General features: G+C 58.4%; 1 protein-coding gene across 4 annotated transcripts; it reads right to left on the bottom strand.

Annotated features, from left to right (window-relative positions):
• Positions 1-24,334: 24,334 nt before the first annotated feature.
• Positions 24,335-59,286, bottom strand: BRD1 (bromodomain containing 1). 4 transcript variants are annotated; one of them, XM_041755094.1, is made up of 13 exons: positions 59,158-59,286; positions 55,210-56,590; positions 46,543-46,699; positions 41,754-41,885; positions 41,296-41,424; positions 40,528-40,840; positions 38,550-38,810; positions 33,693-34,190; positions 27,952-28,087; positions 27,489-27,616; positions 27,041-27,150; positions 26,640-26,794; positions 24,335-25,761 (listed from the first exon to the last, which is right to left on the bottom strand). In XM_041755094.1, the coding sequence occupies exons 2-13, from the start codon at positions 56,574-56,576 to the stop codon at positions 25,578-25,580; spliced, it is 3,570 nt and encodes a 1,189-aa protein (XP_041611028.1). In that variant the 5' UTR covers positions 56,577-56,590; positions 59,158-59,286; the 3' UTR covers positions 24,335-25,577. The 4 variants fall into 4 exon arrangements, 3 of the variants coding, with proteins under 3 accessions (XP_041611028.1, XP_041611029.1, XP_041611030.1); XM_041755095.1 differs by having other exon boundaries at positions 33,693-33,797; XR_005987798.1 differs by lacking the exons at positions 24,335-25,761; positions 26,640-26,794 and having other exon boundaries at positions 33,693-33,797; positions 33,880-34,190.
• Between the last annotated feature and the right edge of the window lie 11,019 nt (positions 59,287-70,305).

Genomic DNA, 70,305 nt, shown 5'->3' with positions numbered 1-70,305 from the left:
AGATTTATGAATTCCAACCAGGACTTTTTTGCGGCATCTTCAGGGTTTTCTTTTTTTTTCTTTTTTTTAAGAATTTATTTATTTATTCATGAGAGACACAGAGAGAGAGAGAGAGAGAGGTAGAGATACAGGCAGAGGGAGAAGCAGGCTCCGTGCAGGGAGCCCGACGTGGGACTCGATCCGGGACCCCAGGATCACACCCTGAGCCCAAGGCGGCGCTAAACCGCTGAGCCACCCAGGCGTCCCATCCCGGTACATTTTAAAGTAAATGTGTTCCATCTATTCACGCTCGTATTCGGAGATAACAAACACGTATGTGGATTCCTCTTGCATGTGTCCTGTCTCTGTGCCCCCAAGGGAGGCAGACAGGCGGTTCCAGGACACCCGTCCACGCAGGCACCAGGCAAAGCACAGACGAGGGTCAGCCAACCCCACCTAACACCCCGGGCTGAGCTCTGAGCACCCAAGGGCCCAGGGCAGGAGCTGGAGAAGGACCCCCACCGCAGCTCTGCCCCCAGTGGGCCTCTCCACCCCACCCCCCTGCACACGCCTCTCCCTCCCTCCACCAGAACACGGCTTGGAAACGGGGATCTTCCCTCACACCCGCAGCAACCTCCCGCTGCCTCGGGGCTGGGGCTGTGCCCCTCGTCCCCGGGAGGGATGACCGGCCTCCAAGCCAGCAGGAACTCCCTCCTGCATTGAGGCCGAGTGTCTTTGGAGAGGGCCAGCCTCCAGGGACCTGGAGAAGGAGACGTGCAGCCCTGAGAGCCTTGCAGGAGAGCAGGGCCAACAGGCCACACCTGAGGACAGGTAAGCAGCCCCCCACCCCAGCCTCTGGTGCCCAAAGAGGGAAGGACGCTGGCTGAGGTCCTGACCAGCACTGGGACCAGTTAGCCAGGGACTCGGGAGGAGGACAATGCTGCCCAGGGAAGCAGGGGGACAGAGATGGACAAGACGGGGCTCCTGCACAGACCCCGGGGCTCAGGGGCCAGAGGGGCCAGGAGGGGCATAGGGATCGTCCAGGGACAGAAGGGACTCTCGGCTGCCTCTGCCCACTGCTGCTTGGTACCAGGAAACCCCAGGCTCCTGGCTCTTTCCCACCCATGAGGCTTGAGCTAGCCTGACCAGAGCTCCAGCCAGGGGCAGCACAAGGCGGACAGAACCCGACCAGAGGGGGGTCCAGTGGTGGTGGACAAGTGGGGATTCCAGCCGTGCCAGCGAAAGGCCACGAGCCAGCAGAGTGTCCTTGAGCGAGCAGGCATGGGATGGCGGCCCCAGGGCTGGCCGGGGAAGGAAGGCACACAAACTGTGCCAGGCAGCCTTGCTGGGCTTCAGTTCAGTGAAGAAAGCGTTTTCCAGAACACAGACTAGCTCAGAACTAGACCAGGTGTTCATGTGCAGGGGTGAGCTCCACGTCGGCACGCTGACCCCTGGGCTGGCAGGTGCTCCTGGCCACACGACCTGGACCACGGAGAAGCATGGGCTTCTGCCCGTGGAGGCCAGCAGACCTCACTGTGCCCTGCTGGGTGACCTCGGGCCCCATGCGGCCGCCATGTCCTCACCCCGGGGTCACTGGCCCTAACTCCCGGAGCCGGTCCTGACGCGAAGGCTGTGTTCCTGCTGCCGTCGGCAGAGTGGTTCGCAGCTGCGTGTCTATATTGGCCAGCAGCTCCTGCCGAGCACGCTTATTTATATCCCCTTCCCAAACGGAAATGTAAGGAAATGTGTTAGCAATTTTTACTTTATTTCATAAAACACAGGATGAAGCCAAATGGGAGCTGGTTTCCGAATGAGCCTGGATTACGGATCTGAAAACCCCGGTTCACTTTCAGCAGCAAATACCACTTAGAGCAAATCTCTTGTTTTGTAAAAAGAAGCTGTGTGTTGACAAATTTCTTCGCCTCAAATTCTGAAGGGGTTTTAAAGCTCCCAGCACCCGGGTTCTTCCTGGGAGGAGGGGGCCCCTTGCACCACGGCCCCCAACCCGCCCACGGCCCAGCCACAGAGCCTGGAGGCCCTGGTGCCCCACGGCGGCCCAGGGGCTGCTCCTGCTCCTCCGTCACCTGCATCAGGAAGGCCCCCCATCCTCTGCCTCCTCCCTCCACAGAGGCCCCCTCGCTCACCGCGGCCGGGAAGCCTTCCTTGGCCATCCGGCCAACCCCCTTCACCCGCCAGCCCCTGCCAGGCATACTTCCCGTCCCAGGGCTTGATTGCATACATGTCTGCCTCTCCCCCTGGGTGTCGGCCACAGCCCCCCACCCAGGACATGAGCCAGCAGAGCCCCAGGAAGGGCATCGACCTAGGAAGGCTTCCTGGAGGTGGAGGTCTCAGAGTGGACCTGGAAGGACAAAGAGGATGCTTACGCTCTGAATTCAGGCTCACGAGAGTAATGGGGGTCATGACTCGGTCTGCTGGGCCTGTGGACACATGGGCGGACCATCCTCCCCACTCGACGAAGGTACTCTGAGGCTCAGGCGGGCATAAGGATTCACCCAGAGCCATGAGGGCAGTCAGGGGCCGGGTCAGGGTCAGGGGCCGGGTCAGGGTCAGGGGCCAGGCCAGAGTCAGGAGCCAGGCCAGGGTCAGCAGGGAGGCCAGGGTCAGCTGTAGGACATAGGGCCAGGGGACAGGTCTGGACATCAAGGCAGGAGGACAGGGCCAGAGCCCCCTTTCCCACCATGTCCTCTCACTTACCCACCAGTACATCTCCAAATGGCACCACCCTGTCCAGCTCCAGCCCCACAGGTGACACTGCATCAGGCAGGTGTGGCTCCCGTGTCTCCTCATTCAGTCCAGGAGAAGTCACTGTGTAAAACATACCATGGGAGTGTCATACAGGAGAAAGCCACCCAGGCAGGGGTCCCGATCCCCCTCCTGCCCCAGGTCCTCAATGTGTGACTCTGGACAAGTCATTTAACCTCCCTGGGCCTTTGTCTCTATGCCTGTAAAATCGTCATGAGAGCAGCATGTACGTTGTTGTGTGAGCAGAGGTGGACACGTGGAAATCAACTTCTCTGGGACATAGTGGTCCTTAGTAATGTGGCATGGATGGATAGATGAGGGGATGATGGGGGTGGGTGGATGAAGGATGGAAGGATGGATGGATGTATGGATGGATGGATGGATGAGGGGATGATGGGGGGTGGACTGAACCCATCCATCTAGTCATGGCGCCCCCCAAGGATGGATGGTTGGATGGATGGATGGATGGATGGATGGATGAGTAGGTGGTTGGATGGATAGATGGGTGAAACAAACAAAAAACATTTCACACATGAGCAATCAGCCACCCTCTTCATTTTAGGGGATGATGCCATAGGAGTTTGGTCCTACCATGTGTTCAGAACTGGACACAGGCTGGCCTGTGCCATGGCCAGGGAAGAACAGGTGGTAGAGGGAGTTGGCAGGGATTCAGGAAACTTTGGTCCTCCTCCTAGCTCGGCCAATTCCTCATGGCATCCTTTGGCCCCATCTGGCCTCAATTTCCCTGGTTCTTGGGCTGAACTGGACCCATCCATCCAGTCATGGTACCCTCCAAGGAGATGGCCCCTGGCTGAGAGGCAAGGGGTCACAGGCTCACCTGTGAGGCCCAGAGGCCTCCGCAGCACTGGGATTCCAGACACCCTGAGCCTTCTCCACAGCAGCCCTGCGTGGCCTGGTCCGGGTCTGGCTTTGTCTTGGGCCCTGGGGCAGGAGGTCAGTATCCCTGCCAAGAAAAAAGAGAACATACAGTTCATGCATATGCATAACCTCATCGCTGGGCTAATGAAAAGTCAATATATACGTGCAGGAGGCAGAGAGACGTGCTCCGACTCTCAACTGCCCTCCTGTCTTTAAAATTATGGTTACTAATTAGCAGGGAATTTTGACTTAAAAAAAAAAAAAGAAAAAAACAAGAGTAATAAGACATTTAATGGTTTCCAAACTAATTACAAATATGGCCGTAAGTGGAAAAGCAGCCCCATAAAAATGATGACTTGGCTTGGGCTCCAGAAAGACCGCGTGTTCAGGGCATCCGTGGACACGGGCCCCACCTTTCATCTTTGGCGCCCAAAAGCTGAGTCTTCAGATTGGCGCCCTCTTGCCCCGGCCTCTCTGTGGGGTGGATAAGGTGGCCTTTGTTATGGCTCCAGCTTTTAGTCTAGGATGCTATTTAACAGCCGCGCTGAGATCTAGTCCACGGACCGCACTGGTCACGCGCTCAGAGTGCACCGTTCGACGCCTCCGCGTGGGCTCGCTGAGCTGCGCGTCGCACCCCAACCACCTAGAGATGGTGGCTGTTTTTGCCGTCCCAGAAAGAGAAAGAAATCCTGCCGCCTCCGCCGCCACCCCGAGCCTCCTCCTGCCCCCAGCCCCTGGCAACCACAGGTTCACTTTCCGCGTCCACAGATTTGTCTATTCTGGAAATTTCATATAAAATGAAACAGGCCCTTTGTGACTGGCGCCCTTCTCTGCCATCCTCGGGGTTCGTGCACACTCCAGCACGCACCCGGGCTCTGTCCCTCTACGCAGCTCGGGGCTGTCACAGCATAGGGACGCGTCCCATTTTTGCTGTTGTTGTTTTCATATATTCATCCCTCGGCGGACCTTTGGTTGCTTCCACTCGTTTGGCCGCTGCAGATGACGCTGCCATGACTCTAACGGACAAGGTTTCATATGGGGATGTGTCGTCACTTCTCTGGGGTAAGTACCTAGTGGCAGGGTCGCTGCATCCCCCCATCACGCCCCACTTAAGGAGCGGAACGGCTGGACGTCCTCCGAAGTGGGTGCAACTGCCGGCGTCCAGGCCGCGGGCTGCCCCACCAATGTTGTGCGCCTCGGCCCCCAGACGCCGGCCCTCCTCGTGGGTGTCGAGGGGTGTCTCTTGCACGGCCCCGCAGCCAATGGCGCCCACCATCCTTTCCTATGCTTCCTGGCCATTTGTGTATCTTCTTTAGAGACACGTCCGTCCAGGTCCCTTGTTCATTTTTTTTCCTTGCTCATTTTTTAATCCATTTACCTTTTTATTATTGAGTGGTAGTCGTACCCGATGTAATTTTTTACATCCTAGATACAAATCGTTATCAGACGTAGGGCTCCCAAATATTTCCTCTCATTCCGTGGGCTGTCTTCCTTCATTTCGGGATAGTCCCGTCGAGGCCACAAAAGTTCTTAATCTTCAGGAAACCGAACTTACCTACTTTTCCCTCTGTGGTTTCGGCATTTGGCGTCACAGGTAAGAGACCCCATTCACATAAAGACTCCTAACTCTGGAAAACGAACTAGGGGTGGTGGAAGGGGAGAAGGGCGGGGGGTGGGGGGGAATGGGTGACGGGCACTGGGGACACTTGACGGGATGAGCACTGGGTGTTATTCTGTATGTTGGTAAATTGAACTCCAATAAAAATTAATTTATTAAAAAAAAGAGAGAGAGACCCCGTTCACCTGGGGCCTCTGGGTGGCTCAGTCGATTGGGTGGCCGGCTCTTGATTTCAGCCTGGGCCGTGATCTCAGGGTGCTGACGGAGCCCCACGCCCGGGTCCCTGCTCAGCGGGGAGTCTGCTTCTCCCTCTCCCTCCTCCCCTCTCCCTGTTCACTCTCTCTCTCTCTAAAATAAATTAATTTTAAAAAAGAAAGAAACCGTTCACCCAATCCAAAGTCACAAATATTGTTACATACGTTTCCTTCTAAAAGTGCTGTAGTTTGGGCAGCCCAGGTGGCTCAGCAGTTTAGCGCTGCCTTCAGCCCAGGGCGTGATCCTGGAGACCCAGGATCGAGTCCCACGTCGGGCTCCCTGCGTGGAGCCTGCTTCTCCCTCTGCCTGTGTCTCTGCCATTCTCTCTCTGGGTCTCTCATGAATAAATAAATCTTTTTTTTTTTAAAGTGTTGTAGTTTTAGCTCTTATGCTTGGATCTTTGAGTCATTGTGATTCCATTTTTGTATTTGGTATGAGGCAGGGATCCAGATCCAGTCCCTTGCCTGTGAACATCCAGTTCTCCGAAGTCTTCTTGTTGAAAGTCTTGACGCCCTTGTCAGAACCCAGCTGACTCCACGTCGGGGCCTCTCTGCGCTGCCCCACTGACCAGCTGTCCCCCCGACGCCAGCACCACACCGACTTCACCTCCACAGCCTCGAAGTGCAAGTCGTCCAACTGCGCTCTCCCCCTTCAAGACTGTGCTGGCTACTTCGGGTCCCGTGAGTTACCACATGGATGTTGGGGATGGATTTTCCTATTTGCTCAAAAGGGTCAACCTAGATTTGGGCCTCACTGGACGTCAGGATCCATGTGGGAAGTGCTGCCGTCCTAACAGTATTAGATCTTCCGACCCGTAAACATGGAACATCTTTGCACTCGTCTAAGATCTAGTTCAAAGTGTGTGGATATTAATTTGGATAATTCTGATTGTTATCTGGGTCCATCTTCAGGCGTCTTTAGATTTAGTCGTTTTCCATGATGTCTTATAGTTTCCAGAGCATAAGTTTGTGCTCCTTTTGTTAATCTTGTTCCTAATTCCTTATTCTTTTTGATGCTATGGTAGACGGGATTATTTTCCTAATTTCATTGTCAGTTTGCTCATTGCTGCTGAACAACAACAAAAAATTCGTTTTTCTTGTAACTCGCAACCTTGCTGAACTGATTTATTGGCTCTAATAGTTTTGACTGGATTCCTTGGGTCTTACACACGCAGGACCATGGCACCGGCAAATGGAGACAGTCCTACATTTTCCTCTTTGCCCAGCACCCGGGGTGACTGTCCAGTGTGCCATCGACGAGAGCCAAGAACGAGTGGACATTCTTGTCCTACTCCTGATCTTAAGGGGACGCATCCCATCGTCCTCCGTCAGGGATTACGGGCCATACATTTTTCGGCCGTACATGTGGGCCGTACATTTTTCACAGACTCCCTTTATCAGCTGCAACCTATTTGTTCCCTTGTTTGTTTTTCTTTTGATCTTTTGTTCCTTGTTCGTTTACGGCGTTTATCATGAATTTTGTCCGATGTTTTTGTGCATCTCCAGGGATGATAGTGTGGGTGTTGACCTTTATCCTATTGAAGCTGTGGGCGGGTCCCAGCGGTGGATGCTCAGATGTTAAACCGCCCACGGCCCCTGGGGCCTGTGTCCTCGTTGTCTGTGTGTCTGGTGCCTCGTCCAGGGAGCTGCAGCCGAGTCCACTTTGGTGTCGGCGTCACAGGGCCGGCGGTGGGCATGTGCGGTCTGCAGGGAGGGCTCTCCCTGTCTCCCCGGCCGCCTCACTCCCCCGCCTCCCCGGCAGCTGCCCAAGGAGGCCCCACTGTCTTCACCGTCCTGGGCAGGGACTGCTGGCAGCTTAACCTAACGACACGCGGGCAGGGGTGGGTTTTGAGTGTGTCCTGGCCCAGGGCGGCTCTCGGCCATCTCCTCCGGTTCCCTCCAGAGGACCCGTGGGCCCAGTGGCTTCATGGGTTGCGGGGATCAAGAGAGGACCCCTTGATGAGGTCAGGTCGCGGGGAGACTCGGGCACCCTCTTTTCTCACCGGCGGCTTCTGCCCTGACCGATGTCTCGGAGCCCCTCCTCGGGCACCGGGCAGGGCGCAGGCTCTGGCCTTGAGCCTGGGACCCCCGGGGTGCTGCTGCCCCCACCCGCCCCCCGCCGCAGCCGGGACGATGCGGGTGGGCGGCCCTGAGCCTCCTGACCTCGGTCTGTGGCTGAAGGGCAGCAAGCAGCGCTCGGGTCCATCGGGCAGGCAGGCAGCAGGAGCCGCAGACGACCCGGGCTCCGCAGCCACAGGCTCCCAGAAAGGTGCTGGCGTTTGCTTGAATGAACACGTCTTCCATGGACATCTGTCCAGGGCCCTGTCCAGAGACCTCCAGGGGGCTTTCCCGTTTTCCGTCTCTTTGGCAAGCTGTGCGTGTTTGCCAGGAGCGGTCAGAGGCCCTCGAGCTGCCCTCGTGGAAGCGGGATTCGCACGACTGTCCGTGTACTTCAGTTCCCGACCGTAGCCCAGACCCCTGCCTCCCTGCGCCCGCAGCCGCTTCCCCGCATGTCGCCCCCTGCCCCCGTGTGCTTCTGTGAGCTCATCGTGCCCCCAGGATGCCCCCGCCGCGCTCCCTTCCCTAAGGCTCCTGCCCACACCGGGTGGACCCTCCTCTGTCCTCCGCCCCACTGGGCCCCTCCGGACCCCTCCCTGCACCCCCACGTCCCACCCTCCCCACTGCTCTCCTGAGCCATGGGTCACCTATGCCCACGAAGCGATCCGTGTGCATTCACGGAGGCCGTGCTCCCAGCTCAGCTCCACCCAGGCAGGGGTGCACATGCCCGTGCCAACCCTGCTTGACTTCTGCCCTCAGGAGCCTACCTGCACCCCCAGCCGCAGCTTCCATGCCACACCCCTGCCCCCGCCCAGATAGTCGCCCGCACCTGCCCGTCACTGTTGGAGCCTCGTGATGTCCTTCGAGCTAGGAGACCTCATGGCGGTCAGAGGGGAGCTCCGAGCTGGCGGACCGTGATGGTGACAGGTAACCAGAAACCCTACATCCACCCCCAGTTTCTAGTCCCGGAGACGCGGAGTGAGCGCCCAGCCCCACAGCCGCACGTGAGCCTCCCGTTAGTGGGACATCCCCTGCCCCCAGCAGGTGAACCTCAGGCCACCACTCACCCCTCCCGCAGCCGGGAAAACAAGCCACGGTTCCAGACCTGGACGAACCTGGGACACGCCGGGGGGCCCAGGACAGTGAGAAGGGGCTCAACCCGCGGGATCCCATCTGCACCGCTGCTTCTGGCCACCAGCAGCGGGACAGATCGGCTCTGAGGAGCTCCCGTGGGGCCACAGCAGGGAGGGACGCGGGGCCTCGGCGCTCACGAAGCGTGCAGTGGTGAGCCACCCCTCGCGACACGGGGCACATTGATGCCTGGCGCAAGCGGCCGCAGGGCCTGAGTCTCTTTCAGGCTCTTCTGTGCAAGCGAACGTTTCATTTACAAAAACGTAGGAGGATTCGTGGCGGGTTCATACCGGCCTGGAAACGCCCGGCACCTGGTCCTCGCGCAGGTACCGGGGTGGTGAGCAGAGGGTGCCCACTGTGCCTGTCCCGGGGCTCCCCGCGATTCGCCGCCGTCGGGGACGCTCAGCAGCTGTGCAGCCCGGCTCTGCAGGAGGAGGCTTCTCTGGAGATGGGCCCCTGGTCAGAGACCAGCCGTGCCCGCTCCCCGCGCCATCCTGGGTCCAGAGCCCACGGGTGAGACCTGGGGGCCCCACGAGGAGGAGCCGGCCACCATCCCAGGGGCCAGAGACCAGACAGCCCACGTGAGGGACAGCAGCCGGGGACACAGGTGGCGCGTGCAGGTCAGGGGCCGCACGGGGCCTGCACAGTCAGGGTCCCGGGGACGGGGGAGCCGTGAAGAGCCGAGATTCAGGCCGAATGAGGGAGGAGGAGACCCCCCACCCCACACAGGGTCAGCCAGCTGGCCTCGACACAGGCACCACGGCCCCCGAAGCTGAGGGCAGAGGGAGGGGCCCCCCAAGGCCCAGGACGCGCCCCAAGCCCAGCCCCCACCCACCTCCTGTTGAATCTTCCAGATTGTTCCACCAGTTTCCTCCTGGCCTGCAGGTGTGGACAGTGACGCGCCCCAGAGCAGCTGGTAGCCCAGGACGGGGCTCCCACAATCACACTGAGCTCCTGGCGAGGCCCACTCGGCACCCTGCCGCACCGCCACCCCCCCCCCCCCCGCCCCCGATCCCTTCATTCATTTGCCAGAAGCAAGCAGGTCCCAGATCTGGCCTCACAGAATCCCAAAGCCAAGCCTGGCAGACGGTCACTAGAGGGGCCTGGGGTCAGCCTGGGGGTCCCCAGGAGGGGGACAGCATAGGAGCCACCTGCCAGACACCACACAGGCACCGAGTTATCCTCCAGGGTAACCCAAGGAAGCCAGAACCTTCCAGCCCCCAGGACCCATGTGGGGGGCACAGAAGGGACAGGGCCTGGGGGCAGGGGGACCAGGGGGATGGAAGAGGAACCAGGGGGATGGACAGGGGACCAGGGGGATGGATGGGGGACCAGGGGGATGGACGGGGGATGAGGAGGATGGACGGGAGACTGGGGGGATGGATGGGGGACCAGGAGGGTGGACAGGAGACCGGGGGGAAGGACAGGGGACCACAGGGGGGGTTGACGGGGGACCAGATGGACAGATGGAGGGACCAGAGAGGATGGACAGGGGACCAGAGGGGGTGGACGGGGGACCAGGGGGATGGACAGGGGACCAGGAGGGGTGGACGGGGGACCAGACAGACAGAGGGAGGGACCAGAGAGGATGGACAGGGGACTGGAGGGGTGGACAGGGGACCAGGAGGGATGGAGAGGGGACCGGGGGATGGACAGGGGACCAGGGGGATGGATGGGGGACCAGACAGACAGATGGAGGGACCAGGATGGACAGGGGACTGGGGGGGTGGACAGGGGACCAGGAGGGATGGATGGGGGACCAGAGGGATGGATGGGGGACCAGGGGGATGGACGGGGGACCAGACAGACAGATGGAGGGACCAGAGAGGATGGACAGGGGACTGGAGGGGTGGACAGGGGACCAGGAAGGATGGACAGGGGACCGGGGAATGGACAGGGGACCAGGAGGGATGGACGGGGGACCAGAGGGGGTGGACAGGGGACCAGATGAATGGATGGAGGGACCAGAAGGGGTGGACAGGGGGACCAGATAGATGGACAGGGGGGTGGACGGGGGGACCAAGGTTGGCTGCCTGCAGCCCCAAGGGTCCCCACAGCCCCAGGGAAATCCTGGACAATTCCTGACCCCGGAGCTCCCCCAAACCTGCAGTCCCCAACCAGAGCTTCTACTTCGGGCCTTGGGCGGGTGGGACCCACCCACTGCTGCGGGGTCTGTGCACTGCACCACCAGGCCATGCACCCCGCCTGCCTCAACGTGACCCCCCGGCACCCCGGTGCCTGGCCACCCTGGGTCCTCTGCCCAGGAGGTCCAGCTAAGCCTCACCTGCCCCCGTGGGAGCCCCTCCCTGGAGGCACAGGGGACCACCCCCTGCTCCTCGCTGTGTTCACTGCTCCCGTTCTGTGCTCCACCCTCATGCTGGGGACACAGAGGGGCCTCCCCACGCGGCCCTGCCCAGGGGTCACAGCCTGGGGGGCGATGGACCGAATCAGCCACCCAGAGAGTGACCCCTCCCCCGACGGGGCCCCGGTTGCTCTGGAGGGGCGGGGGGCTTCCTGGGGAGCCGGGGACGAGGAGGACCCCACCGGCAGCCTCTCCCCTGCACAGCGGGTGCCCAAGGCCCTGCGGCAGCTCCCCGGCTCGCCCCCCCAGCCCTGCATCCACCCACTGCACCCCCAGCCCAGACCCCAGGCCCCCCGGTGCAGCTGCCCTGCTAACAGTCGGCATCACATCAGAGTCCAAAGGCACATTTCAGTTCTGCCCCAAGTTATTATTTCGCCTTTTCCTGTGAAATATTTTATGCTTTTCTCTCAAACTTCGGATTCCCGGAAATCAGTGGGCAGCCGCCGCGCCGCGCCGGCGAAGAGCGCTCCTGCCACCTGGTGGCCACGCGGGAGAGCCGGCCCCGCAAGGGGTGCGGTGCGGGGGAGCGGGGACCCGGGGCGGGGGCGGGGCCTGGGAGGGGCGGGGCCTAGGAGGGGCGGGGCCTAGGAGGGAGGGGCGGGGTCCGGGGCGGGGCCTAGGAGGGGCGGGGGCGGGGGCGGGGTCCGGGGCGGGGTAGGAGTAGAGAATCCACGCCCCGCCTCCCTGGCGCCCACTGGCTGCCACACTCGGGGACCCCCCGCCCCCCTCGCTCCCCCCCACACCTCCTGCCCCTCCGGCCCCCCGACACCCCACACCCCACCCCTCCCCGCCCCGCCTCTGCCCCTGACGGGAGCCTGCTGGACGCAGACCCATCCCCACCAGGGCTGGGACCCAGGGTGTGCAGGGGGAGGGCCCGGGGAGCGGGAGCGGCGTGGGTCCTGGCAAAAGAGCTGGAAGGACAGGGTCTCGGGCCCCTGCGCCCCGCCCCCGCTACTCCCCCCACCCCAACCAAGTGCCCCTGGATCCCCGGGAGGCCCCAACGCAGGACAGGCAGGGCCAGACCAGGCCCTTTCCTGAGGGCAGAAAACAAACCACCACGTGGCCCTGGTGGGGGGGGGGTGGGGGGGGCGGGTGGGAGGGTGCCGGTAGGACTAAGCTGGGGGGCGGTGCCCACGGGGAATCCCAGCCCGTCCTGCAGGGCCCACCCTGCCTTCCTCTGTCCCCTGAGGTCAGACCAGCTACCTCACCTGTACTCAAGGTTCCAAGTATCCTTGGGTGTCTCTCCCACGTTTAAATAAAATTTATTTTTATCAATAAAAATCACTGCGTATTCGTTGCAATTGAGACAGTCCTGAAGGCGAGGCGCCCGCATGGGGAGGCCTTGGGCTCAGGTCTGGGTTGTGGGGTGAGCCCCGCGTGGAGGGAAGTCCCCGGAGTCTCCCTCCGCCTGTCCCCCTGCTCGCTCACTCTCTAAATAAATAAAAATATTTTCCGGAGAATCCTCTTTACGGAGACCGTGAGCAAGGCTTCATGAAACCCGCGTCTGCAGACAAAGAGCCCCACGGTGCCTGGAAGGCGGTGTCGGGCAGCGTCAGGGGACACCTGTCCCATTCACACGCGGCCGGGGCACCCAGCACTCGGCAGGTGACCCCCACGCTCTGCAGGGTGCCGATGGCACAGGGCAGGGGTGACCTCAGGGGGCCTGTGCCCACACAGTCCTGGGAGCAGCTGGGGCCTGAGGGCCTGACCAGCAAGGACGGATCGGGTGGATAGTGACCTCAGGGGCAGGGGCAGCTGCTGAACCCCAAACAGACCACTCGGGAGGGAGCCCCGACACTCCCCAGCTGGGGTGCAGACCCCCCTCCATTTCGGGGGACAGCACGCCCCCCACGGTCTCAGCCATAGGACTTGGGGGTGGACCCCACGACCTCACAGTGCCCGATGGGACCCAAGGAGCCCCCACCCCCCAGCAGATGCTCAGTCCCTGCTTCCCGGCACACCCAGCGCTGGGACGGGATGAGCTAGAAAGTAGTCGCATGTTTGAAGGTGGTGATTTACGTCTTCACGCACAGGGACCCGAGCATCGTACTCACCTTGACCGCTGCACATTGAGAAACTGAAACAACTATCCGTCTACAAAGTTGGGAGCCAACCGCTAATTAGGTTTTGATTTATCACGGAAGCACACCCATTGTTTTAGTCTCTTCAGAGTCTTCTGGGAGATGAGCAGCAGGCCAGCTGCGGGCCAGGCGTCCCCCGTGGCCCCGGGGCCACCTGCTAAGTCCGCACCTGCTGAAGGGTCAGGGCTGACAGGCGAGAAGCAAAGAGCAGCAAATTTTACCACCTCCTTGGAGACCGAGATACGCAAATTCAGCGAAGATCTGGAAAGAGCCCAGGGCCGAGGTCTTACCAGACTTTCTAAAACATGAGTGTTGCTCATTCTGGCGTTTAGCCTGACAGGTAGCATTTGCTCCTGAAGGCTGCCGTCGAGATCACGTGGGTGACCAGGGCTCCAGACGGAAATCGTCCAAAATGCTGCTGCACGACGAGCCATGCTGGGACAAGGTCCCACCTCACGCACCAGGCCGTCCGCACCCCACGCGTGCTGCCACAGGCTGAAGCCCCTGCGGCTAAATTGGTAGGAAGCCCCTGGAGGAGCCGACAGGACTCCGACACCGCTCAGCTTCCTCCCAAGCTCACCGGGGTGGGTGGGTTTCCCTCTGAGAACAAGAGGAATCAAGCCCAAACCCACAGATGAAGCCACAGCCTCTGAGCTTCAAAGGGCGGCTGCCGGGGTGGGGGTGCTCAGCACGTCCCCAGCCTTGGCAGCCAGCTTGCCCTGCACACTGTCCCCGGAGCCGGAGGCGCAGGCGCGGAGCTGAGTGTGCAGCACACCCCGGGACTGCTCGGATCCTGGAACCCGGTTACAACCAGCCGGCTGTCTGGGTTCCAGGTTCAGACAGGAGCGCACTCAGCAGGACAAGCAGGTGGGGACAGCGTCAGAACTGGACAGAACCGAGAGGCCACAGCCAACAAGCCTGGCGGCCCCACCTGTAAGACCAACACGCTCCACACTGCAGGACCGTTCAGTGTTAGGTGCCGTTGGGGGGTGGACACTCAGGGCCTGCCCTGACTGCCCTGGCTCCCCCTCGAGGGTCTATTTCTGATTAGCCAGGCTAATCTGTGTCGGCCCCCACGCCTCAGGAGGCAGCCATGGGCCAGCGGCCCCCAGAGTGGGACACCAAGCCCGGGGTCAGAGCCACGGCAGCAGGAAAACAAGCGGACAACCTCATGGTCACTGTGTGTGTCCTGGCGATGACCTCTTCAGGTCTTGGATGTCCACGGGTGCTTTGCCTGCAATTCTGAGAAGTGTCTGACTGACCAGAGCTCTAGGTCGTCAGTATGTCCTGCAGTATTTTAGCAATGTCGCTCCACCGTGCCCGGGCTTCCATTGCTTCTGGAGACAAGTCCTCTGTCGTCTTTCTCTGGGCTCCTCGGTCCGCCTGCGAGATGTTCTCTTTAGCGATCCTTTCAGGCAATGTGCCCGATTCCATTTTCTTCGTGTGCTTTGAATTTACTGAAATGTTTAGACGTGTGGTTTTACAGTTTTCATCAAATCTGGGAAATGTTTTGCCATTATTTCTTTAAAAAATATATACCGAAGATATCAGGTGTTAGCAAGGACGTGAAGCTGCTGGGAGTCTCTCCCATCACCAGGGAAATGTAAAACCCATCACCAGGGAAATGTAAAACGAAGCCACCACTTTGGAAGACAGACTGGAAGTTTCTCGTGAGGTTAAACATACCCTCACCGTGTCATCCACCAACTCCACTCCTGGGTGTTGGCCCAAGAGAAATTATCAGAACGTGCAAACGCAAGTACTGGAAACAAGCCGAAGTGAATGAGTGGATCAGATCGTTTCCACATATCCATACAATAGAATCCTACTTGGCGATAAGAGGATGAATTTCCGGTGTGTTGAGCGGGATGGATGAGTTCCGAATGCATCGCGTCCAACGAAAGAAACCGGACTCAGAAGGCAACATGTTGTAGGAGTCCTTTTATGGGATGATCCAGAAAAAGCAAAAGTGCAGAATGGGCCTGAGCTCAGCAAAAGTGCAGAATGGGCCTGGAGCTGAGGCTGGGCAAGGGATAAACTGGAAAAGGGTGAAGACGTCTGTCCGTCTGTTGAGGGGTGCACTTAAACGTCCCGGTGGATGTTGCTGTGTCGCGTGCCTCCATACACCTGCCTTCAGGGCAGGCGTGCAGCCACTCAAACCCCGTCGGTTGGTCACTCATCTTCTCACCCTGATCACCCAGATCCCGGGAGACGCAGACTCGGGAAGTGCACAGTTCACCAAGGGGAGAGCCCACTCTTCCCACTTACTCGGAGAGCTACATTTTTCCCTTCCTGTTTCTTTCGTCGTTTCCTTTTCACTGTAAAGCCCCTGCCATGACCAACATACCAGAAGCTCCGTCCTCCCGTGATACTTACCTGGCGCAGCTTCCCATCCATGGCTCATGCTCTCTGAATATGATGTAAATTCCTTGAATGTGGGCAGCCCGGGTGGCTCAGGGGTTTAGTGCCACCTGCAGCCCAGGGCGTGATCCTGGGATCTTGGGATCGAGTCCCACGTTGAGCTTCCTGCATGGAGCCTGCTTCTTCCTCTGCCCGTGTCTCTCTCTCTCTCTCTCTCTCTCTCTCTCTCTCTCTCTCATTCTCTGTCGCTCATGAATACATAAATTTTTTTAAAATTTTTTAATTAAATAAATTCTTCGGACGTGAACCCCTTGAAAGCTAAACGTGTGTGTCCTGTGCATCCCAGATCTCAATCCCTCACAGGCATTTGAGGGATGTTTGAGAAACAAAGGAAGGAAAAAAGGAAAGGAGGATGGAGGGAAGGAGAGAGGTGGGGGAGAGAGGAAGGGGGGAGGGAGGGCTGAATAAATGCGTTCCTGTGCCGGTATTGTGTGGGAGACAATGATCTCCCATCTGGATTCCAAGCACTCTGAGATGCACGGCCCCCGGAAGTCATCCTAGGATGTCAAATCAATGGACCTGTGTATGGAGGGATGAAAGGAGGAGGGAAGTAGGGGTGAAGGGGCATACGAATACACGGGGGGGGGGGGGGGGGGTGGGAGTGGATGATGGCTGACTGGCTGGCTGGCTGATGGGTGGTGGATGATGGATGGCTGGTGGGTGGGTGGTGGGTGGGTGGTGGAGCAATGAATGGCGGGAGGAAGGGTGGATGGACGTGTGAGCAGATGGAGGGAGGCACGGCACACTCACCATCACGAGGGGCCGCCCAAGTTCGTCATGACTCTGCCGAGCACGCAGCCTCCTCTCGTCCGGCAGGTGAGCCATGAACACTCCCAGTAACTGCTCACGCACCTCTGAGAACCCATTCCTGGGTTGATTACCAGCTTCCTGCGGTGTGGCCCCCACACACACCTCGGCAGCACCCCTCCCAAGCCCCGCCTGACACCAGTCAGTGAACATCTAGACTTTGCCCCTCACCCAGGCTCGGCCCCTCCATCCAGGGACCCCCTGAGCAATGGCCTCCACCCTTGCAGAACCCACCCCATTCCCCTTGTGTTGTTTCGCTCCCTTCCTCGGCACACATTTGCTGTACGCAGCTCCCTGCCAAACTCAGGGATGGGGAGCCCGCCCCCCAAAGAGCTTACAGCCCAGAACAGCAGCAGACACACAGACGACAAGTCACAATCACGCCAGGAGCCGTGGACCCCAGGGGGGAGGCCCCTCACTCAACAGCAGGAGAGAGGGGAGGCCCAGCAGCCTTCCTGGAGGAGGCGCTTCTGCATGGAGTCTTCAGACACTACTAGGAAAGCATCTAGTTTCCCACCATCGAGTACGACACAGCCTGTGGGTTTTCTGTGGGTGTCCAAGTGGAGGAGCACCCCCCCTCTTCCTATTTTGTGGAAAGTTGTTATCATGAGTGGGTGCTGGACTCTGTGGGCTACTTTTTCTGCATCTCTAGGTATGAGCATGTGATCTCGTCTGTAGCCTTTTGATGTGATGGAGCATGTTCGTTATCAAATCTTGACCCAGCCTTGCATGCCTGCCATAAATCCCACTTGTTCATGGTCCCTATACAACTTTTGTGTACAGATTTGGGTTTGATTTGATAATATTTTGTTGAGGATTTTTGCATCTATGTGGATAAGGTAAGAGTTTTCTTTTCTTGTAACACCTTTGTCTGGGTAACATGGCCTCATAGAGTAAGGTGGGGTTTTTTTTTTAAGATTTTGTTTATTTATTCATGAGAGACACAGAGAGAGAGGCAGAGGCACAGGCAGAGGGAGAAGCAGGCTCCATGCAGGGAGCCCAATGCGGGACTCAATCCCGGGACCCCAGGGTCACTCTCTGAGTCACCCAGGCGTCCTGCCTCATAGAATAAGCTACAAGGTGTTCACTCTGCTTTTATTTTTCTGGAACAGATTGTAGAAAATTGGTACAATTTCTTCCTTAAATGTCTGCTAGAATCTGTCAGTGAAGTCATCTGGGTCTGGTGCTCTCTGTTTCGGAAGGTTATAGATTATTGATTTGATTTCTTTAATACGTGTAGGCCTAGTCAGATTGTCTATGTCTCCTGTGTGCCCCGTGGTAGCTTGTCTTTCAAGGAATTGATCTATGTCATCAAAGTTGTAAAATTTGTGGCGTGGAGTTCTTCATAACATGCCCTTATCACCCTGAAACGTCTATGGGATCTGTAGTGATGAACCACCTGTCCGATATTAGTAATTTCTGTATTCTCTCTCTCTCTTTTTCTTCGTTGGCCTGACTAAAGGTTTGTCAATTCTTTTTTTTTTTTTTTTTTTTTTTTTTTATTTATGATAGTCACAGAGAGAGAGAGAGGCAGAGACACAGGCGGAGGGAGAAGCAGGCTCCATGCACCGGGAGCCCGATGTGGGATTCGATCCCAGGTCTTCAGGATCGCGCCCTGGGCCAAAGGCAGGCGCCAAACCGCTGCGCCACCCAGGGATCCCCAGGTTTGTCAATCTATTCAACTTTTCCAAGAACCAACTTTTAGTTTCATGGGTCTTCTCTACTGTTTTCCATTTCCAATTTCATTAACTGCTCTGGTTTGGTTTGGTTTGGTTTTTTCTTTAAAGGTTTTATTTTTAAGTAATCTCTATGCCCAGTGTGGCGCTCAAACTCATGGCCCCAAGGTCACGGGTTACACAGTCCACCAACTGAGCCACCCAGGAACCCCTCTGCTCTGTTTTTCACTGTTTGTTTTCTTCTGTTTACTTTGGGTTTAATTTGCTCTTCTTTTTCTAGTTTCCTGAGGTGAAAGCCTAATTATCGATTTTAGACCTTCTTTCTTTTCTAAAATGTACAGTCTTCTACAAATTTCCCTCTAACTGCTACTTTTAGCTATAACCCACCAATCCTGATCATTTGTATTTCCTTTCTCATTTAGTTCAAAATATCTTTAAATTTCTCTTGAGACTTTTCTTTGACCCATGTGTTATTTACTCCCCAAATATTTGAGGACTTTCCAGCTATCTTTCTCCTACTGATTTTTTTTTAAAAATTTTATTTATTTATTCATGAGAATACACAGAGAGGAGAGAGAGAAGCAGAGACACAGGCAGAGGGAGAAGCAGGCTCCATGCAGGAAGCCTGATGTGGGACTCGATCCCTAGTCTCCAGGATCACACCCTGGGCTGAAGGCGGCGCTAAACCACTGAGCCACCAGGGCTGCCCTCTCCTGATTTCTAGTTGAATTCCTAGCATCAGGAGGTTCTTAAGCGCATTATGTTGGATTGATTTCTTTCTTTTCTTTTCTTTTTTTTTTTTTTTTTTTTTTTTTTGGTGTTGGATTGATTTCTAAATTTAATTCTTGTGGTCTAGAGCAAGCTTTGTGTGATCTGTAGGCTTTTGTTCAGGTATTGTCAAGGCCCTGAGTGTGGTCCATCTTGGCAAACGTGCATGTGAGCTTGAGAAGAACGTGCGTTCTGCTAGTGTTGGATGAAGTGGTCTACGGATGTCACTTACATCCAGTGGGTTGATGGTATTGTTGAGTTAGGTTCTGTATTTGCAACTTCCTGCCTGCAGGTTCCGTCCACTTCTGGCAGAGGGCGTGGCTGCCCCCAACTACGACAGAGGACAGGCCCATCACTCCTTGCAGCTCAGTCAGGTTTTGCCTTCTATATTCTGACCCCCGGTTGTTACGCACATACATGTCTACGTTTGCTAGCAGGTCAGGCAGCCAAGGAGGGGACGGTATGGTAGGGAGAGGCAACATGAAGAGCAAAGATCTGAAAGTGTGGCAGGCAGGGCAGAAGGTGCAGGCCGGAGGGGAAGTGAGGTTCAGGCCAGTTTGGCAAACCCGGCACGGGGTGTCTCAGCCTCTGCATCCCCAGGAGGCACATGGAGCTGTGCCTGGGGACTCAACCCCCAGGTGGTAAGACTCACCTGAAGGGCCTCGGCAGGCAGGTACAACACCTTTGTGTGGCCTCCTCCCCTGGAGTGTGGGTGAGGCCTGCAACTTGCTTCTAACCAAGAAACTACGATAGGCAGGACAGTGTACGTGGCTCTGCGCCTGTGCTCGAGTTGTGCTGGCTGTGATCCCACCTTCCTGGGCTGCCCTCTCCTTGGCGGAAAGAAGCGGCCACGTGCTGGGACCAAGGGGCAGTCTCTAGCCAACAGCGTGCGAGAAGCCAAAGCCATGGTCCTGCCGCAGAAAGGACCTGAACTCTGCCAGGACTTGAGCGAACATGGAGCCCGGCCTCCCCAGCCAAGCTCCCGACCAGATCATGGCCACTCAAGACCTGTGCCAGGGACCCAGCTGGCGTGGACCCTGCCCACGGGAACCCGGAGGTAATAAGTGTGCATCACCTGAGCAGTTAGTCTGACAGCAAAGGACCCCCGCACAACTGCTCGGGCGGCTGGTGCCTAAGCCCAGGGTTCAGAGGCCGTGGCCTTGAGAAATTTCAGTGGCGTCGAGGGTGACCCAGCCAAAGCCATGGGCCCTCACCAGCGGCTCGATGTATGGAGCCCCAGGAGCGGCCGGGCTGGCATCTGAGACCTTGCGGGAAGGAAGCAGGACAGGGGTGGGTCCGCCATCCCTGACCGTGGAACAACAGGCAGGTGTGCGGGGGTGACGGGGGCCCCACAGGCTGCGGTACTCGGCTCCCCAGCCCCAGCAGGCCGTTCCCAGGGCCGCGTCCTCAGACGGGCAGTGTAAGCCTGGCGGCAAACGCCATCAACAGCATGATTTAATTAAAAGATAATGACAGTGAAATCGAGAAGTGGGTCGTGTGGGGGTGACGGGCTCTGGTGGCCAATGGCGCCAACACAGCTCAAAGGTGGTGACACGAATGAAGTACGATGCACGTTGTCCCGGGAGGACAGGCCTGGCCTTCAGACGCCTTCGGCCGTATCCTCCTCCCGCGTCTCCGAACTAGCTCCGGCCCCACTGCCGGTGGGTTCCAGATAAATCCGCCTCCTCTCATCAAAAAAGGATGTCACACCTTTTCGGTTAACGTGGCAACCTGGCGGGGGGACCGGAGCGGCCACCCAACCTCCCACGGGGCCCACAGCCGAGGTGAGGGCCCACCGGTCTGGCCTTCCACCTGCCGGGGCGCCGCCATCCCTGAGCTGGGGGGCCGTCCCCGTGCACCCTGCAGGCGGAGCTTTCTGCAGCTCAGATTTTTTATAAAATCAGCAAAAGGGGCACCTGGGGGCTCAGCGGTTGAGCGCCTGCCTCTGACTCAGGCTGTGACCCCGGGGTCCGGGATCAAGTCCTGCATCGAGGTCCCCGCAGGCAGCCTGCTTCTCCCTCTGCCTGCGTCTCTGCCTCTCTCTGGGTCTCTCCTGAATAAATAAATAAGATCTTTCATAATGAAACAAAATAAGATCAGCAAAGTGTTTTCTCCCCCTTCCACCAGCCCCCAGCCTGGGACCAGCCCCTCAGAACTTGGGTTGGAGGCGGGCAGCCCCGGGGCCGGGCTCAGGCAGTAAGGGGCTAAGTCGCCGTCACTGGGCACCTGCCACCCACGCTGGGCCACCCCCGACCCCCAGGACCCCCAGACGCCGGGCCCCCGTCTGGTGAGCTCTGCACCCAAGCCAGCCTCGAGGCACAGAGGGGCCCAGCCCGCACCCAGCTGTGCGGGGCTCCTGCACCAGGAGCAGAGTGTGGGGAGGCGGCTGTGGACCCCCACCTGGGCCGGGGGGGGGGGGGCAGATCCAGCAGCCACAACCTGCGGCTCTGGGCCCTTTGGTATTCACACCACGGGAGGCCCGAGGAGGGCCTGGTGGGAGGCCGCTTCAATTGGGGCATCAGAGGAGTCAAACACCTATGAACGAAAACAAATGCGCAGGTTCCCCGGGGTCGTGGGCCCACAGCTGCAGCCAGCGCATCTGCACCTGTGGGCTGGTGCACAACCGTGGAGGCCCGGGCGGCGGGGGACAGCGGCGGGACTCTCCCCCCATCAGGGCACCAGATGGGCCCCTCAGCCCTGGCCGCTCAGCCTCCCACAACAGCAGCTGCAGAAGGCCAAGGCCAAGGGCGGGAGGGGTGGCCCCGTGCAGGCCGCAGATGCTGTGGACGGCGGGTCCTGGGCTCCGGGGTGGGACAGTGCTCGGGTGCGGGGGGACTGAGCTGCAGCAGCCTCAACCTCGGAGCCCCGAGGCCCCAGGACGGGGGCGGGGGTCCTCGCAGCTGTTCTGCTCCCCATTCTGAGCAGTGAGCCCCAGTCCCCCGCTCTTCCTGTCCCGTTGTATCCCCGAGGATGACGTGCAGGGGCACCTGGCGCTGCGGTCACTGAGCGAGACTCTGCGGGCTCAGGTGGCGGAGTAGCCCCGCGAGGCGGATCCTGGGCTCTCCCTCGGCCCGCGCCTCCCCCGGAATCATGAATAAAGCATAACCACGACGACGCCGGAGGGACTGTAGACCCCTAGCTGTTAAGGAAAAGCCCTTTGCCGCGGTTCGAGTGGCAAACACTCCAACTGCCGTGGGCACTAGCAGGTCCAGGGGACCACAGTCTTCTTAATGTCACGTTGTTAAATACGATACTATTTTCTTTCACACTTTCCGGAAGTACAGTCATACTTAGGGGATCGCTCCCACTCCGTGGTTATAGTCACCCAGTGATGTTGTTCTGGAATTTTAATTATTTCACTTGGACCCACGTGAAATTTACCTGCTGTAAAGAGAAATAAGTGTGGCCTTAGGGGATCCCTGGGTGGCGCAGCGGTTTGGCGCCTGCCTTTGGCCCAGGGCGCGATCCTGGAGACCCGGGATCGAATCCCACGTCAGGCTCCCGGTGCATGGAGCCTGCTTCTCCCTCCGCCTGTGTCTCTGCCTCTCTCTCTCTCTCTGTGACTATCATAAATAAATAAAAAATTAAAAAAAAAAAAAAAAAAAGTGTGGCCTTAAAGGGGCATAAATGTACGTTTCTGTCACGGACAGAGGACAAATCCCCGGGAAAGCTGTGTGCCCACCGGGGACCAGGCTCCCCTATCCTGACCCCGAACAGCTGCTGCAGCTCCATCCACCACATCCACATTCCAGTCAGCGCAGCAGGAAACACAGCAGGAAAGACCTCTCCTCCCCCGTCGGAGGCCACTTCCCCGAGGTGACACTTCACATTGGTCGCATGGTCCTGGCTCCTGGCCTCTGGGCGGCCACGGGGGACCCGCGAGGGGGCCTGGGGCTAGGGGCGGCTCTGTCAGCCTCTCAGCCACAAGCGCTTCCCTGCTCCCCCCCAAGTGGAGACCCCAGAGCACATGAATCAGGGGTGGGAGGCCCTGGAGAAGGCGTGACCCAGGAGGGGGCACAGGGATCCGGTCTGCTGTGGGGAGACCCTGAGCTCCGCCCACTGAGCTGGGGGGGCCTGGCCAGGGTCCAGGAGGGCAGAGGCGGGGGGGGGGGGGGTTCTGTCTACGCCACCTTGGACACCCCGCGGAGGAGCCGGGCTGTGGTTGGCACACTTGGAGCAGAGCCTCGCCCCCTGGCGAGGACATGCTGCCTGACCCCTGGGTGCTCAGTATCCCCCAGGCTCCCCCAGTGCCCCCAGTGTCCCCCCGTCCCCCAGTGCTCCCCAGCATCCCCCCGTGTCCCCTGGTGACCCCCAGTGTCCCCCATGTCCCCTGGTGCCTCCCATGTCCCCCGGTGCCCCCCACTGCTCCTCGGTATCCATGTCCCCCGGTGCCCCCGTGTCCCCCAGTGTCCATGTCCCCCAGTGCCCCGTGTGCCCCAATGCCCCCGGTGCCCCCCAACGTCCCATGTCCCCTGGTGCCCCCCAGTGTCCCCCGGTGCCCCCAGTGCCCTCCAGTGTTCACTGGGCAACCCGAAGACCACAGAACCTGAAACCGGATTTACTGCAGGGGGGAGAGAGCGGGCGGCGGGCGCGCAGGGCGGGGGGGGACCTGCACCTGCCCCAGGCTGCCAGCCTCCAGCCAGCCTGTGCTGGGCCCTCGATGCCCCCAGTTGCCCCCTCCCTGTGACCCCCTGTGCCCCAAAGCTCCCAGAGGCTTATGGGCCCGTCAGCAGCCCTGCCCGCGTGGGGCCTGCCTCGGGAACAAGGGGCACGGGCGTGGGGTGGGCGGAGCAGGAAGGGCCGGGGCTGCCACCTGGACACTCCACCGTGACCCAGAGCCCACGGGCCCACACAGGCGCCCTGCCTTAAGCAGCCTGCACTTGGGCCCGGGAAATCCACTGAACCGGCAAAGCCTCTTCCTTGTGGATGGAAGTGCCCCTCCAGCCCCGGGGAAGCCCCCCCCCCGCCGGCGGCCCCCCTCACCTCTCGGAGTGAGGCCTGAGGTAGGAACAGGCAAGCCTCGGACTCCAGGAGGACGGAGGGGCGACTCCTGGACACGGCTTCCTACGTCGTGGAACATCTTGAGAAAGGATAAAGGCCAAGCCACAGGTGACCGGGACTCTTGGGAGGTGCGGGGTCCAGGAGACGTGGGGCGTCCTGGGCTGTTGGGGAGGGGGCGGGTGAGGCTGACCCACCTCCCGGGCGCAGGGCCCAGCGTGCTCCCGGGATACGGACAGTCGGTGCCCATGCCCATGGCCCAGGCAAGCACGGGCCCTTCCGGGAGGCGACCCACGACAGGCCAGCGCCTCGTCACCCGTCGGCCCGCTGCCCTGTCCCTACAGCGTGAGCATGAGCGGCCTCCCCGTGGCCCCGCACCCCCCAGGGGACCCGCCCATCGTGGCTCCAGCGGGACCTGCCGGTGCCAACCTGGCTCCTGCCGCCACCGCATCCTCGCCCGCGACGTCCCGGCCCGAGGGCTGGGCGGGCCTGGGGGGCCACAGCACATACAAAGCGTCCGTCAGACACAGGACAAGCTATCAAAGGAAGACGTTTTATTTTCAAGTTTCTATGGAGATGTTACAAACAATGGAGACTGAAGGGGGGAAAAAAAAACATTTAAAAATTTTAAAACTACCAGCTTAAAATAAAAATATGATTAGGTAAAATAATAAATAATGCCATCCCATGACAACTTTAAGATGAAGGCATGTCCCATGCCTGGATGAGCCGGCGGGACAGGCTGCCGTGAGCCTGCCCAGCACCCAAGTGAGAGAGGAATGAAGTGGCCACACCGTCCAAATCTTGACTTTATTTTTTTAATATAAAAACCGCATTTTTGGAAACCCACCCTACCTTTTCCCCTAACATAATGCTTTACCTCTTAAAAATAAAAATAAAGTACTAATTCTATATACATCACATGTACCATACAAAAATGTATCCAAAGTTTCTATTGCTACCAAAGTGTTCTAAATTAAAACAAGTTACAGAAAGCCCCCATTGTAAACAAAAGATTACAAGTTACAAAATCAAAGAACACACTGCCAGAGTCATTTACACAACAAGCAACACATCCTGCTCCCAAAGCAAGTTGGATCTTTATGTGCCCGTATAAAAATGCATATCAATATACTTCTGCAAATTTATTTTTCATTATAAAGCAAATGAATACACTTTCTACAATAAATAATCCGCTGGGAGGCACACCCGTGGAAGGCTAGGGCAGGCGGGCGGAGGCTGGAGGCGGACGGGGAGGACGGCGACACCCGGAGGAGGCGCCTGCCCCGGCCCTCACGGGGGGCGGCGGAGTGTTTTTTGGTGATTTGCAAGTGATGTACACAGCATAAATTTATTCTCCACCTCTTTCCACAAAGTACCATCAAAATAATGTCATTTTCTTTCTTAAAATACACATTTGTCATTGTAAATTTACATCCCGTCTTATTAAATAGTGGTACTCCGTGTAAAGAGTATGATTTACAAAATTATTAAACATTCAAAAGTCTTTAAAAAAAAGCTACAGATCAAAGAAAGTGACGCGGGCAGACCTTCCGGCACGGCCTGTGATGGACACAGATAGAGCCGGGGACATGCCCGCACCATTCACAGAGTGCCCAGACGGGGATGGTTTCACAGAGAACGTGGAAATAAAACCTGCCCTCCCGGGGGAGGAAGAAGGAAAGAACCAGGCCCGGAAATCAGAATAAGTTAAGTCTGGAACGATATACACGCATGTACAGCTTATCTCCGCTACGGACGAGGCCACGGGGGGCGGGCAGGTCAGTCGATGTCACTGAGGTCGCTGCTGGGCTCCCCGTGCACGCGGCTCAGGTGGCTCATGGCGCGGTCGAAGGCGACCCTCACGGCTTTCCTGATGCTGGAGTTCCGCCCCTCCATCATCTTCAGTTTGTCTATGGTCTCGTCCATGCCGAGGGGCACCATTTTGGACTTGGGGAGCCATTGCCTTTGGAAAAGAGAAAAGACAGGAACCGTGAGCAGTGCTCCCTGGAGGCACTTCACGCGGCAGCCCGGCAGCTCCCAGGGGTGGACAGGCGGCAGACACCAGGAACTCCGGGGAGGCCCGACGTGGGGCCTCGGGGACGGGGACAACCAAGCCGCTGCCACCTCCCCTCGATGACCTTGACCTGGGGCCGCCGCTTTCCAGCAGCAGCATTGCTCGGACAGCCCAGTGAGCATGGACACAGGCTTACACGCCCATGCATGTGCACGTGCACATGGGACACCACATGCACTGTCACGTGGCGAGCAGGCCAACCAGCCCTCGGACGGCACACGGGGGCCTGAGCCTCCACGGGGTGAGGAGGCGCTCGTGGCCGCACAACCAGTCCAGCAGCACCTGCCAACGCTGGCGGTGCCCGCACCTCCTAGCCCAGCCCTGCATAGCACCTCCGCACCACGGAGCCCCTGGTCGGTACAGGAGCTCTCCATGCGGAGAAGGGCCAAGGGCACAGCTCCTCGCGCATGCAAACACCAACACCCACCTCCGGAGGGCTTGGGGACAGCCCACATCGTGGGCTCTGAGGCAGGGAGAGCCTCCGGGCAGAGCTCAGGGGTCTGGGAGCTGATGCCCGAGTGCCCCATCTGGACCCACAACAGGTAAGGAAGGAAGCAGCAGGGCCTGGAGAGCTAGCAGAGCGAGATCGGGCCAGGTGCTGGGCGGTCAGCCCAGTGCCCTCGAGCCTGGGCCACCAGCAGAAGCCCAGCAGGACACAGGAGCGCAGCCCCCATGGCCAGGCCGCTCACATGCATCTCTGTGCACGCGGAGCCCCAAATGCCTTCAGAGCATCCCTGTCCCTGTGCAGCCCAGGCACCCGCACTCACCAGCTTCTCTTGTTGTCGAAGAACAGAACCAGGAACAGCTTCTCATCAGCCTTGGTCTGCATGTGCTCGCCTATCTTCAGCACGTCCAGCGGCGGGGCCGGGATGGTGACCCCGTTGTGGTGGCCAGGCACACGCGGCATCTTGGGGTCAATGATCTGTCAAGGGAGGACACATGCGGGTCACATCTGAGAGCCCCCCCGCTGCACCCTGGAGCACTGTCCTCTGGCCCCCACCTGAGGGGGCTTTCGAAGAAGCTCTCCCAACATCCTGACACCTGCGTGCATGTCCCTCGGCAGATGCTCATGGGACACCCGGCCCCAGGCCCGAGGGCCACACGGCTCTGTGCCCTGACCCCCACGGGGCAGCCCCCGGGGCCCCACACCCGCCACCCCAAGGCTCACCAGGGCCGGGTAGGAGGGATAGCCACTGCACTTGGCCCACACGACTTTCAGAGGCTCGAGCACGGAGGCCGCGGCATCAGTGGAAATCCACATGCTGTTCTGACCGACCTCTGCACAGGGAAGGAAGCACAAGAAGTTAGCAGGAGAGCGGGGTGCCGTGCGGCCTGAGGCCGCCCCTGCGGGAGTCCCAGCAGGTCCCTCACGGTCCTCTAGAGGCCAGAACCTGGGGAGCCCACGCGAGGCTGCAAATCACAGAGGAACCCACGAGGGGCAGCCTCCACGAAGTCCGATGGCCAGGGAACCTTGAGAAGGGACCATCTACACAACAGACGACACATGCAGGACGAAGTGTCCCTGTGTGCGGGGAGCCCGACACCTTGGGGATGGAGGCCGGCTGACCGGGGTCCCGGCGCACTGCCCTGCAGAGGAGGACAGGGCCCCAACTCACCCGCCGCGATCCTGGCCGCTTTGGCATAGTTCCCGTTCTCAATGCAGGAGATCAGCTCGCTGCGGTCCTCCAGCGTGTGCCTGCGCACCAGGGCGGGCTTGCCCCGGCCACACTTGGGTGCACTGAAGCTGCAGGACGGAAAGCGCAGCTCGGTCAGAAAGCGCTCCGGGCCCTCGGCTCTACCCGGTGACCAAAGGCCAGGGTGCGCAGAGGCCTGTTACAAAGGGGTCTCCACAGGGCAGATGGTGGGGCTGCACCAGTCACCCACAAATCAGGGCAGAACTTTGGCAGGAAAAAACATTAACTGTAACCACATATCCAAAACCTGTCCCTGTTTTACAAATGGTTCTACTTCCCATTTTCAGGTAAACGTCACAGAGCACAGAACAGGGCCCCTGAAGAGCAGGACAGAGCATCTCCAGTGGGGGTGGCGGGGACGGGCCAGCTCATTGGGCGTGCCCACCTCGAGTCGCAGAGCGGGCTACTGCTGGATGAGATGCTAGACTCCGAGGCGCAGCGTCGTCGGGGCGCAGCTCTCCTTCCAGGGGTGCCACCCAGCTCCTGCTCACTTCGTGCGCCCCCAAAGCCATTGGTGAGACCTGCGACACAGGCACACAGACCCCTCAGTCCCGTGCTGCAGCAGAGCCGTCCCCATCCGAGGCCATGCCCGTGCCCCCACCCCCGCAGCGCCCACGACGCGGGACACACGGCAGCGCTTCCTGAGGGACACGAAGGCACCAGCACCAGCAGCTCCTCCCTGGCACGGGGCTCAGCAAGGTGCCTCCCTTGGAAAAGCAACTGCACCAGCTCCCCAAGGCAAAGCCGGAGGCACCCAGCTCCTCCCTCCCAGATCAAAGGGTCTGCGCGCCTGAAGCCCCGCTCCCTGGGGCCAAGCCAACAGGAGGAGACCCCTCGGGGAGGAGACCCCTCGCCGGGAACGGGGCCGCACGTGGGAGCCTCCTTGGGGCTGAGGTCGCAGGAAACGCATGCACCTCAGAAACACTCGAGATGCTTGAAACCAGAACACTGGCTCTGCAGCCCAGGCCCCGGCCCCGAAACCATGGGCACGGCACACACGGCCTGGGTGGCCAGAAGCCACCGGGGGTGGAGGCTCTCAGGTTTTCAAGAACAAAACACAACTCATCTACAATCACGGCAACTCGTCTCCCGAAGCCCGACGTCCCTGACGCCACGACAGGACGGGCCACGCTGCCCCCTCTCGGTGCGACGGCTGCAGGGTCAGTCCCATTTTTCTTCCCAGAAAGAATCTCAATCCCGCGCTTAAAAAAATACTCAACCGGGTTCTTTACAAGTGTGTCTGTAGGAGCGGCCCAGACTGCAGGGCTCCCTCACCCGCTTTAACACGTCGTGTTTTCTCAGCGGCAGAGCCACATTACACGAGCGCAGGGAGGACGCTGGCGGCTACGACATGAACGCACACAGGGCGGGTAGCTGTACCGCCCAGCCCGCAGAGTGAGACCACACATTCTCAACTCTGTTCATGAGACATCGGGCCCTGTTTCTGAGGAACTCGGCACCACTGGCTCTAAAGAGAAACTGGGTATTTTCACTGTGGACGGAACCCCCACGTCACAGCCACCGCTGCGGTGACGGCATCCGGATGTCTGTGGCTCCATCGCGTCCCGCTGCCGAGGGGTCGAGACCACCGGCCAGCAGGTCAGGGCAGCAGCAGCACCCAGGGACCCCAAAGCCACCAGGTCCCAGGAGTCACCAAAGGCAGCAAAGACCGCAACTCAGAGACAGCCGGCCCCACCCAGCCCAAAGGACAGAAAGAGGACCCAGGTCTGAGAAGGGGCCACAGTCCTGCAGGCGCGCGTCCAAGACCCAGCAGTAAGGCCACCAGGCCAACGCCTGCGCCCTCAGGGGAAGCCCTAGTACATCATCCGACTGGCCCTGTGGCAACAGTCCAAGCCACAAGGTCGTGCCGCCACAAAGCCGCTCAGTGCAGGGCCTGCGTGGAGCCGGCTGTGCCCCTGGATGGCCTCACACGGGCACCTGCCCACCTCGACCTCCAGGCACTGCGCCTTGCCTGGCAGCTGCGCTATGATGTTCGGAGAAGCAAGCGCAGAGCACACGGCGCCCATCCCAGAGCGTCCCGGGCAGAGGGCACACAGCCCTGCCGCCTGTGCACACGCATCCAGGGAGGAAGGAAACGCGGCCCCCGTGGCCCCAAAACACACAGCCAGGTCGCCCACCGAAGCCGTGCTCTCCAAGTGACGCTAGGAGGAAGGGCGAAAATGTGGGGCACTGAGAAAGGAGCGAGCTTGTCTCCGTCGACCTCCCTGGGGACTTAGAAGACCCACGCCCATCTATTACCCAGGAAATGTCACCCAACGCCCGCGGACTCGCACGCACAACAGACCAGCCCACCAGCAGGAGACCGCCGGGCCCAGGGCTCCAGCCTGTGCACCCACAGCCCCTCCGCACCCTCCCCAGCACGCCCGCCGGCTACTGCGGCCCACGGAGCCCACCCGCCCCGCCCCAGACACCTGCAAGGACCTGCTGGGACACAGGTTTGGGGTCTGCACAGAGAGGGACCCCGCGAGCCCCTCACAAACGGCACGCGTCCATCAGGCACCTGAACTCCTAGCAAAAACCATGGACGCAAGAGCCCTCAGCAAATACTTCAGGGAGAAAACGTTTTATCAACGCTGGAAGTTAGGTCTGCTCGCCGCAACATGCAAAACACAAGGTGGCCACGTGGAAAAGGCAGGAACCCTCCAGCGGGAGGCACCCAGAACTCTGGCCCCCATCTCTGCCTCCACAGGCGCGACACCCTGGGTGCACCTGGGCCTGGTGGGGAGGGTGTTCAAGGGGCCTTCCGGGAGAGCCAGTCAGCAGTGGCGGAGGCAAAGCCCCCCAGAAGCTTCCAGAGCCGCGAGCTCTGCTGTGAACAGCTCACACCCACCAGCCAGCGGGACATCCGGTGCTCCCCCGGGGTGCAGCTTCGGCCTGGCACCCGCAAACGGCTGAGCAAGCACGGTGGGCCAGCTCCCCACCCCCCCAGGGGCCACACGGGTGGACGCCAGTGCTCTGCCTGCCCCTGCCCAGGCTGCCGGCCGGCTCCCCAGGCTGACCATCCGTGGCGTGACATGGGACCAGCTTCAGAGGCTGCTGGGCACAGTGACTGCACTCGGCCTCAAGTGCTAGGGCCACCCGTTCTTTTTGTTTACATGTTTTTATTTGTCCTGTTGGCAATAAAATTGCATTTTGGGGGTGATTTTTCAACCTTTCCATAAAAACACATTAAGCAGGATCCCAGGACCCTGCTGCTGTTGCCTAGGCCGGCTCCTCAAAGCGGCGGTGACGGGGAAGGCTGCCACGGAGGGGCCACCTCCAGGCCCCCGGGGTGGGATTCCCGCTCGTGCTGACATTCCGCATGGTGACCAGAGACAGAGCTGCCCTCTGGGCATGGCAGGAAGTAAGGGAAGGAGAAGGGGAGAAGGGACACCAGCCAGAAACCCATGAAAGAAAGAGGCAACAAGCGAGGGGAAGCAGAGGCGTTTGCTCATCTTCCAGCTGCGCCCGCGCCCGACCCACAACTGCTGGTCCCTTCAGGCCAGTTCTGTGCCTGCTGAAGGCAGGATCGGAATCTCCATCCACGTCGCTGGAGGCGCCGCAGGCTCTAAGGCCGCCCTCGGCATCGTTCACACCTACCCACAGGGTCGGGGCGGGCGGAGGAGGTGTCCCTGCCAGCGGCGGCCAGCTTGGGGAGAGGCAGCAGGCGGCCGTCCAGCACCTGCGCCGATCCTCCGCGGGCTGGGGGGGGGGGGGGGGGGGGTGTTTGGAAGATGACTGAACGACGTTTGCAGCGTCCTCCACAAGAATTACGTGAACCCCAGGGATGCAGTGATCTTTCTGCGTTCCAAAGCCAGCGCTTAGCAGAGCTCCAGTCCAAGTCGAGCAAGAGAAAAGAGTTAGGATCCAAAGACCGAACCACCCAGCATGTTAGTAGTTACACTGAGAACCTGGAAAACAGCGAAAAAGCCATTTAGTCTGACTGGGGGGCCAGACCGGCCTCCAACCTGAACCTGAGGATGGACACAGCCCCCTCTCAGTCCGTCTCGGTCTCTCACTCTGTCTCTGAGTCTCTTTGTGTGTTTCTTTCTGTCTCTCTCCATCTCTCAGTCTCTGTGTCTATCTCTGTCTCTCACTCTGTCTCTGCCTCCCTATCTCTTGGGTCTCTGTTACCTTGTCTCTGTCTCTCACAATCAGTCTGTCTCTGTTTATCTTTCAGTCTACATGTGTCTCTCTCTGTATCTCTGTCTCTCTCTGCATTTCTATCTCTGTCTCTGTGTCTCTGTCTCTCTGCATCTCTGTCTCTCTGTGTCTCTCACTATCTCCCTCTGTGTCTCTGTGTCTCTCACGCGCACGCAGCAGGCATCGCAAGAGCAGAGGCCAGGAGCTGCTCGTGCCGGGAACAGCGAGCGTCGCGGAGGACGAAGCGAGAGGACAGAGCGGCTCGGGGCCCTGACCCCGGCCCGCCGCAACCCGCAGCTCAGAGCAGGGAGGCCCAGGGCCGAGCGTCTCCACGTGAAGAGGTACGTGGGAGCCTTGCAGTGGGCAGTGTGACCCAGGAAAACCCCTACAAGGCAGAGCACGCAGATGAATCTTTGGGAAAAGCGAAGGCTGAGAATAGTTCGAGTCCTCAGAGGCGAGCCCGCCCTCGGGCGAGCGATCCAGGGCGTGCGGAGAGCGCCGGGAGCCAGGCTGAGGTGGAGCCAGAGGGGGCGCCGGGCCCCCTGCCTGGGTGCTGAGCAGGTCCCGGCGCTACCAGGACTCCCGGGCCGCCCCGGGCGGCATCGGGGCTCGTCATGCATCCACCGTATCTACTGCCACTCTGGAACAAGAAAGCAAACACCCCGTCAGTGCCGCCCCGGCTGCTCTTGGAAGCTCCTGCAGCCCTCGCGCCGGCGCCGGACACCTGCACGGCCTGCCTGCACACGCGGGACGCGGGGCACGCTCCTCCCCATGAGGGCCACGGTGCGCAACAGGCTCCTGAATGCCATCACCGGGCTGGGGGCAGCCTCCCTGGCGGCGGGAACCCCGCCTAGACGGACAGCCACCAGGGCCCGCGGAGCACCCTCTGATGCGGCCAGGGCCTGCGGAGCCCTGAGGGCGTCCAAGCGCCCACGGCCCGGGGCCGACAGCACCACGCGCTCCGGCTCACCTCCCCACGCGGGGACCGGACTCGGCGCACGCCCACGACACTCGGCGCACGCCCACGACACACGCGCAGACTGTCCTGAGCCCGCGGAGACAGCCGTGAGGGTAGCCTCAGGAGACCCGCAAGCACTGCCACGAGCTCCATCGATGGCCTACAAAACGCGCGCGCAGCTTCCCGCAACTCGGGAGACGAGAAAAGGTTCTAACCCACCCACACATCCACAAACAGAGCTGCTACGAGATCAACACAACGTATGAGAGCTTCCCACATCAAACTACAACTCGTCAGAAGTCATCCAGGCAGCCAGAGGGACGAAGGTGGGCCGCGGCGCAGGGCGCACGGGGTGGGGCAGCAGATGGGTTCCCCGGGCAGAGCACAGGTGCCCTGTGCGCCAGCTCGCATGGCCCTTGGCACAGACGCCAGCAGACACCACCCCGGGCCTCTGCCGACCGCCAGCACAAGGGACACACCCCTTCGGTCGCACTGCCCAGGGGCGGCGTTGGGGGCACCGCCACAGGCACACCCAGGGGGCCGAACCGTCGTGCCACCTAGCGGGCACTTGCCTCCTCGGCTGTCACCCGGAGGCCAACAGGCCGCCTCCCGCAAGCCGCAGGGGACGAGCGCCACGACACGTGAACGGGAGCCTCCAGCAAATGAACCGGGCACAAGGACAAAAGCCCGGCGGTGCACTCAGCCACTCAGGAAGTCACCCCACTACACATGGCCACAGCCCCACAGGACGGAGAGGGGACGTCACAACGCCCTCTGATTACAGCCCAAAGTGGTGCCGTGGCCCCAGACCCGTGTGTGTCCTGGGACGCACAGCGGGCGCGACACAACCCCACCAGGCCCCCCGCCCCCCCCCCCCCCCGTGATGGCGCCACCTCCACAGGCAGGCCACCACAGCCCCTGGACGGTCCACCGCGCACCGCAGCGGGGGGGGGGGGGGGGGGGCACTGCCCGGCGGCTCCACCGACACCCCTGGAGGAGAGAACGCGGCGCTCCGTGGCATTTACCTGTGTCCAGGCGCTTTCCCGGGGACCCCTCCTCCACCTCAGAGTCGCCGCAGGTGCTCCGCGACCTTTTTCTTGGCTGCAGAAGAGTCTCCAACCTCGGAAGGACTACAGACAAAAAGGTTTTGGTCCCTAGCTGAGGAGAAGTTGGCTGGGTTTCAGTGTTCTTGGCAGACTTTGGGGGGCTTACACTTTTCGATTTGCAGAAGAGAACAGAAGTGCGTCTGTTTACATCGCTTGCTGGCTCCGCCACCGCGGAGGCCGCCGCCGCCGGCGCATCGCCACTACTGGCGAGGGTGGGCTCTGGAGGGTGTCCGATTACCAGTGCGCTCTGAGTGCAAGTGCTATGTGATTCATTATCAAATGTGACTCTTTTGAATAGTTTACTCTGCTCTGGGTTGAGTTCTACTGGTTTGAGGGTTGGTGGTTCTGAATTAGTCTCCGAGTTTGAAGGAAGAGGTAATGCATCTGATGGTTCAAGTTTAGGGGGAGATTTATCTCCTGAAAAAATTATAAATAAAGTGATTTTTGAAAACTGATAATTATAAAATCTATTATAAAACTTACTATAAATGTGAAGTCCACCAAAATACTAATTCAATTAAGGAAACAAAGCATCACACATACTGTCTGCAAGCAGTGAGGGGCCGCAGCGGGCCATCAGGCTACACTGTGTGCGCTGCCCTAACACCGAAGACGGGGTGGCCTGGTGCCCGGGCTCCAGGTGCGCAGGTGTATCACGTTACCCTGCCAACGGCTGTTGAGAATTCCCTCCACATATGCCAACACTAGCACATCATTCGACTTTAGGAGCATCTCTACAGTCGACACTTCACTTACCTTGAGTAAGAGACACGTCTCACATAACCAGGGGGCTAACGGGCACCCCATGCACTCCTGACCTGGGCCACGTGGTCAGCAAGCAGGGGACACGAGCATGTAAATCACTCCTCTGACCAGGATGTGCCCGCCTGAGCCGCGACCCTCACGGGACCAGGAAAACCTCCCTTCCAGGCTCCAGACCTGCTACCCTCCACGCCACACTCTAAACGCCCACAAAGTAGGTTCTTTTTCCTAAATCTGACTTTAAAAATAAAAACAGTCTTTGGAAAACTACCTTTGCCTCTTAATTGAAAAAGCTTCACCATTCACATCAAAACAAGAAGTCTGAAGAGCCACGAGCAGGGCTTTACCCCAGGGCCGGGGAGGAGGCCCCCAGGCACCAAGCAGGCGGCCAGGGGCACAGCCCCCAGACAGGCCTCTGCTTGGGCTGTGACATGCGGGAGATAAAGCAGTTTACGTGATCCGAGAGGGTACCCATCCTCTCTACGCACACTTCTCGTTAAAGCTGCAAACTGCCCCAAAAGCAGGCAGTACTGTAACTCCGGTTGTTCTGAAAGCAGAAAGCTAGAGCTGCTGGGCCCCCTCCCATCCCAGAACCACGTACTGAGAATCCTCCCTAAGGAACCTGCCCGGGGGGCCCTGCTCGGACTCAGCAGGTCACAGCAGGTCACAGCAGGACCCGAGCCCCTCTGTGCACCCCCCAGCGGGTCCCCGGGCATCCGAGCTGCGGACACGGTGGCCGACGCCAGGCGGGGCTCCGCATGCTCAGGTCCCGGGTCACTCCCAGGCAGCACCTGAGGCCAGCGCGGAGGAATCACCGTGGGCCCTCCCCCAGCGAGCGCCCCGGCTCACCTCTGGCCTCTCTCCCGGGCCTCACACCAGGCTCCCACCCTGACCCCGCACCAGTGGTCCTGCCCCCACCTCTGTCCTGGCCAGGCGGGCGTCACCAACACGGGGGTGGCCACGAGGGCCAGCAGGGCACGAGGGAGCCCTCCGTCCCCACGCACCTGCCCACGCCTCACCAGACACAAAGGCAAAGATGTGCCTGCAGGGGCCTCCTCTCCCTGCGCCTGCCCTGCACTGCACTCGGCCCAGAGAGCTCACGGGAGCACTGGGGAGGCGCACAGGGCCCGGCCCGGGCTGCTCGGGTCAGCAGGCACGAAGCACCGCCACCAGCCGGGCACCACGTGGGCTGCCGACCCTGGGCCTGGCGAGCCCCACGGCTGCACCTCTGCGCCCGGCCGCACCCTGTGCCGACCCCAGACCACAAGCTAACGCACAAACACTCGCTGCCACTAACAACAACGGCATCAAGTCGCACGTGAGCCACGCTCGACTCCCTTCTGGAATAAGCCCTGTTCACATAAATACCAACGTCCAAAATTCCACTCCTTCCTTCATAAGAGCAAAGCGGTTCCCGCCAGGAGCCTGTTTCACCCTAGCTGCTCTGGAAATTCTAAAGATGCACTTGTGGCTGCAGAGGAGCCGCTCGCCAGCCATACGACCAGACCCGTACACCCCAGAGCGCGGGAGCTCGGAGGCTCCGGCATGGGGCCCTGGCCTCCCGTGACCCCGACCACAGGCTGTCTCACCACCACCCGGCCTCAGGCTTCCTCGCCTCATCCTCAAGGGAGAGAGCGACAGACGCACGTGCTCCCCGAGAGCCCTCTTATAAACGTGACCGGTCCTCGCACGCTTCCACATGCCGTGCGGGGGAAGTAGGACCCGGCAAGCCGCAAGCCTGCTCCTGTGCGGACTCGGATACAAATCACAACAGGCCTGAGGGAGCCTGAGAGAGCCTGAGGGGGCCTTCGGGAAGAGAAAGGCACGATCTTGAAACACGAGGACAGGACCCCAAGCACGGCTGGAGTCCCAGCGAGGACATGAAAGCCCTGGGCTCGCAGTCCTCCCAAAGCCACCTGTCTTCGCTACCCTGCGCCCGTCAGGCACCCGGGACCACGCTCTGGGGAGAGGCGGAGACCGAAGCACCCGCGCTAGAACACCTGCAGCGCCGACGCAGAGCTAAGGAGGAGCACGGGACCCCCCCCCCCAGAGGAGGGCGCCTCAGCAGGCCCAGCCCCATCGGAACCCCCAAGGTGACAACGCAGACAGGTGCCCAGGTGACAGGATCACCTCGCAGCCCAGCGCCCTCATCTTTCAGAGTACTCTCGGTGCTCGTCCCGTGACCAGGATCATGAGTTCCCCTTTCTACATCAGCTCCCAGAGCGTCTGCTCCTGGCTGTCCCCTCCAGCCTTACAGGAGGACACCCCACCCCACGTGGAGGTCCTGCTGCTGCCCGCAGCCTCCCCGAAGCCTGCCTTCTCCCTGCCTGCACCACCCACTGGCCGCCAGGGCGCTATCCTCTCCACGAGGACTCCAGCCCGTCTTTGTCACATGTCCCTGCGCTCTTCCTTCAAGACGACCCCAGCACCACAGGGCAGCACATGTGGGCTGGGGGGCGGGGGGGCGCCCGCCTGCTGGGGGGATCTGAGCTGTGCAGCAAGACAGCTAGGACGACGGGGAAGATGCGGCGTCCAGACACGCCCCATCACGCCCCCTCATGACCCGGAATGACCAGTTCACAAGCTTTGCCCGCTCTCTTTTCAGGGCAAGTAAGAGTGTTTTCCTACGAAGACAGATTAGCTTAGCCAGAGCGACAGCTCAGGCCGCAGGAGGGACCTGGATGGGACGAAGGTGGGCACCCCGCTCCAGGGCTAACGGCCAGGGCCACCAGCATCCAGGCCTACAGGAGAGCTGCTCTTCGGGACAGAACTGCCCCGGGGCACCCGCGTGGCTCAGTCAGACAAGCGTCCGACTCTCGTTGGGCTCAGGTCATGACTGCAGGGTCCTGAGATGGAGCACCAGGCCGGGCTCCATCATGGGCGTGAAACCTGCCTGAGATTGTCTCCTGGCTCCTGGCTGCAGAAGGCAGCCTCTCCTCTGCTCCGTGGACACACTGTAGCTCCTATCCCCCAAGAGGGAGCTTCTGGAGTCTACATCCCACACCAGGGGGCCTAGACAGAGGCACCGTGAACTGAAACCAGGCAGGCAGAGGATGAGGGCAAGCTGCCTGCACAAGAGGTCACCTCCCAAGAGAAACAGAAGCTTGAGGGCTGCAGCTCATCCCCACCAGCCGCCTCGTGCAACAGGGTCGGCAGGAAGTGAATCAGGAGGACTGTTCGGGTGTACAGGGCCCGTGGAGCGTCTACACCAGGACACCGGAGGGCCGCCCGCTGCTGCAGGTGCCCCCAGCACAGTCCAGACTGCAAGCCAAAGTGCCCACGGCGTGGCCCTGGGGAGCCCGACTATACCTTCTTCTCTCCTGTAAAACTAAAATGTGTAGACTCTCTGCTAAAAGTAAGAGATCGGAAGAGAAGGCAGCATCTTCTACGAGGTTCCACATGCTCCAACAACAGGGCTGCCGTTCTCCCCTGACAGTCCCTGTCCCGAGCACAAAGCCCGCCACCTGCAGCCACCTGCAGCCACCTGAGGCCAGCACCAGCACAGCACTTCCCTGGGGTTCCCACTGGGCGGGTGGGTTTCTCCTCGTTTACGTCCTATACACAACACAAAGACATGGCCAGTGACCAGCTCTCCTCCCAGACACATGTCTGGTAAGATCGGCAGCTCCCATCCTGTGCAGTGACATGTCAGGAGGCCCACAAGGCAGCTCCAGGTCTGACCCTTGCTCCCTGGTGACAGCATGTGCATCACCTTCCACCCTATCAGAGGAGTGTTCCAGCAACAGTGGCATCACGGCCCTTTCAACAGCAGGTGTGACCAACAGAACCATCCCTCTTGTCACAGAAGCCACCTCTACTCTTCACTCTAGACAATGTACAAAGTCTATGCTACCCTTTTTAAATAGTGTTTCATTAACAAGTTTTAAAAAAAAAAAGCCTTATTCTGCATCTTAAACCTTGTGCCTGTTTAAACGGCGCCAATCATACCAGGAAACAGAAGCCCGGTGGGGGCTCCCGGGGGTCAGTGAGGACAGACACTGAGCATGTGCTTACCTTCCTCCCCCGTCTCCTGCCCCAGCTGAGCACCTTCCTCTTCAAAGCTTCCAATACCTGATTCCGCGGGCGGGGGCTGGCTGTGCTGCTGGCTCAGTTTGTTTCGAAGGACAGCAATCTCCTTTTTCAGGAGCTTGGCCCGCTTGCTCCGAGACCCGCTGGACTTCATGGCACACGTGAGGTCCAGTTTGTCCAGCAGCTCTCTCAGCTGCTCCTCCAGGACCATGTGGGCCCTGTTGGCTGGGTTCAGCAACCTGTCCACTGAAGCCAAAGGATACTTCATCAGTCATCAACCGTGGCGGTGACCCCCGTGGTGCCCCCAAAACTACCTGACCGGCACGGGCCCCACCCGCGGGAGCCCCAAATGCCCCTCCAACGCTCACGCCACACCCACGACTGGCTGCAGCCACAGGACACGAGCTTTCACCCCTGGGCGTCCAGACGCTCCTAGAGGAAAGCTTCTAGGTCCACGGCTGGCCGGCCATGCGCACGGGGATACAGCACACTGAGGCAGGGCTAGCGCCTCTCCTGGTGCGCGCCCAAACCAAGCCCTCCAGTGAAGACCAGAAGCCGGGGCAGAAGAAGGCCCAAGAGGACGACCCCACCCTGTGCAGACAGGGGCCGGGGCCAACTCACGTCCGTGCTGGCCTCTAGACCCAGACCACCGCCTGGTTCTACAGCGACAGGCCACACAATGCACAGGTGGCTCTCAACTTCAGGCATATTTATTACAAAAATCCCTAGCAACTTTAATTTCAGCAAAACAACAAGATGATAAAACACAAATTACCTGAAGTTAGTGAAAGGTGGCTAAGAAAAAAACCAGTCTTTGGAGCTAAAATAAAGCTGGGAGTGAGAGCGGAAGGAAGGTGGGAAGAGACAGAGACCACAACACAACTGCCAGGAGCAAGAGGCACCTTCCTCCAGAAACAAGCGTTTACTGAAGGCATCTGTGCTTCTTACAAAGTAACAAGACATTAGCATCGAGAAATAAATAAGAGCATCCAAATCTAACAGCTTGGCTCGTATCCATACGGTCTCTGACAAAATTCTACAGTAACAGCCTCAAAAACGTTCATATAATGGAAATGCTATTTGAGGCCTCAAAGAAAATGGCCTCACACCATTTCGCGTCTGTACCTTTAAGCAGACGAGGGACAGCCCTGTGTGCGCCGCCCACCCCAGGCCACCCCGAGGCAGCCCCTGGGCCTCCATGCACCCAAGCAGACCCGAGGGAGAGGGAGGGAGCAGCACCCAGCGCCGCGACACACACCCCACCAGCTCCACCACCTCCCCGCACAAATGCGGGAGAAATAAATGAAGACTTCCCATCCTTGAGTTTATTCCTGGTGAGAACATGGGTGCAGGACTTTACTGGGAAACCCCACAGAGACCTACATGCCCCTCTCCTCCAAGACCCGACACTCCAGAGCCCGCCAGGTGCGGCGGCCAGGGCGAGGCACAGGGAAGGCAACCCGTCTCCAGGGCTGGGACAAGTGAACAGACCACCGTGCCCCGTCTCAGAGGCACATGCCCACAAGGTGTCCTCAGAGTGGATCCAGGTCCACCCAGGGCGCAGCCCCCAACTCAACGTTGTCGGGGTCTGTACCCCACCCCATGAAGGCTGTCCCCTACAGATGGGGCTGCTGGCCACTGTGTCCCTAATGGGCCCCTGAAACACACCTGTGTCCACAGAAACGTACGAGGGGCATCAAATACACATGGTGTGGCAAAGAAAAATTAAAAGCCAACCACACTCAGTAATTCTCGTGGAGACCACGTGCTACAAGCACAATACGTTAGGAGCACTGAGTCAAAGATCCGCCTTTGAAGTCAATTCCTTCCCTTTCGTCATGAACTACTGGGAAACATACGGTCACGTATGCGGCTCGTGCTCTAGTCCCACTGGGCCGTGCAGACGCGGTGTGCGGGCAAGCCCGTGCCCCCGCCTGTGCCCGTGCTCGGGGCTGGTGCTTACCGTCGTCCCAGGAGAAAGGCCGCCGGGGGGCCGCCGCAGGCCGCTCAGGCAGGTGCATCCCCGAGGCCTCCTCGAAGCCGATGCTGTCCGCCTGGCGCCTGGCCTGCCTCAGAACGACACCGCCCTGATCGCGCAGCCTCACGGCGGCTCTATAAAACACCGTGTCCTTGGCGTTGTACTTCATGCAGTTATCTACAATGAGATTAAAATCCTCCTCAAACTCAGTGAGGTGTCTATACCCTTGAGCTTCTAACCGTTTCCTCATTGTGGCAAAGTCCATGGGATGTTTAATGTGATCCAAATAATCTGGTACCTAATTTCGGGGAGGAAAAATAAGCATTTACAAACAAAGAAGGAGTCTTATCCAAGCTCTATAACCCCACACACCCGCTACTCTACACGGGAGACACGCACAAGCACAGCACCAGTGCCTCTCTCACAGCGTCAGTGCGGCGTGCAGACGCGCCCCTCGGAAACCCCACGTTCGGCCAGGGGCCCCTCCAACTCAAACTCCTCAAACTGAACACACAGCAACCGGTGTGCCTATCTGGGCAGAGAGCCACCGTGCACGGACAGGATCTCTCTGAGGGGGGACTCCCACCTCTTGTTCCCGCCACCTTACAGGGAAACCTATCACTTTTATCACTTAAAAGGGAACGTGCTAAAATGAAACGCTAGGAGACCCCTAAGCGCACACCCCGTACCTAGTAGCGAACGGTTACTCCCTAAGCCGCCAGGGAGCCCCGTGCCGAGTGGGTGAACACTCACCTCCTTCAGGCTCACCGGCTGCGCAAAGATCCGAGCCGGGTCCTTCTCCTGCAGCTGGTCCAGGACGGAGCGCAACAGCACTGTGAGCGGGGTCAGCCGCAGCTCTAAGGCCATCTGCTCCACCTTCACCTGCCAAATGCGGCACTCGGTTGGAACGCTCACCACGGCCCTCTGGGGACGGCGACCCCGCCAAGCGCCCGCCGCCCTGGCCCATCCCGACTCAGCTGCCCCGTCCCGCCCCCCCAAGGGCCGGCGACGCTGCCCCCACAGCCACACCAAGCCTCCTCCAGACAGAAGTCAACGTCCCCCCTCGTCCTGCTGCTGCCCGAGGACGAGGGCAGGAGACCCTGGGAGGAGGCAGGGCAAAAGCCTGCAGGTGCAGCCAGCCCCAGGCACCCTGGGAGCCCACACGGGGCTGCAGACCGTGCAGGGGAGGCTCGAGGGGCGCCCAGCCTCACCTGCTCCCGCTTGAGCTTCTCTCGCTTGCGCAGGAGCTCGATAAGCAGACGCGCGCGCTCTAAGTCGTGCCGCAGCCGCTGCCAATACTTCAGCTTCTCTTTGGCAGCTTGAATCTCTTCATCATTTTCTCTCTGGGAAAATCAGTCACAAGTCAGCCAGAACCCCTCAGAGGAGACCCCAGGGCCCGGGAACTCGGGGCCGCTGCAGAAGCCCTGTGCCTGCATGAGCCAGCCAGGACACCAAGCAGCAGGCCCGAGGGGACCCAGGGCCGACGTCACGGGCCCGGACTCACCCCACAGAGCACCCCAGGGTGGCCACACGCCCGGCACGCTCCAGACCCAGAAGCTGAGAGGACAGACGCCACGCACGAGCACAGAGCCAGTGGAGCCAAGGTGAGTGGGGCAGCTGTCGCAGGCCATGGCCTCCCACCCACTGGACACGGGGAGGGACAGAGCGGCCCAGGATGCAAACAGCAGCGGGAGCCCATTGCAGGGGAGCCAGTGCTGTCCGGCCCCAGCGGCCGTGAAGCCTCCCGACTCGGGGTCACCACTTGAGCACCTCCTCCTTCCCTGGCAAAATAAACATAACCCTGCACCCAACACAGCCCGCGACCCACCCATTTCCACTCCAGGATTTTCAGAAATAAGTACACCATGCCCAGAGAGCAAAGAGCTGGAGGGCACCCCCGACCGCGGGCAGGGGACAACCGCCGTGGCCACGATGTGGAAGCCAGGGAGTGGCAGGACACAGCAGCCCAGGATGGCCCCACACAACGTCCAGAGAGACCTTCCCAGCTCAGAGTGGCACCTGAACCCCAGGAAATCCCGCCCCAAGGTTCTGTGCGCTCCCGTCCACGCGTCCCGCACCGCCCTAGGACCAGGCCATCTAGGCAGCACCTCAAAGGCCGCGTGCCGGGAGCCGAAGGCACCCCTCCACCCAACCACAGCTCCTGGGGCAGACCCAGGGCAGACGGCGGAGGAAGCAGCAGTTGGGACGCTCCTCCACCTGCCCCGGAACCCCAGCTCCGCTGAGACGCACCCACCTGTCCCCGGGCAGGCTTCCCACAGGTGCCTGGGGCCTCCTGACCACAGCGGCCCAGGACACCTTCTGCAACCGCACGTACACGTGACCTGGACCCAGGCGGCGTCCCCACCGCAGGGGCTTTACCTTGACAACCCTGTGGCCTTGGGCAGGTCGCTCACCGTCAGATTCCATTCCACACTCATCAGACCCCTTCTCTCTGGACCACCGCCCCGCAGGCTTCCAGCCCACCCCATCACACAGAGCTTGAACAGCCCACACACCAGGCAGGGACCCTCCCCGGGCACCCCCACTCCCTGTCTCAATGCTGAGCACCTAGCAGGGGACAACACGGCTCTTGCTCCAGGGGCTCTCACTCCAGGGTCTGCGGGCAGAGTCGGTGATGAGGCTACAAGACCCTCCTCCCTATCAAGCGGATGGGAAGGCTGGGCCAGCGCTCCGGTTCTGCGAGACGCCAATCACACAGCTCCTTTTAACGTTATTTAAAAGTTTCGGGCATTAGGCAGGAGTTGACAGTGATATCAGCTGCATAGACGCGGCCAAGAAATACATTAAAAAGTAATTTAAAAAAACCGATTTCCCCAAAAGCATCTGAAAATCACCTTGTCCGTTACTGTAAATAAACTCTCTGAAAACATCAAGAAAAAGGACGTTGAGCCAGGCAAACCCACGAGGCAGAAGCTGTGCCTGCCCTGCACTCGCTGCCCTGGCTGGAGGCCACGCACAGCCGCGGAGTCGCTCTCCCCGCACACAACGCCTGCAGTATGGGACCCGACCCCAGGCACGGCCTCAGCACCTCCACCTACGCAGAAGGGCCTAAGCGTCCAGACTCCACTGTCAGGTCAGCTTTATCTCCTACCTAAAAATCTACCCGAGAAGACTCCACGAAACAGAAAGAAAGCAAAGTGATTTCTCCCCACAGCCCACTCCCCACAGCATAAAGTGAGCTAATCAAGAGAAGCTATCAGGAAAGAGAATTGTAAAGACCAAGTTTACCACCTTCCCCCTGACAGATGGAGCCTGCTGGAAGGAGGGGACAGGGCAGGCCAGCCCCAAGAGGTGAGGACCGCAGCACATCCCCCCGAGTCCCTGGGCACCACCAAGCACTTAAGACCCCAAGAGGCAGTGGTCCCTGCCCCTAGAGCAGGACGCTTGGAGGGGCCCAGCTCCTGTGAACCTCAGCCACCAGGGCGATGGCCAGGGCGATGGCCAGGGTGTTGGCCAGAGGCTCCACCCCCAGCACAGCAGGGTGACCGCTTGGTCCTAAAGCCACCAGAGGGAAGCACCGCAGTGAACCAGCGGACGTGCTGGCTCTGCCCCTTGCCGAACAAGACAGGAGCTTTGCCCTCAACAACCCCCCACCCCAACCAGGGTCCGCAGACAGCGGAGGACGAGCTCCGCAGAAGGGCTGTGAAGGCCCCAGCAAGGTGCCCACAGGGACCCTGCGCTCGGGCCGGACCAGAAGAGCTCACCTTGGGTCTTCCAACTCCTTGAAGACCACTGTGCACAGCAGCATCCAGAACCGCCAACCCGAGGCACCTCGTCTGCCCGGACGCGAGGGACCTCACCCCCGGGGCCAGCTGGTCCCATCTGTCTGTCTCCCCATCAGAGGGTCGGCCATGGAAGGAAGGAAGGGCTGCCCCCAACCTCTCCCACAGCCCACCCCAGACTGGGCCCCCAGAAACGCAGACAGATGAATCCAAGTAAACCTCACATCAAGTATGTCCAATTTTCAGACACACGTGAGCCTCACACCGAGCCTTGAATGTTCCACGTGGAACGTTGGTGTACTGGACCATGGGGTGGACTTCACGGGGTGAAGTGGGAAAGGCAGTGTGGACGCTCACGCTGGGAGGGTGGCGGACGCAGGGCGCCCGTGCGGGCCTCGTGGGGAGCTCCCGAGCACCACGTCACCACGTCCCCGCAGGAACGCACCCTGCGGGTCAGCGCAAGTGCTCTCCAGGACACCAGCATCTAAGCTGCACCAGCTCAAATCTACGCCACTCCTTCGCCCAGGACACAACACCCCCACACCTCACTTTCCTGTCCCTACGCATTTATTTTGTAGGCAGCAGCCTGGCTGGTCGCTCCCACCAGCCCACCTGTCCCAACGGGGAGGAGGGACGAACGGGCTGCAGATCACCGAGGCAGACATCGCTAACAAAGACCCCCGGGTGATGTGGTCTAGCGTGGATTCTGAGGCCCCAGGTCCGTGTGTACAGGATGCGCACGGCCCCCAGGATGGGCGGCATGCCCAAGACACAGGCATAGAGCCACCCCAGTCCGTGGCCCCAACACACTCGGGACATTCGCACAGCCCGGCCTCAAGTGTGCGTGCATCCAGCCACGAGCTCGACCGAGTGGGGCCCCTTCAGTAGACCCGAGTACCGCACGCAGCAGCCCCTGGCCCAGCAACCTTGGATGCCCGCGGCATGGGACTCGGACGGCGCTGAAGGTACCAGGCCGGGCGGGCTCCAAGCAGCTCCTTCCTTCCTTCCCCAGAGATGGAAAAGGCCAAGGGCACCCCACAGAGGCCCAGAATCTACAGTTTCGCTATGGGTCTCAAAAAGGATAAAAAAGACATTAAAATCCACCAAAAAACGTCTTTAAGCACTTAAATATGTTGATATTTTATGGGGTTTTTTTGTCACCACGGAATAAAAAAAATCCAAGAAAGGTTCCTTGGGAATGGCAGCAGCCTCCAGGCCGGGGCAATGGGGGCAGGGTCACACCTGGCCCGGGCCTGCAGGTGGGACCAGGGAGTGCCGCCAGAGACGGGAGCTGCCCTCCTGGCATCTGGGGTGACTGGGTGTCCATTCGCTCCACGACCACACACTCAGCTGGGCCGCTCTGCCCGCCTGGCCCAGTAGAGCCGCCTCCGGGCCACCACCGCCCTGCCTGCAGAGCCCCACAGACCAGGAACCTGGTGGACCCAGGAGCATGGCACCCAGCCCTGTCTGCCCATGTTCCCTCTGACACACTCAGCCACCTGGTGGCTCAGGATCAGCAGCAGGGCGGCCGCGTGGCCATCCGGCGTGAACTCATCGGAAGGACAGCTTCTGCTGTGCGCCCCGCGGGGCAGGGAGAGGGCAGCCAGCAGCTCTACTCTGCGCCAGGTCCCCCCCGGCCTCCCAGCCTGAGGCCTCATGGACAAGCTCTCCCTACAAAGCTGCCCACTCCCCACAGCATAAAGTGAGCTAATCAAGAATTTTGGGCAAAGTGCCGAAGAACCATTTTTGTCCTCAATTTATTTTTGTGGCATCGCACAGAGCCAATTTCTTACTTTCTAAATCCATTCTTCCAGAACTGCTTTCCACGCTCAGATGGTTCTACAAACCCAAATTTACCAAAACACAAGAGCTTGTTTGGTTTTGTTCTTTTAAAAAAGCAAATCCCGTTTCCGCTCACTCATGCGGGTTCCCGCCTCCCACCCTCCCTCCCTCCCTCCCCACCTCGGCCCTAGAAACAAACCACACCTCCCAGGTTTCCAAAACCGGAACTCCCAGAACTCCCAGCCCGGCACAGGGACCACAGCCTAGCGGGGGGCCTATCCTGCTGCCACCCCCGCAGGCTCACCCCGGGCGTCACCCACGTGTGCAGAAACGCCAGGTGGCAGGGACAGAGGAGAGGCGCCCAGATGGCCCAGGGTTTCAACCTTCAACGGCCCTGGGGCATCCAGAGGCCAGCATGGCCTGGTGCATCCTGTGCGGAGAGCAGGAGGAAGAGCGGGAGGGAGAGGCCACGTACCTGCTGCGTGCTCCGCTGGGACTGCAGGCTGGACTGGAGTCTGCGCAGCAGGGGGGCGCCGTTCCTTGACAGCCGTTTGAGCAGCCAGTAGCTGTGTGCTCTCTCCACAAACTGCTTCTTCCGCTGGATGGCCACCTGGTTCGCAATCCTATTTAATCTAAAACACGGAAAGACTCAGAGTTTAGCTTTGAAGGAGCACAGAACACGTTTTCACCGTGGAAACTCGGAACGACAGGGTCGCTCTCCACAAACCACCGCCCACACTTAGCGTCCGCTCTCAGCCACGCACACGAACTGCTGCCTCCTGCAGCCCCGGGCCTGACCACAGGGTCCCCCCGCTGGCCCTGCACCCGAGATGGACACGTCAAGGGAAGTCCGCGGAGCACAGCTCTCACCTCCTGACTCGGGACGCCCTGCTGCCCCTGGGCCCCCTCAAGGACCGGAGGGGAGGGTTGCAGACACCAGAGTGACAGTGGGGAGCGGCCGTGGGCGACAGCTTTGGGGACGCTAAAATGCACGCGGTTTGTGAAAACACGCACATGGAGGGGAATTATCATTTAAAAAAACCCAAAAGGCTCGCGGGAGGGCCTCTACATCCCCGCTGAGACAGAGCCGTGATTCATAAACGTGTTTCATGAGAAAAAAAAAAAAAAACCGTGTTTCATGAGGACAGAGAGACCGTTCGCTCGGTCATCAACTAAGAACTGAATGAAAACACAGATGAGCCAAGATGCTCCTCACTACACACCTAATGCCAAAACGTCGGGATGAAACCAAGGAACCTAAGACCAAATTTTGAAGAAGGTAAATCCTAAGTTTTACTAAACCATCAATGAACCAGGAGGCCAGAACGCCCCCTCCCCCGCATGCCCTCCCCGCAACGGTCCTTCTCCTAAAGCTCCAGTCGTTTCAAGACGCTTCCAAATCCTGCTGCTGTGGGCCTCCGTGCTGACTTCTGACGGGCACCTCCCACATGCTGCCCGGCCCCTGGGCTCACCCAGACCCAAGTGCGCAGAGCCAGCACGGCCTCTTGCGGCCAGGCCCAGCTCAGGCGTCTGCCCTGCAAAGGGACCCGATACTGAGGAACCGACACGGGGCAGCTCCACGCGGACCGGGCGGGGGGACTCTGCCAGAGCAGCCCCAGCAGACCCTAGAGAAGACGCCACAAGCTTCTGCAGGCAGGTGCAGAACCCACGCTCAAGTGCGTCCACCGACTGCCCGTGAGCACGGGGCCGCGCATCTACACACCCCAGGACCCTGGGTCACAGCCTCGTTGGGAGGTGGGGGGAGGACACCTGTCACAGCACCCAGGAGCACCTGCAACACCGCTGAGGGCACCAGCAGGAGGTGCTGGGGAACAGCTGGACCCACTCTCAGGCCTGCACGCAGGGGTCCTCGGCCGCAGCGGGGGCTGTGCTAGTCCTGCGCACTGCTGACCCAGGTGCTTATGGTGCAATTCCCGACTGAGGCGGGACTCAGGTGCCGTACGGAGCATGAACCTGAACGCACGCGGTGTGCAGATCCCCACCTCTGCACACAGGTGCTCTTACACAAGTACACACTCAGCCACTTCGACAGTGAAATGAGACAACATAAATAAAAGTATTTCTTAACGATGTGAAGGTTTAAGGAAACGCTGTCTGACAATGGGCTTATAAATAAAGATTTTGAACCTCATGAAACAAGCCACCATCTCCTCCGAGACAGGATCTCTGAACCATGAACAGCTTGCAGACCTGAGCAGCAAGGCGCTGATGAAAGTGCATTTCAAGGTGTCCTGGGGTATTTACTGAAAGCCTGCATTCTAAGCTGATGGGTGGGCACAGAGCGCCCAGGCACCCACCACGCGCCTCCTAGGATGCACAGCACCTCCTGGGAAGCAGCAGGGCTGGCACTGAGTGCACCCACATCAACCCTGCACCCACCCAGACCCCGGCCCCACAACCAACAGCAGATGAGGGCAGAGGAATGCTAGCACATGGGCCAGCCAAGGGATGGGGGCCCAGGGAACTCGCAGCAGGATGCGGATCCGGGTCCCTCAACATTCAACTCCAAAGGGAGAGAGTCCAAAAGGGACTATTGTAAGAGGGGACACAGAACTCGTGTGACTGTAAAGGCACAGCACCCCGTGGTGTTCAGAAAGTGGGTAATAAGGTGAGTCCGCGCAGGTGAGGACAGAGGCAGGCCCAGGGGCAGAAGGGCTGGCAGGTCCCGTCTCTCGAGTACAGAGCCTAACAGGGGTGTTCACCCCACTGCCATGCGTTTAAGAGTCTTTCTACTTTTGCATTTTAAGAATTTTTTAAAGATTCATTGGGGGGGGACAGAGTGGGAGAGGGAGAGAGAACACACACGTGCAGATGGGGAGGGGCAGAGCAAGAGATGCTCCACTGAGCAGGGAGAGGCCCCCTGGGGGCCTCAATCCCACGACCCTGAAATCATGACCTGAGCCGAAATCAAGAGTTAGATGCTCAACTGTGCCACCCAAATGCCCTTTTAAATATTTTTTTAAAAAATATAGGATTTGGTATGGGTATACAAAAAGATTAAAAGTTTGATTTTCTCAGGTCTTTCTGAATATGTCTCACACACAAGGTGCCTTCAGATGGAATATAACCTGGCTTCTGAAGAAATTGAGGGAGGACCCAACAGAAGATCAGTCAATAAAACATCAACTTGCGATTCTGGCATATAACCTGAACAAAGTTCTTTAAACTGAGTACCTTGCTCCAATAAAACTGCTTTTACACAACCTATTTACGTATGGCATGAGGATGCAGAGTGGCATCCACAGGGGCTGGGGCAGCGCCAGGAAAGCAGTACATCCACCTCAGACACCACCACATTCGCGAAGGCCCGTTTCCTGGAGGGACGCGCCCAGCACAGACCCCTCGTGGGGAAGGGGCTTCGTGCCACCCGAGCATGGTGGCGGCCTCAGTGGCCCCACCAGATCATGGAGACACAACAAGGGAGGCCCAGCGACTGGCGGGATGGCGACCGGCCCCAGGACACGGGGGAGGACGCGGAGGCACGCTGCCCGACTCCACTGAATTCACTTTTGGGAATGATGAGCCTCCTCCGAATATTCCAGAAACGACACCTTTCAGCTATTTGATCTCAGGTGAAGAATGCTGGACTTGAACTCAAAACTTTAACGCAGGAGGCGCCACACTGCTTTTCAAAATTATTTTGGCAGGTTTTGTCCAAAATACCATAGAAAGGAGAAAGGCTGATGGGTAACACGCAAAGACTCCCAAGGGAGGTCGGGACGCCGGCCACCGGACGCCGGCCACGGGACGCCAGCCACGGGACGCCAGCCACGGACCGCCACCTCTGTGCTGCGCCACGGCAGGCAGGCTGGCGGGCCCAACACCCACAATCACACAAGTTTCACATCAGCTCGCTGTCCCCCTCCCGACAACGCGGTCAAGGACACCTCGAGGAAGCTGGGCAGAGACGCAAGCAAAAGCTAAGGAAGTGGAAATGGGAAGACACGAGCAAGTGTTGACAGAGGAGCCCTCCCCCCACCCCGGGCTCTGCAAGAGCCAGTAAGCCAGCTCTGGAGGGCCCTGCCTGAGAAAGCAGGGGACAGACACACCAGGGCGGAGGAACAGATGAACCAGAATCCGTTAAAAAGGAGAATCACAAAAGCAGAGACAGGAAGCCAACCCAGAGAAAAACACAAGTTCCCAAAACTCACTTGTGAAGCACAAATGAAACCTCAATACGTTCACAGCAAGGGTTTTAAGAAGAGAATCCATAGTCTTAAAATTTTCCTCCCACCCCCAAAAGGAAAGGAAAAAGACAGTTTTTCGGAAGAGGTCGGCCTGGAAGACCAGGCCACGTCCTGCCACCAGCGGGGACAGCAGGTGTCCCACCCAAGGAGGCAGGGGCGGCAGCCACACAAGGGAAACGCCAAACTCACTTGCAAACATACCTGACAAACCGAGTCCTTCTGGGTGTAGAGCGACTGCACCCGCCCTGATGAGCAAGGGGGTCTGTCCCAGGGAGGCAAAGGGGGGGCCGGAGTGACAAGGTCCAGAGCGAGCCCACGGACAATGGGAAAGAGGGCGGGATGCGGTTGTCTCTCCAGAGACGTGGAAAAGCCACCGGTCAACCAACCTCAACTCACCCCAAGCGGGGCCGGAGAGGCCCCATCCTGTCCCTGCTCCCCAGAGAAGGGCCAACAGGGTGATGGGCAAAGCTCAGGGCGGGATGTGCACAGCGTTCCTGGGGGAGGAGAGCGCAGGACGTCACTGAGCCACACAAAGACGTCAGTAAGGGTACACGCTCTCGGCTACGCGGGGTTCACAGAGGACCCGTAGTGAGTATACAGGTGGCCTCCAAACCCGTCTGCAGGCGCCAAGGGATTTCCAAATTCCCAAGGAGGGCTGTCAGAAAACCTGACAAGGGACTCCACACTGGTGAGCGTGGGGGAGGCGGGGCCCCATGTGGAGGGGAGCATGGCCGCCCCCCAGGGATGGGCAGGGGCTGCACGGTGCTCACGGACCCCAGGGAGAGCAGACTGCCCGTAGGGGACGAGAGAAAACACAGCCACGCTGAAACCCACATTGTGCTCATCCCTTGTGAGAAACTCGTCCCCAAGGGACTGAAGCCAAGGGCCAAGGAACAGGGTCACCAAGTGACCAAGGCCGGCACGCGCACTGCGACACTTCGGGGAAGGGTGGCCAGCCCCAGGGACGGACCCTCTGCACGCAGGCCCACACGGCCCGCAAACCCAGAGACACGACGGTGTTGAGGCTGGGGAGTCGGCCGGCCACAGACTGGGAGGGCCACCTTCTAGAACATCCTGGGGCCTTCGGGATGTGAAGGCCCACGGGGCTAGGACAGGCACCAACCACAAACAAGGCCACCCCGCAGGGAGCCGGTGCCGGAGGCCTGGCTTGCAGCGCCCCAGCACCGGTGACAGTCGGCCGCCACACCATCCCCTCACCATCCCCTCCGGCCACTCCACCCACGGAGGTGACCGATGATGACAACGCACAGCAGCGGTCTAAGAAAAACCCTGGGCCTCTGCAGATGAAGAAAAGCTAACTACGTACATGCTCCGTGTCTTAGGAGCTGTGGCAGGACGTGAGCCGCGCCAGCAGGACACGAGGCGGCCTGGCCAAGGCTATGCGACACCATGCGGGGGAGTCCAGGCTGCCCACGGGGACACGGCCACCGCGAGAAGCAGCTCATTGGGAGACGGGGGGGGGGGGGGGGGGGGGGGGGGGAGGGGGGAGCACCGGAAGGCCGGGGTCACCAGGCCGGAGGGTACGGGCTGCTGCAGGAAACACGGGGCAGCGGCAGGACGGCCGTGGACGGGCCCCAGGGAGCACATGCCACCCAGGACAGGACAGCGACACCAGAACACCAGGAGATTCCTACGGGCTCCCCACAGAGACGCGCTGCCACACAAAAGGAGAACGAGGGAAGGAAGGGGCACAGGCGACCAGCTGCAGGGACCGCTGGGGGGCGGCCCAAGGGCCCAAACCTCAAGACTGTCCCAGTCATACACACGAGCCGAGCCGAGATGTGGAGGGGAGGATGTGCACCTTCGAAGAGCATAGCACCACCTCCAGCCGCGCCCCTGCCCCAGGCTGCACCCGGAGGCACCCCTGCGATGCCAGCCAGCCGCCCACCTCCAGACCCACAGCAACACCAGAAGAGGCCACACATGACAGCACTGTCTTCAAGGTTTTCAAGGTCGATGTGTAAACCAGCACAGACCAGCAGAGACCAGTCGCCCCGGTGCGTTAACACCAGGGTGTGGACCGGAGGGCCCCACCCCAACTCAGGTGGCTGCTCTGAGGGTGGGCCAATGGGGCCCTGGGAGTGCTCCTGTAAAGCTGCTTTTCTTTAAAAAATCCTACTATTTGGTAAGCACCTAGGTTTGCCTCTAGTTTTCCATTCTGAAACTTTTTATATAAATACCATGGAAAACGGAAAAATATGCAACTAAAAAGTTATTTTCTGTACACACATGCATAATCACTGAACAGACATGCTCATGGTGTCCAGCGTCACGTGGAGACTGGGGGTTTAGGTCCCACCTCCCAAGTGTCCTGAGTCTTTGTAACAAGCACAACCGGCACAAGCACAACCCGCACGACTTGCTTTGGGAATGCTCAGAGGCCAGATGCAGGCCAGGGTGGCAGGAGCGAAATCCAAGTGATGGAGACGAGACAGATAAGAACGGGCACGCCACCGTCACCCCACGGGCAGGATCCTCCCGGGCAGGAGCGCCCCGCCCCAGCCCGCCACCCTCCCCAGGAGCAGGGCGGCCGGACCAGCCACACCCAGGCACACCCAGGCCTCGGCATCAGGACCCTAAGAGTAGCAGCTGGCACGCCCAGGCCCCCGGCACCTGTCCTGCAGCCTACAGGGTGGTCGACAGCGGGTGGCCTGCCGGCTGAGGGTGGCTTGGAGCCCCTCCAAGGGTGGGGCTGTGGCCCGGACATCAAGGTGTCCACACACTGACCCCACACGCCACTGCCCTCTACTCTAAAGTGAAATAACAGCATCCTCCTAATTTACAGAAAGGAAAACCAAACATGGGCCTCTCGACCTTCGGTACGCGGTTTGGCCGCATCTCCTTGCTTGGAAACACTTGGGCCCAAAGCCGGGGTCTTCTCTTCCATCAGGCCCGCTCAGTGGAGACCTGAGGGCCCACGGTCCCAGCTGGAGACGCCCTGTCCTGCGAAGGGCCGCAGCCCCCGCCAGCCCCCGCCTAGCCCCCATGCAGCCTCCCGCCAGCGCCCTGCCAGGGGCTCCTAACCACATGGCGCTGCTCACACAGAGGCAAGTACGCTACTTCAGGCTTCTCGATTTGTTAGGCCACGTTTTTTTTTTCCTTTCATTTCTCTCAATTACAGGAAAGCTCAAATTTTTAGGGGTCTTCAACAGAAGCTCTTTTTATTATTTTTATTTATTTATTTATTTTTTATTTATGATAGGCACAGTGAGAGAGGCAGAGACACAGGCAGAGAGAGAAGCAGGCTCCATGCACCGGGAGCCCGATGTGGGACTCAATCCCGGGTCTCCAGGATCGCGCCCTGGGCCAAAGGCAGGCGCTAAACCGCTGCGCCACCCAGGGATCCCTCAACAGAAGCTCTTGATGCAAATCTCATACTTTCTGCCCCACAGATAGAAACGCAAGTGAAACTAACATTGAAAAAGTCTAGCTGACTGACAGCAAAGAGACCCCTTGGCATTGGCAGCGCTTCCTTCTGGGTACAAGGGGTGAGCATTCTTACTCGCTTCTGAACTTACTCTAGAGTGACTGCACACGCTCTAGAAAATGTCACTTTGGGAAAAGTCATACTTCTAATTCTTTTATTTTTTAAAGATGTATTTACTTTACAGAAAAACTGTGCACGAGGTGGGAGGGGAAGAGGGAGAGCAGCAGACTCCGTGCTGAGCAGAGCCCCGGAGCCAGGGCTCGATCCCAGGACCCTGAGATCACGCCCTGAGCCGAAGGCAGACGGGTTACCTGCGCAGCCCCGGGCCCCCCCGCTTCTAATTCTTAAGAGACGGTAGTACCGGCTCTGGAAGACAGCTCAGAATGTCTTACAACCGGACTGGTGAGCTCGACACGACCCAGGACCCACAGACACCAAACCTGGCTGTTGAGTCGCAGCGCACTGAGGCAGGAATCCCTCGCTCAGACCCGTGGGGAGCCAGCACTGGGAGCCACCGCCCGATACGCTATGAGGACGTCCACTGCCCAGCGACCAGCGTACCCCACAGCCTGTCACACAGCGGTTTGTGAGACAAACAGGTCGTGCATCCGGCAGCAGGTGGTGGCGAGCCGCCCTCAGGAGCACAAGCCCGGGCCCACCCCCTCCTGCAGCCATCTGACAGCCCCACACCCCACGCCAAGTGCACACCGTCCCCAAGGCTCAGCAAGTGTCTGAGGCAGCACGCCCCACGCCAAGTGCACTCCATCCCCAAGGCTCAGCAAGTGTCTGAGGGAGCGAGTGGTCTGCTCTCCCACACGCAGGCTCTGACATCACCAGGTCATTCACCTCACGTTCCCAACAAAATACAAAGAGCAAGTCAGTCACGAGAGGGGGAGGCAGAGACGAGACAAGGTCAGGAACAAGAGCAGACACAGCTGGGGCGCAGGGGTCAGGGCCGGGCAGGGCTGGACCCCACCCCAGCCCCTCAGGCTGCCCCCCCATCACAGGACACCCACTAGCCCTGCTGCAGACCCCCCGACCCCTTGGAGGCCACCCCAACTGCTGCGGTCTCCCCCGTCCCCAACCACAGGGGACGCCCGCCGCACCCCGCACACGGCTCCAAGCTGGAGGGCCCTACACGGACAGCCCTACATGACGTTCGTGCCACAAAGGAAAGGGTCGGGAAACCCAGAGAGGCCGTCACCGACAGGAAGGAGACCGGGCCTCCCTCCAGAAGCTACCGTCAGCCCCACTGATCTCCACCATCTCTCACCTTCCTCTTCACAAGAAATCATTTTTAAAATACCACAAGGTTCCCAAAGCCGGTGGGAGAGCAGATGAGGAAGAACGACAGCTACTCGCGTCCACACCTGCGGCGCTAGGGCCTGGGAAACGAACCCTGCAGTCGGGCAGCTCAGGGGAGAGGGACCGTCAGCCACGGAACCAAGGCTCCGGGCTCCCCCATCCCTCGCTGGTGCGCACGTACCTCTGAGGGGGGATGTAGGGCGCGCACACAGGCGGCAGGGCCGCGCAGGGCTCACTCAGGGTCTTCTTGGCCTTTTTTGCTTTCTTCCTGACCTTGGACGTGGACCTGACCGCTTTGACAGAGCTGTCCTTTCGACAGACGCCGTTCTTCATTTCAACCTCCCCGTATATGTTCAGGGGCCTCCGCGTACAGCCCGGGGGCGTGTGGACGTCACAGTAAGCGGTCTTCCTGACGGAGAAGGTGGTGGCACCTCCGGTGAGCTCCTTCACGGGCTCCATCTTCATGTAGAGGCCAGCCTTCTGGGCACAGGTCACGTGGAAGGCGGTGTAGCAGTTGGCCTTGTGGCACTGGATGCAGGCCCCCACACCCTTCTGCTTACAGAGGTAGCATGTCAGTTTCCACCGGGCCGGGGGGATGTTCCTCACGCCGTCGATGGGCTCGATGAACACCGTGTTGGCAAAGCCCACCTCCGGGATCCATAGGGCGCACACCACGTGGCCCCAGCGGTCGTCATCCGTCTTTTTGAAGGCACCTCCCTTGTTGGGGCAGAGCACACAGTCGGCAGGCCGCGCCCGGGACTGCAGGCAGTGTCGGCACAACCACTGGCCCTCGGGGATATAGGGCACCCCGTAGCACTCCTGGTGCACGGCCAGGTTGCACATGTCGCAGAAGAGGATCACGTTGCTGTTCTGGCACTCGCCATCCATGCAGATGCAGCACACGGCGTCCTCGTCGATCAGGGACTGCTGCTCTCCCTGCTTCTGGTTCTCGCAGTAGGACTCCTTCTCGAAGCGGTCCATCAAGAACTCAAACACGCTCTGGGACACGGCCGAGACGCAGTCGCCCTTCCGCTTCTCGTTGACAATCTCCAGCCAGGCATAGTCCTCCTCGTCCATGTCGTACTCCACCTCGTTGTCCAACTCCTCGGCCGACTTCTCGATGAACTTGTAGTACACGGGGGGCCGCCTGGGGGCGGAGGGCGGGCTGTACTCCACGATCCGCACCTTGGGCTCGGGAAGCGCGCTGGCCGACGCCAGTGGGCCGTGGGCACTGGGGAGGGCTTCATGTTTCTTTTTGACTCTGTTGTTTTTGTGGCGCTTAGTTCGTAAGCACACTGGCGGCCGCTCGCTGTTCTCCTTATTGCTGTTGCACTCGCTCAGTTCTTGAGCGGTGAGGTCATCCTCTAATATGATCTCCAGAGGATCAAAAATGCTGATCCTATGCAGGCGCCCCTCAATCTCGATCTCCACCATCCTCTGGGCTTGGGCGTAGGTCAGGGTCTCTCGCGTGGGGGAGTGCTTAGTACTGCACGGGGAGGAAGGGTGCCTCGCTGCAGCGCCGCGATGACATCGTCCTTTCCTCCTCATTTGGTACTGACTCCCTGAAACAGAGGCACACGGAAGGTTAACTCCCTGCAGAGGACCGACACGGGAAACCCACCAAAGACGCAAACCGACTCGAACTAAATCAAAACGAAACTCCCAGCTCGGGGCTCTGAGGCTTCCGAAACCACCCATGGCAGGACTCATTCTCATGTTCCAGGGACCGCCTGGACCAAAGGACACAAGTAGCCAGGAGTGGCCTTTATAGGCACAAGCCTCTCTGGGCCGCTCTGTGGTTCCCCTGGCTCACCGGTCACCTTGGACCAAGCTAACAGGTCACCCGGGTGACGGCAACAACCCTCCTGAGTGGCGGTCCCCACCCGAGCCCAGTCAAAGTCCGCACATAGGGCTGGACCCCAGCAGGCCCAGAGGTCGCGAGAGCAAGGCGAGCATGCTCGCTGGCTGCCCGCTCCTGACCCGCACTCCCCTTCACCAGCCCTCCTCTGCCCCGCTGGCCCCAGGAGCACCCCTGCAGCCCCGGCGTCATAAACCCACTGGGTGTCGGGAGCCCTGGCAGTCTGGCCACAGCAGTCCATCCCCTGGAGCACGGTCTCCGCACCGTGTCGAAGCACAGGGCCTCTAGGCCATGCCAGGACCACAGAGGTGAGCCCCATGGCGGCCCGGGTGGCCGTCTACATCCCCAGGAATCCCAAGGCAGCTTCCAGAGGGCCTCAGCAGTGACCACCACAGGAACCCCACAGCCCAGGCCACCTGCCCCTTCCCCCAGGCGGCGCTTCTCAGCTGTCATAGGGAGTGTGGTGCTGGGCCGTGCTCTCCTCGTCAAGTGCACCCAGACAAAATGTGCAGTGTGCCGCGGATGCATCTCTGCTCCCCCTCCACACGGAAGGCCACCCGAGGACCACATGCTGCCAACAAAGGCCCCGCCCCGGGGCTGCCGGCAGGGGCTCAGGTGCCCCGATGTCCTGGCTGCAGACGTCTCTGAGAATTTGCTCCTCAGACCTCCATCAGCTCGCTCAGGGACACAGCCTATTTTCAGTGTCCCTCCCGTGACAACTCCTGACTTTGGACTGAGCAACGTGCCACGTTGGGAGCCTGCAGTGAGGACCTGATTCCTCCCTCCAAACCACTACACTCTACTGAGAGGAAGCAAGATGCACGTTCAAGTTGGAGCCCCAGGCCCGTTGCTTCGTGGCCAGCCAGAACTCGGGAACCTGGCACGGGGGTGCAGCCTCACAGCCACCCGGTGGGTCTCAGGGAAAAGCCCTGAGAGGGTACCTGGGGAGTCCTGGGAGGCAACCCCAGCACACCCTAGGTGCACGTAACACAGAGCCTTCAGGTTTTCCTTTTCCTTTTCTCAAATAGAAATCCATTTCTCATATTGAAATTTTACAGGAGTGCTCTGTAAACACAAGCATGGCAAACACCGTGGCCTGTTGAGACCCAACTCACTGGCCTGTCAGGGTGTCCAGGCGCCTGCTCAGCCCTGGACAGCCTGGCAACAGGGAGCAAAGCCATGACCTGGCCAGCCCTGGGGCACAGTCCCTTGTGAAGGGAGCTGGGTGTCCCCCCCAGGCCGGGTGACAGCCCTGAGGGCGTCCGCACCGCAGCCTACAAGCAGAGGACCCTGAAGCACCCAGGGACCACACGACATGTCATTACTGAGACCGGGCGAAGACGCCGCCGGTTACTCACCAGGTGCAGAGCAAACCTGTAATTGTGTCCTCCAGCCCCAGCACCCAGCGCTCTAACTAGGAGCAGCCTTCGGGACCCACCGCCTCCCTGGGGCTCCCAGGGGCTCCTGAACCACTTTCTACAAGAAATTCATCAAACGCTTAACGGTCCGACAGCTCTAGAACCTGAGAACAGAACCGCGCCTCCGCCCGTCTACACCCGCGGACGCTGCGAGCCCCTGGGCCGCGTCCACACCGGGCGGTGGTCCGGGAAGCCCTGCTCGCGCTTTTACACCGGCTCGTGCGCTGCGGGGCGCGGGACGGGGCGCGGGACGGGGCGCGGGACGGGGCGCGGCGGGTCTCCCGCGAGGACCGACGGCGGGACGAGGGCGGCCCGCTCCCGCGCGGCACTGAATGCCGCCCCCAGCGTGCGGGCGCCAGGCAGGGGTGAAGTCTGCGGGCGAGGGAAGCGGAGCCGATGGGCGTGGCGCCTTCCTGGGCCTGCGGACTCGGTCGGGCCGCGGCGCCCTGCAGCCCCGAGGCGGCGGGGAGGGGGAGGGGAGGCGGGGGGGCCGGAGGGGGCCGGAGGGGGCGGGGGCCGAGCACCGCGGGCCGCCCACCTGCCGCCGCGGGGACGCCGGGCGCGGGCAGCTTCCCGGGCGGCCAAGCAGACGCGCGGCCTGTTACATAACGCCCCGCTCGGCCCCGCGGCCGCCGGCTCCGCGGCCTCCCCGGGCCCCCGCGCCCCCGGCCCCGCCCCCGCCCCCCGCCCCCGCCCCGATCCCCGGGTCCCCGCCCGGCCCCGGCCCCCCCCGCGCCCGGGCCGCCCGCTCGCCCGCCCGCCCGCGGACAATGCGCCTCCCGCCGCGGCCGCCAACATGGCGCCGGCCCCCCCCGCCCGCCCGGCCCGGCCCGCCGCCCCCCCGCCCACTCACCGTCGGGGCCGCGGCGCGGGAGCCCGGGGGGCGCGGAGGCCGGCGCGGCCCAGGCGGCGCTAATGGCGCCCGCGGCTCCCCCGCCAACGGCCCGCGCAGGCCCGGGCCGCTCTCCGGGCGCGGGGTGCGGGGGCGGCCGCCGGGGCGGGCGGGCGGGGGCGGGGGCGCGGGCGGCGGGCGCGGGCGGGCGGGGGCGCGGGGGTCGGACGCCCGGGCCGGCGCGGCGCTCGCTCCCCAGCGAAGCAAACAATGCGGCGAGCGCTCCGCCCGGCGCCCTGCGTGACGGACGCGCCCCGCCCGCCGCCGCCGTGACGCACGCCGCCGGGGGAGGGGCGGGGCGGGGCGGGAGGGGCGGGGCGGGGAGGGGAGGGGGAGGAGGGAGGGGCGGAGCCGGGGACGGAGGGGCGGGAGGGGGAGGGAGGAGGGGGAGGAAGGAGGAGAGGGAGGAGGGGGAGGGAGGAGAGGAGGGGGTGGGAGGCGGGGGAGGGAGGCGGGAGGGGAGCGGGGAGAACGGGGGGAGGGGCGGGCGGAGGGGGAGGAACAGGGGAGGGGAGGAGGGGAGGAGCCGGCGACGGAAGGGCGGGGGGGAGGGGGGAGGGGAGGGGCCGGGGACCAGGGAGACGGAAGGACGGAAGGACGGTAGGGGAGGGCCGGGCAGAGGGGGAGGGGAGGGGCCGGGGACGGAGGGAGACGGAAGGACGGTAGGGGAGGGGGAGGGGAGGGGCCGGGGACGGAGCGGGGAGAGGGACGGGACCTGGGCAGAGGAGACAGAGGGGACGGGGAGGATGGAGGGAAACATGGGTGGAGGGGGGACGGAGGGGAGTGGGAGAGGGGCCGGAGGAGGGGTGACGGACGGGGAGGGACCAGGGGTCGCAGTGGGGGGACGCAGGGAGGGAAACAAGACCAGGAGGGGGGGAGTGGCGGGGGAGGGGGGGATGGAGGGGGAAGGGGGGAGGGGAGGGGCCGGGGAGGAAGCGGGAGGGGAGGAGGGGGGCGGGAGGGCCAGGGGACAGAGCGGGGAGGGGGCGGAGGGACGAAGGGACGGAGGGGGCAGGCCTGGACCCCTGGGCTGGGGGGGCCAAGGGAGAGGACGCGGAGGGGGAGAGGTAGGGGCCTGAGGGAGGAACGGGGCTCTGGGCGGGCGTGAGGGGGGTCGGAGGGGCCTGGGGGGGCGGACGGGACCCTGGGCCAAGCAGGGAGGGGGCGGCTGGCCTGGATGAGGGGGAGGACGGGACCCTGAGGAGGGGCCTGGACCCTGGGGGCGGGGTGGAGCCTCGGGCCTGGGGGGAGGACGTGACCGTAGGGGGCACCAGGGAGGAGGGAGGGGTGACCGGGCTGAGGCCGGGGTCCCTGGGCGGGGCTAGAGAGGGCAAGGACCAAGGGGCGCCAGCGGGAGGGGGTCTAACCGCAGGGGACAGGACACGGGGCAGGGGACCAAGGCCACAGACTGGAGGCGCCGCGGGCAGGTGACTCCGGGGCGTCTAGGGCGGAGCCGAGCTGGTCCCCTGGTTTCCGGAGGCTTCGCGGGCTCGGTGTCCATGAGGACGGCTGGGGCCTCCCGGGAGGCAGCCGGGCCGGGCGACCCCGAATGCAGGAGCCGCCCCTCGCCTCCGCCCCGCGTTCTCCCAGGGAGACATCTCCTCACCCGGGCACGCAGAGCCGAGTCCACGGCCTGGGACCGTGCCGCGGAGGCTTCCCTTGGAGTGTCCCAGGTGGGAGCCCCCCCAGCCCTCTGCCCACGGTGCTTGTGCCTCACCGCACCCAGCCGATGGATGAGAAGTGAAGGCTTGGAGGGTGGGCGAGGGTGGCAGCCAAGGCCCCCCTCGAAGCTGCTGCCCCTGCAGATACATCTTGGGCCAGGGCGGGGCTGGCCAGGCGCTGAGGCACCAAGCATGTGGGGACCAGCGCCAGGAGCTGCAGGTGCCCCCCTGCTCTACAGAGGCCTGCTGATCTGACACCAGACTTGCCAGGACGCCCAGGGGTGGAGGACGACGGAGCGGGGCACAGCCCTGTGTCCTCGAACTTGGGCCAGCCAGGGGCACACCCACACGCCCCAGCAGGTTACAACCCGGAGTAGGAGGAGATGAGAACCAGGAAGCCTCTTCACACACCTGGAGACTGAGAATGGCTTCCCAGGTGGCAAGGCATGCCCAGGAGAGAAGGACAAACTCATGTGTAGTCATGTCAGAGTGACGTTCCCAAATTCCAGGGATAAAGAGACTACCTCAAAAGCTTCCGAGAAGAAGGATATTGTTTGGTCACACTGAGTCTGATTGCCACTCGGCAAGGAAGCGGTTGTCAAAATTCTAAGAATTGAACCGAGAATTCCCTGTATGACAAAACTCGTTGGTGAGACAGCAAAATAAGGGTGTCTCCACAGTCAGTAAACATCCAGGTTTACCAAGTTACGCACAAAGTCTCTAAAAAAAAAAAAAATGCTGGAAGATAGACTCCAGCAAAATGAAGAGTATGTCCAAGAGTAAGACATGGATGCCAGCAGAGAAAATCAAATAACAACTTGAGAGAAAATCCCAGCTGAGCCCCACACAGCATACTGTGAGGGGCGATGACAGTGCAAGTTCTCATATTGTTGGAGGACTTCAGAGTTGGTAGAAAGAAGTTGGGAAACTGAAATGAAGAAAGATTGGCGGTAGCAACAAAAAGCAGAAAAAGATAAATGCTTGGTAAGTAAGGAATATGATATGAAATGACAGGAAGAAATTCAAGTATTCCAGGAATCACAAACATGACTAAATTAATCTATTAAAAGATAGAAACTCTCAGACATATATCATTAGGTACTATTTACAAAAAAAAATAGTCTAAAAATATCACAGAGAGATTGAAAATTAAAAGGATGGACAAAGTATGTACCATACTACTTTCGTTCTTCGGCAGACTGTAAAGAGAATGGACAAAAAATTAAAAACCGGAAAATAGTCGAACATGTATACCTTGCAAATGATTAGTGTCCAGAATCCTTTCAAATCCTTAAAAAAAAAAAAAGCCAATAGAATGACACACAAAATCCATAACCAGGCTCCTTGAGGAGAAGAACATGGAAGGGCCAGTAACCACATTTGTAATTTTGGGGATGCAAACAAATCACACCAAATGAGCACAAATGTGAAAGTCCAACCCAGTGATGACGGGAAGGTGGATCAACTGAGATACGCGTACGCTGTGTACGTGGCACAACTGTGTCGGTAAATAACAAGACACGACCCAACAAAGCTGCACGTGGTACCGGTTACGTGTTCCTACCTAACAAACCAGCTGCAAGACTGTACCTCAAAATGATAATTGTTCCGTCTGCACACGGAGCTGCCACATGAGCAGGGTTCAGCAGGTGCGGCCTATCTAGTCCCTGCTGCAGCCCCTGGGATGTCCCTACGCGGGCTGGAGGGCGCACTCCAAGGTGGTGCACTCGGGTGGCCGGTAGGCCAGTTCCAGCTGGGGACGGAGTGGGACCGTGTCCCGAGTCCCAAGAGAACCAGGAGGGACCTATATCACTTCTCCCATAGTAGCCAGAGTCACCTAGTGTCCCTTGGGCCCAAGCCTGTCCAGATTCCAGAGATGAGACAGTGCCCTCTGTCCTCAGTGGAGACGAGTGTCAAAGCCACATTTTAAGAGGAAGGAACGTGCTATGGAAGAAGCCGTGGCCACTTGGGGAAAATGCAAGCTGCCTCATGTGCGGCTGCTACGTACCCATCGGTCCATTCCACGCCTGAACGTAGGCCAAAGCCACGCTTGTTCATCACACACCAATGTTCACGACAGCATTTAATGTCATGATTTAATGGCAAAAATACTGGAAGGAAAAATTTACCTTAATGTCTCTGGACAATAAAATGAACAAAGTGAGGTGTATCCAGACACTGCAATAGCACACAACAGCTTGACAATGAAGGGATTGTTCCACTTGGGGCCACATGGCCAAATCTCAGACACGCACAACCCTGAACGGGAGGAACTTAAGACTCTAACACGAAGTGTGATTCTGCTGACACTCAATGGAGTAAGCCAGGACACGTACACGCAAGTATGTACACACACCCCGTATCTTTTTTGAGATCGATTGATGAAGCTAAAGTTCACACTGACAGCTCCAGTTACAATCCAACAGATTTCATTCTATCCTCCCTTTATGTAGAACTCTTTTTCAACAATGAAAAGACTCGATGCATTTGGCTAGTAGTTCGCTTGGTCTCTGTTGAAGCTGTGCCAGCCAGACAGTTGACCCAAGACCTCAACCACCACCCCCTGCCCCGCCTGCACTAGGATGTACCTCCAGAAGATAGACGGCTGAGAGCTTGACCTGACAAAGGCAAAGAGGGCATCGGCATCCTTTTTTAATGTTCTATTTCCTGGCAGAAGTCAGATGAAACCCTTTTTCCTTGCATTTGAACTACCTCTCGTCTTTGATATAGTAGATTGCGCTTCCATAAACAAGCACAACATTCTTTAAATGGTATTCGCACTTCCGAATTCAGGAAAGAATCATTTTTAACTGACTCTTTTAATAGAAATTTAACTATTTGCATAATATTGATAGGAATCAGTTCTCTCTCTTTTTATTTACCAGGATGTAATTAGAGAAATTGTGCAACCAAGACCTTATCTGGGTGTCACATTTGAGACTACATTCAGTGTGACCCACCCACCTTAGGAATGAGGGCTGTAGCATCTGTGTTGAATCAATGCCCACAGAGCCCTCAGACCTACCCTACTCAAGTACCTGTCCTGTGGTGTACCAGGTCTTGGTCCTATGAGTAGTAAGGAAACCAAGAACTGTGCCAGGCACCATGGTCCTTGGGAAGATAGGAACTTACCCACGTTCACAGGCACTACAGGCAAATCGGGAAGATCAGTTCATTCGGTTTCCCAACCTAGGAACAGAAGAGCAATGAGAGAAAATCTCAGGCATAATAGAGGCTCAACCCCACATTCCTTATGATGACATCTCCAAACGAGTTGATTTTCTGGCCTTCATCTATGGGTAGCACCATATGACTTAGGTGTGCCAGCCCAACGAGGAAGCTCATATGGGTTAATTACCACTTCTTACAGCACCTGCATAGATGAATCAGGTCCAAAGACAGGAAGGCCAGCTTTCTGTGGTCAAGAATAAGCTTTGTAGATAATTTATCATCATAAGGAGGGTCTAATAAAAATCTTCCAAGACTTAAGAATGGGTAAAAGGATGGTGGTGGGTCCTTTGGCAGGAGGCTGAATGTCGTCTAGCAACTGTCTGCTAAACCTGCCAAGGGGATTTTTTTTTATCCTCAAGAGTGTGCACCTGTTTCACTCACTATTTATTGATTACGTTTTTTTTTTTTTTTTACAACCCATTAAGGGTAGACTTTAACTTGGAGAAAACAGACAGCTAGATAAAATGATCCCCACCTGATAGCAGCACAAATAAATTTTGTCCAGGAGTAAGGGGTAGGAATTATTTCTGTCCGGTAAAAAAAGGTTGCCGTTTCATGGCCCTACAGAACATTAGCCAGTCTTTGATCTAAATTAGCGAGCTTACTCAAGCAAGCTTGTCTTTAGCCACTACCAGTACTTCCTCCTATCTTCAGTCTTTTACCAAACTTACCGTCATGCTCGTTTCCCCATTAATGATTTAAATAAATCTTGGACACATCCTCACTTTAGAGTTGTAGAGTCGTATTTTTAATTTTTTGAAAATTATGCCTTGATGGTCCCTACATCTAGCTGCCTCTCAACATCCCTCTACAATATCTAATAGGCATCTTAAAATTAACGTGCCTGATATTCAGCCCCCGGTCTTCATCCCCAAACTTCTCCTCTGTTGTCTTCCCCATCTGTTATGTGTTGGATTGTGTTCCCTAAACCATATGCTGACATCCTGACCCCCAGTAGCTGTGAAGTGGATCTCATCCAGAAACAGGCTCTTTACAGATGGTGAAGGTAAGAGGAGGTCATCAGGATAGGTCCTCATCCAACAACTGGTGTCCACACAGGAAGAGGGAAATTTGGATGTGGACACACAGGCCGCGAGAAGGCCATGTAGACAGAGGCAGAGACTGGAGGGATGTAGCCGTTGGCCCAGGGAAAGCCGAGACTGACAGCCACCAGCAGCTGGCAGAGACGGAGGAGGATCCTGCCCTACAGGTTTCAGAGGGAGTGCTGGCCTCTAAACTATGAGACAATACATTTCTGTTATTTTAAGTCATCCAGTTTGTGGCTACTTGGTTATGGCAGCCATAGGACACTAATCCACCTTCTTAGTAAATAGTAACTTCATGTTTCCTGGGTGAGAGGCATTGCCTTCCTGTGCCCATCTGATCCATCAGGAAATCTTATTAGTTCTCCCTTCAAAAGGTGTGCAGAATCAGCCTCGGGTCACCACCTGCTCTGCTACCGGGCCCAGTCACACCTGGATTATTTCAGTATCCTGACTAGTCTCTCTGTTTCACCTGTGAACCCATATACTCTTTCTCTACACAGCAGCCCAAGTGATACTGCCACCTTGCAGTGGCTCCCCATCTCTCTCAGAATAAAAGTCAACGTCCTCGAACTCACAACCAAAAAACAAACAACTGGCTTAAAAATGGGTTAAGGACTCGAGCAGACATTTCTCCAAAAAAGACATACAGATGACCAATAAGCAAATGAGAAGGTGTTCAACATCGTTCATCATTTGGGAGCACGCAAATCAAAACCACAAAAGCTGCCACTTCACACCCACGAGGGTGGCTGGAATCAAAAAGTCAGATAATAACAAGTGTTGGTGAGGATGTGGAGAAGCTGGAATCCTCATATGTTACTGAAGGGAATGTAAAAAGGTACAGCTGTTTTGGAAGACAGCTGGACAGTTTCCCAAAATGATGAACATAGAGTTACCACATGACCCAGAAATTCCACTCCTGGTTACATACCCAAAGGAAATTAAAACACGTGTCTGCACAGAAACTCATCCACAAAGGTTTATAGCAGTATTATTTGTGATAGTAAGTGAAAATAAGCCAATGTCCATTGACTTATGAATATCAAGATGTGATACACCTACAAATGGAACAAAAAGGGATAAAGTGCTGAAATGTACTATGTGGAGGAATCTTGAAAATGCTATGCAAAGAAAAGATGCCAACAGGCCACGTACCGAATGATCCCATTTATATGATATGTCTGTAATAGGCAAAGCTATAGACACAGAAATCATACTAGTGGTTGCCAGGGCCTCAGGGGAGGGAGAAATGGAGACCGACTTCTAATGAGTATGGAGTTTCTTTGGGGATGGTGATGTTCTAAAATCAACTGTGGTGAGGGTTTCACAACCTTGTGCCTATACTAAAAACCGCTAAATTGTATATTTTAAATGAGCGAATTGCATGGTATGTGAATTATGTCTTAAGACATAATTGTTGTAAAAATATATTGAAGAAATAAATAAAAATAAAAAATAACACCAGAGACTTCTGGTTTAAGAGTAGATGATGTGGACTCCTCTCTCCCTGCTCATCCAAGTAAATATTTTAAAACCAGGAAATAATACAGCAGACAATTATAGGAAAAGGAAGGGGGTCTGGCTGGAGACCTAGGATTGAGGAGGAGTAACACAGAAGCCTGGAGTCTCCCATCCCCTACCCAGCAGAAGGCTGTCCAGGTCCAGTATCTCCAGACCCACCAGTGGCAGAAGGTAGCCCAGGCCCACTGTCTCCCTGCCTTCCCCCAGCAGTGAGGGGAGCTCAACTATCCTCCCATGGGGGAAGAGGCAGAGATTGAGGAGGTACTCTCCATCCCACAGATCCATCTTTTCACACAGCTACCTACTAGCTCTGGGAAGCCTAGGGAATCACCTCTGTCCCCACAGAGAGCACCAACAGAATTAAATGGGAGCCTCTGTGGCCCCAGATGAACAAAACAGACCAGAGTAGGAAAGGAAGGGGCTTTAAAAACTAAATTATCATTGGAACCACAACCCATGAAAATAGGTTAGGATGTGCTGCACCTAAACAGGATGACTGCCTGCTAAAACAGAAAGTTTAAATAGGATTCAGAGTCTCCGAAGATAATATCCAAGTTGTTTACAATTTTTAAAAATCACTTGTCCAGGCGCCTGGGTGGCTCAGCGGTTTGGTGCCTGCCTTTGGCCCAGAGCATGATCCTGGAGTCCCAGGATCGAGTCCCACATCAAGCTCCCTGCATGGAGCCTGCTTCTCCCTCTGCCTATGTCTCTGCCTCTCTCTCTGTGTCTCTCATGAATATATAAATAAAATCTTTAAACAAAATAAAAAAAATAAAAATCACTTGTCATACCAAGAACTGGGAAATTCATACTTGAAATAAAAAAAAAAAATCCAGATTCCACATTGTGGTGAATCAGATGTTGGAATTACCTGATGGGGTCTGTAAAGCATCCATCACAAAAAATGCTTCAACAACTAATTATAAATTACCTTAAGACTAATGAAAAAATAGAAAGTCTTAGAAACAAACAAATGGAAATTACAGAACTGAAAAATACATCAAATAAAACTTGCTGTACCGAGGCTCAACAGCATAATGAATATGACAGAAGAAAGTATCCATGAACCAGAAGATAGAACAATAGAAATTACCCAATAGAGAGAAAATAAATTGAAAAATAAATAAATAGATCTAACATTTATATCATCGAACCCCAGAAAGAGAAGAAAGGGTATGAAGCCGAAAAAATATTTGAAGAGGTAATGGCAGAAACTTTCCAAATTTGGCAAAGGACTTACACATTCCAGACGATGGGCAAATCCCAAATAAGATAAAGAAATCGGTGCCACACACAATAATTAAATTTCTGAAAACTAATGACAATGAAAAAGATCCTGAAAGCAAAGAGAAACAGCACTTTGCCTATAAGAGTAGAACAATGGGAGTAATAGTGGGTTTTTTGTCATAAATCACAGACGCCGGAGGGAGGCACTTTTCTGGAGTGCTGGGAGGAAATAGTTGTCCATCACGATTCTACATCAGGTGAAAACATGCTTTGGGAATGAAAGGGAAATAAAAACATTGTCAGACAAAAGAAACCAAAAGAATTTGATCCTTGCAGAACTACCCTTAAAGAACATCTAAAGGAAAGACTCCAAAGAGGAAAGAAATGATAACAGAAGGCTTAGAACTTCAGGAAGGGGGGGCACCTGGGTGGCTCCGTGGTTGAGCGTCCACCTTTGGCTCAGGGTGTGATCCTGGAGTCCTGGGATCGAGTCCCGCATCGGGCTCCCTGCATGGAGCCTGCTTCTCCCTCTGCTTGTGTCTATGCCTCTCTCTCTGTGTGTGTCTCTCATGAATTAATAAAATATTAAAAAAAGAAAAGAACTTCAGGAAGGAAAGAAAACAAAGGAGTGGGCAAAATAGAGGTGAGTGTAGTGGATCATCCTTATCATGCTTTCTTGTATTGCATGGCTGAAGCAAAACTTGTGACTATCTGATGTGGCACTAAATATATAGAGGAAATAATTTAGACAATTATATTTTTGTAAGTGGGGATAGTAAAGGGAGCTAAGTGGAAGTAGGGTTTCCATGCTTCATTCCAAGTGCTTAAATGGAGTCAGTGGCCTGTGACAATTTGTGCGTACTATCATACTAAGAGCGCCCCTGGAAAAGCTATACAAAACATTGTACTCAAAACACATAAAAAAATGAAACAGAATTCTAAACAATGTTTAGTTACCCTACAGGAAGATAAGAAAGAAGAAGAGATGAATAAGAAAGAGAGGGAACAAACAGAAAACAAATAATAAAATGGCAGACTTAAACCTTTATATATCAACAAAAAATAATGTAAATGGTCTACATACACTGATTAAAACACACAGATTGTTAGAGTGGATTTAAAAAAAAATACAGCTCAGCTAGGATGCCTGGCTGGCTCAGTCAGGAGAGCATGCAACTTTCAATTTCAGGGTCATGAGTCCAAGCCCCATGTTGGTCGTGGAACACACTTAAAAAATATACAACCCAACTATGTGCTGTCTACAGGAAACTCACTTCAAACATAATGATGTAGGTAGGTTAAAAATAAAAGAATGAAAAAAGATATATATGATGCAAATTTAGTACAAACGTGGGTGTGGCCACGGTCCCAGAGTCTCAGGATCCAGCCCCATGTTGGGCTCCCTGCTCAGCGAGGAGTCTGCTTCTCCCTCTCCTGCCTCTCCCCTCTGCTCATGCTCTCTCTCTCTCAAATAAATAAAGAAAATCGTGGGATGCCTGGGTGACTCAGTGGTTGAGTGTCTGCCTTTGGCTCAGAGCATGATCCTGGGGTCCTGGGAACGAGTCCTGCATCGGGCTCCCCGCAGGGAGCCTGCTTCTGCCTCTGCCTGTGTTTCTGCCTCTCTCTGTGTGTCTGTCATGAATAAACAAAATCTTTTAAAAAAAAAGAAAATCTTAATAAAATAACAAAAAATAAAATTATAATGAGGGACGTCCATACCCCACTCCCAGCAACTGGTAGAACTAAGAGACAGAAAGTCAATGAAGATATAGAAGAACTCTAGGCCTCCTCACCAATGGGATCTAAACAATATTTATAGCACTCTCTGCCAAAGAACAATAGAATACACCTCCTTTTCAAGCCCTCATGAAATATTTTTTTTAAATTTCTATTTATTTATGATAGTCACAGAGAGAGAGAGAGAGAGGCAGAGACACAGGCAGAGGGAGAAGCAGGCTCCATGCACCGGGAGCCTGACGTGGGATTCGATCCTGGGTCTCCAGGATCACGCCCTGGGCCAAAGGCAGGCGCCAAACCGCTGTGCCACCCAGGGATCCCGAGCCCTCATGAAATATTAACCGAGATAGATCATATCCTGGGTCACAATACAAACCTCAACAAATTTAAAAGAATATAAATCATACAGACGATGTTTTCTAATTATAACAGAATCAAACTCAAAATCAACAGCAGAAAGACCAGGAAAATTTCCAAATACTTGGAAACTAAACAACAAACTTTTTTTTTAAGATTGTATTTATTTATTCATGAGAGACACACACAGAGAGAGAGAGAGAGAGAGAGAGGCAGAGACACAGGCAGACGGAGAAGCAGGCTCCCTGTGGGGAGCCTGATGTGGGACTCGATCCCAGGACCAGGATCACGCCCTGAGTTGAAGGCAGACACGCAACCACGGAACCCCC

The sequence above is a fragment of the Vulpes lagopus genome, chromosome 5, assembly GCF_018345385.1.
Source record: "Vulpes lagopus strain Blue_001 chromosome 5, ASM1834538v1, whole genome shotgun sequence".
Lineage (NCBI taxonomy): Eukaryota > Metazoa > Chordata > Mammalia > Carnivora > Canidae > Vulpes > Vulpes lagopus.
The sequence above is the reverse complement of the archived record's forward strand: the minus strand, read 5'-3'. Positions and strand labels throughout refer to the sequence as shown.

Coding starts and splice junctions, on each gene's coding strand:
- BRD1 (XM_041755094.1), bottom strand. CDS start 56,576: ATGAGGAGGAAAGGACGATGTCATCGCGGCGCTGCAGCGAGGCACCCT. Junction 34,191..38,549: donor GCAGGAGACGGGGGAGGAAG/GTAAGCACATGC, acceptor TAATTTTTTCAG/GAGATAAATCTCCCCCTAAA. Junction 27,151..27,488: donor AGCGGCCAGGATCGCGGCGG/GTGAGTTGGGGC, acceptor TTCCCTGTGCAG/AGGTCGGTCAGAACAGCATG.